At 37.3% G+C, this 72089-nt stretch overlaps 2 protein-coding genes and 1 pseudogene across 5 annotated transcripts; 2 read left to right on the top strand and 1 right to left on the bottom strand.

Annotated features, from left to right (window-relative positions):
- The first annotated feature begins 2938 nt into the window (after positions 1-2938).
- LOC147292495 (26S rRNA (cytosine-C(5))-methyltransferase NOP2B-like) lies at positions 2939-9530 on the top strand. Its single transcript, XM_086231593.1, has 18 exons — positions 2939-3145; positions 3802-4074; positions 4166-4332; positions 4445-4508; positions 4611-4744; positions 4855-4938; positions 5045-5119; positions 5218-5289; positions 5386-5459; positions 6023-6075; positions 6796-6905; positions 7247-7315; positions 7411-7485; positions 7870-7962; positions 8035-8114; positions 8203-8302; positions 8467-8897; positions 9150-9530. The coding sequence occupies exons 2-18, from the start codon at positions 3807-3809 to the stop codon at positions 9214-9216; spliced, it is 2016 nt and encodes a 671-aa protein (XP_086087719.1). The 5' UTR covers positions 2939-3145; positions 3802-3806; the 3' UTR covers positions 9217-9530.
- A 26157-nt stretch (positions 9531-35687) lies between these two features.
- BGAL9 (beta galactosidase 9) lies at positions 35688-59035 on the top strand. Of its 4 annotated transcripts, none has more exons than XR_015120334.1 (20): positions 35688-35952; positions 36672-36767; positions 36884-36996; positions 38473-38539; positions 40494-40586; positions 41113-41256; positions 41506-41594; positions 43226-43331; positions 43833-43920; positions 44107-44228; positions 45073-45276; positions 47756-47988; positions 48874-48989; positions 50158-50255; positions 53566-53676; positions 54523-54633; positions 55885-56096; positions 56371-56710; positions 58548-58784; positions 58883-59035. XR_015120334.1 is itself a non-coding variant. In XM_086231688.1 (19 exons), the coding sequence occupies exons 1-19, from the start codon at positions 35761-35763 to the stop codon at positions 58692-58694; spliced, it is 2679 nt and encodes an 892-aa protein (XP_086087814.1). In that variant the 5' UTR covers positions 35688-35760; the 3' UTR covers positions 58695-59035. The 4 variants fall into 4 exon arrangements, 2 of the variants coding, with proteins under 2 accessions (XP_086087814.1, XP_086087813.1); XR_015120335.1 differs by having other exon boundaries at positions 58548-58790; XM_086231688.1 differs by having other exon boundaries at positions 55888-56096; positions 58548-59035.
- A 10562-nt stretch (positions 59036-69597) lies between these two features.
- LOC147292493 (uncharacterized) lies at positions 69598-71054 on the bottom strand (annotated as a pseudogene).
- Between the last annotated feature and the right edge of the window lie 1035 nt (positions 71055-72089).

Genomic DNA, 72089 nt, shown 5'->3' with positions numbered 1-72089 from the left:
TTTTTGGTATTTGACCATTACACAGAGCTCTTGTTATCATTCTACAGAGTTAGCTTGGGATTCGACAACTATTATGTGGTGATCTTCATCTATTCATTCCCAATATCCCTCGAATTTGGTGTGAAAATGTCTCATCCTCAAATCCACTATTTCATGCATGCAAAAGAAAAAAAAAATTGAAATTTTCACTTTTCCTGAGACTGAAACTAGATTGCATTGATTTTCATTCATAAAAAGGTACATATATTGCCCACACTACAACAAAACTGAACACCCATCCACCTAATCGCCCAGGGCATCCCCTCAAAGGCTTCCAAAACAAAAACCCAGTAATGAACATCATCCCCAAATCCCAGCCATTAACACAAAGCCCACCAAATCAAATCAAAGAAATTTATTCACAAAAATAAACCTAACACAGAATAATCAAATCAAATCAAATCAAAATAACCCAACCCAGAATAATCAAATCGACTACCCTTATTGCTTTCGAACAATTGAAGAATCGCCTCCTAGGTTCCTTCCAGTCTAAGATGTATGCATCGGAGTTGCCAGCCCGCAATGACAATTTGGATGTGGTGTCGAGGGGCTAGCTGGATGAGCCATTTGGTATGGGGAGAATGAGTAGAGAGTGAGAATGCACATTGGTGAGCAGCGATGGGAAGGGAAGAGACAATAACGGAGGGAAAAAATTAGGTTTTTTGCAGGTGTTTAATGGCCTTGTGGACCCCCTCATCACTTGTGGCATCCAACAAGCATCCATGTGGCTGGGCAGTGGTATGGGCGTGCGAAAGTACCATTATGCCCATGCCACATCAGCCATATAGATCGAAAATGGGATGGAGGTGACAGAAATGGGCAATCTAAGACAAGAAAATGAGTTATAGGTGGTTAAGTGATACAAGTTATTTTACAGGTAGTGAAGTGAGACTGAAAAAATAGTTTGGGGGGTAAAACAAATAATAAGCCCTTTCAGAAAATTGGAGGTGTGTGTTGAGAAATTTAAAAAAAAAAAAAAAGGTGTGAAAGGAGAAATGGGTGTGTAGTTAGAGGAAGTGAGGGTGTGTAGTGAAAGAAAGTGGGGTATGCATATTCATTTATAAAAGAGAAACTTATCATTAAAATTTTTTATTAGAAAGTTGGTGAAAAAATAAGACAATTGTATAGTAATAATTGCATAAAAAATTAATTCACGAGCCATAAAATAAAGGGAAAATTTTTCAAACAGGACACCTACTTTGGGGTCAATCTTAGTTTAGGACACCAGTTTGGGTTTGTGTAGAATACATATTTAGGATTTGTGTTAATTTGGAATAATCCGTCAACTCCATTAATTTTTCCGTCCAAAAAGAGATAATTTGGTTGTTTCATATTTTTAAAACAAATAAAAATTAAAGAAAAAAAAACTAAAAAACTAAAAAACAAAGGTTACTACCTAAAAAAATCAAAACTTTTTTTTTGGAGGAAAAAAAATAATTAAAAAGTTTAAAACTAAAAATTAATTCAAAAAAGATTAAAACTAATAACAAAAAAAGCAAAAAAAAAAAAAAAAAACAAAAAAACAGAGATGCAGCAGATCTGGGATTGCACCAACCTAACCCACACTGCCCCAACCTACGGCCTATTGTCGATGGCAGCTTTCCCGTCGACGAAGGCCTTACCTGCCAACTTGATCCTAAGCTCCCCTTTCTCTCTCTCTCTCTCTCTCTCCCTCCCCTTTCCGCCCCCAACCTGCCCGACCCACCTCCCCAACTCAGCAACGTCGCACCCCATTCAACCCAGCCCTAACCCGGTTTGCACCCCTTTCCCCCAGCCCCAGCCCCGTTACACCCCCCACCCAACACCAGCCCCGTTGCACCCCCCGCCCGCTTTCTTCTTCCCCACCTAGAACCACCCCTGCTTCTCTTCCCCCCAACCCAACCTAGCCCCTCCCCGACCACCCCCCTTCACCCTAACCCAGCCTGCCTCGCCCCACCCCTTCCCATCGCAAGCCCCCCCACCCAGCCCCGACGACTTCCAGTGAGCTGGCGTCACCGCTGTTTGAGTCACCATCAGAGAGAGAAAGTTTAATTCTTTTTGTTTTTTTTTTTTCAATTTTAATCTTTTTTGATTTTTTTTATTTCAATTTTAATATTTTCAGTTTTAATGTTGTTTAGTTTTAATCTTTTGTAATTCTAAAAAAATTAGTTTTAAATATTTTTAGTATTAATCTTTTTAGTTTTTTAGTAGTAACTTTTTTTTTTTTTAGTTTTTATTTGTTTTAAAAATATAAAATAACCAAATTATTCCTTATTTGGACGGAAAAGTTAACGGAGTTGACGGATTGTCCCAAACTAACACAAATCCTAACAGTAGTGCTAGATATACCACATTTTTATACCATAATTTCATACCACCTTATGTGGCAACTTACATGGCATTCATACATTGGATACTAAAAAATAAAAAGAAAAACCCAAAAAGAAAAAGAAAAACTCTGTCCAATAAAGTAATGACACGTGAGATGGTATAAGAATGTGGTATAAGAAATGTGGTAAGTATAGCATTATTCATCCTAAATATGTGTCCTATAATAAGATAAACTCAAACTGGTGTTTTAAACTAAGATTGACCCCAAAATAAGTGTCTTGTTTAAAAATTTTTCCCTAAAATAAAACTAGAAATTTGCGGATAGAAAAGTGGTAGCCTGGAAGAGACTCTGCCAAAAACAAAGTTTCAATGAAAACCTGTAAATTTATGGGTCACTTGTCGATTATGGAAATTCACCAATATCAATTATTGGGTTATTGGGTGGGTCGGTTGTTTGGCCGATATGCCCGACCCGACATTCCCAGCCCTACTTGAAAGTAGATACTAGATAGTGGTCCGATTTTCTTTTGCTCGCAAGTATAGGGGTCGAGATAGTAGATACTAGATAGCCCTACTTGTTTGGCCGATAATCAGATTTTTTATAAACAAAAAAATCCCACCATGCCCTTCTTCTCCTCTCCCCACCCGATAATACCCCCTAAACCCTAAACCCTAAATTCTATTCCTAGCAGACGCCACCCCAGTTTCACGCCATCTCCATTCCTCTCTCTCTCTCTTCTCTTCTCTGTTCTCTGCTCCATCTCGAAGAAGACAGTAGCTCCACACCTCCAAGCTTGTAAGTGCCTCCCACCTCGTATTTTTCTGTGTCCTCTGTTTCTCTGTTTAACTGAGGACCTTCTTACCTCCCTCTCCATCCCTCTCTCTCTCTCTCTTCGTTTTTTTCTCAAATTTTGAACTTTTTTTGAGTTTTAATTTCGAGCTGTATAGTCAATAAGTCCATCTGATTTTGAAAGCCCCAAAATGTCGAATGACTGCTAATGCTAAATGACTGTAATTCCAGTACGATGTTAGAATGGCGCTGTATGTCTATAGTATGTATGTCCTTGTGAATGAGGCTGCTGTATATTTATTTTATATATTTTTGAATTATAATAATAATTCAAGTCCCAAAAGGCTTGCCCTTTAAGCTCGCCTTACGAGACATAAAATGGGTTTAGCCGTATGCCTTTGCCTTTGAAGACATTGATGACAAGGAAATGAGAGACATGTGATGATATGAAGCCAGTCAGTTTTGATTTGTAATTCAAGGTCATGGGGCTCGAACACCATTAGTAGCTGGAATTAATTGAGTGTCCATGACTGGCCCTTTGCATATTTGTTCATTGAACGTTGCAATATGTGCTTAAATTCTAAGTTGGGTGCTTTCCGTTGCGTATCGGTTAATATCATGGTGAAAGCCTTACATTTGGAATTTATGTCTTTTTGCCACAGCTTTAATGGCCTTCACTGCCCTTAATAAGAGAAAGGGTGCGAAAGCACAGAAGGTTACGCCCAAGAAGAAGCAAAAGAAGGAGTCTTTGACTGCTAAAAACCAAAAGAAAGCTGACCTTTTCGACCATTCTGACAGCCCCGATGAACAAGAAGTAGAGAAACATGAAGAGTTTGATGGAGATGAGGAAGGATCTGGTTCAGGTTCTGACATTTTTTCTGGGGATGATCCCCTTGGTGATGATGATGATTTTCTCCAAGGAAGTGATGATGAAGGTACTATGATTTTGATGTTTTGCGCTACTGTTATTCTTTGGGTTGCCAGTTCTTTGACAGTTGAATGTCAAATATCATTATGTTTTTGTAGAGAAAGGTTCAAGGTCTGATTCGGGTTCAGATTCAGATGAAGATGATATTGAAGTAAAATCAAAAGCTATTGATGAAGAAAGGGCAAGGGAAAAAGAAGAATCTGGAGTTGAAATGCAGCTAAACATTAAGGAAGAATCCGATGAGTTCAGATTACCAACCAAAGAGGTTTGTTGTTGGCACCACATTATGTTTTTGCAAACAAGTTATTAGAATATCAATTAAATATGTTGTATTTTATCATTTGAGGTATTTATTTCTTCTTATTTTAATGATATAGGAACTTGAAGCAGAGGCACATCAACCTCCTGATCTTCCAAATCTACAGAGGAGGATAAAAGAGAGTAAGTCACATCTCCATTGGATTTATGTATTCTATATTCATTTAATTTCAAAATTTAAGTTCTTGATTTTTGTTCAAATCTAAGTTTAATATTTGTATCTAGTTGTTCGAGTTCTCTCAAATTTCAAGGCTATGAGGCAAAAGGGGGCACCAAGGATGGATTATGTTGAGCAGCTTAAGAGGGATTTAAGCTCATATTATGGCTACAACGACTTTTTGATTGGGGCGTTAGTAGAGGTGGTTAATATTCTTCTTTAGTGTATCACTTCTGTAATGATCTTTGTTTTTCTCGTTTTCCTTCTTCGTTTTGTTTTGGCAACTTATTAGTATTGCATTTTGTTTTCTAGATGTTTCCAGTTGTTGAACTTCTGGAACTTATAGAAGCTTTTGAAAAGCCTCGACCTATATGTCTCCGAACTAACACTCTAAAGGTGACAGAACATTTTAACCTATATGCATTGTGATCTGTGACTTGTTTTTATGTTTTTCTTGTCAGAAGTTTACATCTTTATAAAATGTTATTTCCATTGTGGTTAGACAAGGAGGAGGGATTTGGCAGATATTTTAATAAACAGAGGAGTAAACCTAGATCCCTTAAGCAAGTGGTCAAAAGTAAGAATTGCCTCATCTACATATTTTTCTATCTAATTTCTTTTTCATCTTCTGTTTTAGTATCAAGATTACTAAGACTCCTCATATTGTGATTTCAGGTTGGACTGGTTGTGTATGAATCACAAGTGCCAGTTGGTGCCACTCCTGAATACATGGGTGGTTATTACATGGTAGGTGGTTTTCAAGTCAGCATTATACTGGGGTACGTCATGTAATTTTTTTATGCTTTGAGTGATTCACTTAGGTTTCCCATTTTGTTTGCTCAGCTCCAAAGTGCAAGCTCCTTTTTGCCTGTCATGGCCCTTGCTCCTCAAGAAAAGGAACGGATTGTTGATATGGCGTAAGTAATTGTTCCTTCTTTTTTTTTTTTCTCTAATATTGTCCTACCAGCAATATTTCATTATATTACCAACCATAGATTCAATATTTCAGTTTTCTTTAAAAAGATTTCATCATTGGATCCGATTTTGTATGCCAAACAAAATATACTCAATTGCGTAACAACTGCTTTGTTCCAGTTTGAAGTTTTTCATGCTATGATTTGAGTTACGTTGAGCCAAAATAGAACCAAACAGATGCAGGCTGTGCATGACAGAGAAAAAGAAGACATAATCTGTTCATTGACCTTCTAAATTGCCTGAATATCCAGATTTCAGAATACTTCATTTTCTCTCTCACAACATTATGTGCTTGACTTTTTTTTTTGGTCCAAATATGTGCTTGACTTTAATTAAAAAAAGAAGCAATATGTGCTTGACATCTTCATGCTTCCATGCCTTGTCATGTAACAAGGACATTTTGTGTTATATATTCTAAACATGTCCAAAACACCCATACAACTATTTTTCAATTACTATCACTGTTGTATTCCCCATTCTGATATCAATTCCATTTTTTTTTCAGGGCTGCACCTGGTGGGAAAACAACCTATATTGCTGCTCTTATGAAAAATAGTGGTATGTGCAGTGATCTGATTGATTCAATGGATTTAAGTTAACTCTTTGCTGTGTGTGTCTCTGCATCCATTTATATTTCTCAAACCATTGCAATTATTTGTGTATCCTATTTTAATGTAGACTTTCAGCCAATCAGCACACACAATATTGTGACATTATTCTCTTCTTTCATTATTTTTAGTTTTCTTTTACTGTTACCTATTTCTATTGAATATGAAGGCATGATTGCTTAAATTATTGTGGGCCTTGTTCCAAATATCCATGCCAATGCTCATGAGTTAGTTTGTGAGTTGTGTGTGTGTTTGTGTAGTGACAAGGCTTTGCATAAAACTAGACACGTTTTTTGAGTTATTTCAAACCATTTCATGCTAAGGTATAACCCTTTGGTTTGTTTCATTACATCATCTCTGATAATGTATTTTTATGTGAGCATATTTTTCTCTTCAAATTTCCACTTTGTGCTCAACTCTTTTTTCCCCCATAAATTCTTTCAAGTTTACAAATGCATGATCCAGCATCTTCTCTTTGTTGAAAAAATGCATAATATAATTTCTTAAAAGAAAAGAAAAGAAGAGAAAGATAAGTGATCCTTCAGTTTAGAATGTCTTTCATATTTGCATCTTGTTGTGATATAAAGGTTTTGTATTTTTCTTGAGAATATGTTGAAGCTCCATATTTTTGTTCCTGTTCTTTTAATTGTTCCGATGGAATTTTTATCAGGAATAATTTTTGCAAATGAAATGAAGGAGCCAAGGCTTAAGTCACTCACTGCTAATTTGCATCGTATGGGGGTGACAAATACAGTAGTTTGTAACTATGATGGAAAGGAGGTTAGGTTTATTTCTTGTAATTTTCTTTTGATACTTTAGAAAGTCTAATTACTGAAGGAGGTTAGGTTTCTTAGTGTCATACTTGCTAAATGTGAATGTGGAAATTGTTTCGTATGACATTATCATTGCCCAAAAGAAGTTATATTAGATTTTTATTACACACTCAAAATGTTTCAATATATATGCATTGTTGTATTCATTTTAAAATCTTTATTTTATAATGTTGTCTAGGACTCTCTCTCAAGATTATATGCTAGTAGTGTCCTCTTTGATTTTATTGAATACTCTCTCAGTTTTAACATCTTTTCTTTTCCTTCTGTTTATTAAATCTTCTATTTCAGCTTCCTAAGGTTCTGGGAGTCAACACAGTTGATAGAGTTTTGTTAGATGCTCCTTGCAGCGGGACTGGGGTAAGCAACTAGTGTGAATGTGCAACTGTTTACTCTGCTTTATTGGCTTATTTTGTTGTCAATTGTTCAATAAAACTAAATGAGTGTTATTGCAGGTTATATCTAAAGATGAGTCTGTTAAAACTTCTAAAAGTTCTGATGAAATACAGAAAGGTGCCCATCTGCAGAAGGTAGATTGTTCTTTACACTTGTATATTTAATATTTTTAGATTTATGTGGGACCTTTGGTTCTGAACTTATGATTCTAGACTAAAAAGTTGGTGGTAAATTGAAGCTTCTACATGTTTAATTTATTTAAGGAAATTAACTATCTATTATTGTTCTAAAATGGAAAGACAATTTGTGCTCCCTTTCCCTGAAAGTGTAGGGAACTGCATCAGAAAAGTTGCTTATGATACCTTGTATCTTGGTCAGAGAACAGTGGCAGAACTTCTATAATTGTTTTCCCCTTTTCAATGAACAACGATTTCTTCTTAATTACCGTATTCATTTCATTTTATATGGCTTTTATCTTGTAGATGGACAACCTTTAAACTTTGTATTGTTTTCTGTAGCAACTGATACTTGCTGCAATTGACATGGTGGATGCCAATTCGAAATCTGGAGGATACGTTGTGTACTCCACGTGCTCCATTATGGTTGCTGAGGTTTGTTTATTGCACCCTTGGTTATATTTCTGCTTTTAGTTTTTTCCTTACTATTTAGCTTACATCTTGCAGAATGAAGCAGTTATTGACTATGCACTCAAGAAGAGAAACGTTAAACTTGTGCCATGTGGACTTGACTTTGGGTGTCCAGGGTAAAGATATTCTCCCTTTTGTGTGGCTCAGTTTTCAAGGCATGGGTTTTCAGTTTCCTCATTTAATGATGCTTTTCTTATCTACCAGGTTTGTCCGGTTTAGGGAACAACGCTTTCACCCGTCGTTGGAAAAGACGAGGCGATTTTACCCTCATGTTCACAATATGGATGGCTTTTTTGTGGCAAAGGTAAAATTGTGTTGCTTTGTTGGTTTTTGCCTTGTCTGTATATCTGTAGAAAAGGCCAGCTTGGAGTTTGATATGATGGATGGAATTATAGGGTAGTGAATAGTAAGGGTAAGGAAGCCTTGTGAATCAGGCTAGTTAATTATTTGATTATTCAATGTTTGTAGCTAAAAAAGATGAGCAATGCAAAGCCAACTGCAGCACATTATCAACCGTCTGAAACAGTAGAATCCGAAACAGTCGAGGAAAATCCCAGCATGACTGAAGAAGACAACAGTGGAAAGAATGCCGAGGAAGGCGTTCAACAGCATTTGAGAGACGAAGGCACTAAAAGTGTAAACGAGGTTTTCAAAGAAGGTGTTACTGAAAATGGGAAATTAGAATTGCCAGGCAAAGTGAAAAAGAGGAAGGAAAAGAATTTCCCCTCCTTTTTCTCTCATCTGAAAGAGAAATTAACCTCAGACCAAAAAGAAGAAAAGAACGTGAAATCCACCAGAGACCTGAACAAAGAGAAGAAAGTGAAATCCCCCGTGGACCAAAAAAAGGAAAAGAGAGTGAAATTGAAATTCCCCCCTAGGGAGGAGATCTCAAAAGCCAGGTAAAAAGCATTCTCATTTATCACCATGCTTGACCATTTTCTTTCCAACATTAGTAATAAATTAAATGCATTTTGGCATCTCGTAAAAAACAAAGTAGCTTGTAAGTTAATATTGATGGGGCCACACCAACAAGTTGAATGTAATTCGCATTGATATAACTATGGTTCTTTCCTGTCCTTGTCTTGTTTGGAATGAGTCGAATGACATGGGTCTATTTTGGGCAACAACTTGATCTCTTTCAACTTCTGCAGGGAAGAGAAGAGGAGAGGTCTAAGGAAAAACAAAGCTGCCAGCAATAGCAATGGTAGTGGAGAGTGAGCAATGGACAACCTTCCAAGTAGGGGTGGTAAGTTGCTGTGGCCAAGTTCCTGGTACAAATAGCAATCACACTGTTTTGTGGGGGAATGAGATGCTTCACTGGGAAGTAGATTGGCTCTTGCAAACTCAGCGGGGACTTATTGTAGCATGGTATTTTCTTTGTAGGAATGAATCAGTTTGATATAGGTGGCCCTCTGTGCTTTGTAGAAGTCCATAAAGTTTTGTTTAGTTCCTTTTGTTATTGTTTTTTGGCCAACACTCCTTTTGCTCGTTGAAAGCAGGAAAATCAATTATATTATTGTTTTGTTTGTGCTTCGTTGAGAGCAAGAAAATGAATTATATATATTACAATGACATTTGTCTTTGTAATCATCAGTTTTGGGACTTTTATGCATAGTGCCCTGTGGTGTTAAGAATGCTTAGTTATTATCAAGGAGGAAAATTTCGTTTTTTAGGGAGGGAGAGATTTTATCAAAATACCAAACAATTTTCGTTTAGATTTCGGAAATTTTTTTTGAAATTTTGGAAATGTCGCGAAAACCTCGAAATTTCCGAGACCAGAGAGCAGAGGCGAGCCGGCCTCGTTGCCAGCCGTCGCCGGAGTGAGAAAAGAGATCGGGGAGGGAGAGAAGGAAGAAATCCAGGGAGAAAAGAGATCGGGGAGGAGAGGGAGGGTTTCTGTTTGTTTTCCCAGAAAGCTTGGGAAACTAAAAGAAAGTTCAGGTTTTGATTATATTTTTGACTTTTTTTTTTTGGGCATGTGTGGTTGAAGAAGAGGGTGATGGCGGAAGAGGTGGCGCAGCCGTTGACTATGTATTAGAGGCAATATTGAAGAAGAGGAAAAGTAATGATGAATTGGGTTTAAGGAGTAAAGAGAACTGGTGCAAAGGAAGGAAGACAGAGAAATGAGTCTAATGAGGCTGGAGAAGTGGAGAGTCACGGGAAAAAGGAAGGAAAAAAAAAAAAAAAAAAGTTTAGGATTGATTGAGATTTGAAGTTTTTGGGTAATTGGAAAAAAAAAAAAAAAAAAAGTTTGGTCGTTTTGAGATTTCGTTTAGTTGTTTTTAAACCTTCATACATTTCTATATAAAAAATAATCAAAAATATCTTAAATGGCCTAAATCTTTAAAGACAATTGGATTCAAAATGATTAAATATCCCTTAAAAATAAGTCGTTTTTATGTAATTTTTAATTAGTAAGTCATTTTTATTTAACAGTATTTGTCTCCAAGGCTCCAACATGCATTATATTCTTCTTATTAAATACTTATTTAATACATGATTTAATATTGTAATATAAATAAATTTGAGGTGTTATTTATATAATTATTAATTAGTGACCTATTTTTTTAACAGTATTTGCCTCTAGCGCGTATTATATTCACATTATATCACATGAAACCTACTATATAATTTGGTTTCTTCAATGTTTTTTATCAATATAGTAAATAACATGTTAAATAAATATATGACCAAATTTCATTCAAAATTTTCGTATTTTTTATAGCAATTTTCGTTGCTTTTGTCTAATTTTGTCGAAATCAAAATTTTAATCGAAATTTCGGCGAAAATTTCCGTCGAAATTTCCATCGAAAATTTCTTCGAAACCAAAATTTTACTCCTTGGTTATTACTAATTAAACCATAAAAGTTTTTTTTTTCTTTTTTTAATAGAAAATTTAACAATACGTACACTACCATCTAGGAGGTTTATCACAACTAGGGATAGGTTCAGTCCGGTTACCGAACCGAGAACCCTAAACTGGCAATCGACCGGACCCCCATCGGATGGCCTTTTTGATTACCTAGACCGGAACCGAAATGCCGGTAAACCGGCACTCGGTCGGACCAGCATTTCTGGTCGGCTCGGCTCGGTATGGGCCTTGACCGGCTTGAGTTAAGAGAGAGAGAGAGAGAGAGAGAGAGAGAGAGAAAGAGAAGAGCTGCTCTTCGATTGGGTGGCTTCGATTCGCAGAGAACCCATCGGATTGGGTGGCTTTGATTTGCCGCCGTGGGGCGTCGTCGGCTTAAGGGAAGGGTACCAAAGGGACCAGCTCGACGAGAGGAATGAGTTTTGGGTGGTGGGAAGTCGCGAAGCCGCCGAAGCACAGAAATCACCGGCAAAGGGCTCGGCTCTGCCCCAGCTCGGGTCGCCACAATCCTTGCTTTTCTGGAAAATCAAAACATATGGACAAAGAAAGGAAGGAGGGACGAGCATTTCAGAGGTGGTCTCGCCTCCATCAGTCGTCGGACGACAGAGATATCGTCGGTTAAAGTCACGGCAAGAGAGAGAGAGAGAGAGAGAGAGAGAGAGCGTGAGGTTGGGGAGAGAGAAAGGGAAAGTGAGAGAAATGAGAGAGTGTTGGCAGGAGAGAGAAGAGAAGATTAAAAAATAAAAACTGATTTTTAAGTTTTAAAAATCCATTTGACCAAACAAAGTTAAAAATCCATTAAAAATTTATACATTAGGGTATTTTGGGATTTGGTTTGGGATTTGGGTGAGGTTTAGGGTTTGGACTTTGGGGTTTAGGGTTTGGATTTTTTACTTTATATTACATATGTTTTATAATTTATATAAAACATATTTTATATAATACATTTCTATACCCTAAACATTTATATAGACTATAGTTATTAGTTATAGACTATTATCATATTACACCTTACTAAACATTTCTATAGACTATAAATTATTGAATTATTATCATATCGGTATAGGATAATAAGCCTTATAAGGTATATGATTTAAAAATTTTAAAATACACAATAGGGTTTAGGGTATGGGATATAGGAATAGGATATAGAGTTTAGTATTTAGTTTATAGTTATATGGTATAAATTGTTTAGGATATAGTATAATATTAGTTTAAGGTATTTTTAATTAGTTTTTATATAGAAATTTATTATATAAATTATTAATTATAGGGTTTAGGGTATAGAAAGGGTGAGGGTTTATAAAGAGTGCTGCTATTTGCACACCTTTTTTTTTTTTTTTTTTTTTCTTTTTGCACACCCTTTCCTCACTTTTTCTCACTTCACACCCTCATACTCCTCCCACAATTAACATTTCTCATATACACACCCCTCCCAATTACCAAAATATCTCAACTTATACACACCCCTCCCAAAACCCAGACAACACACACCCCACTTCGACACCTCCCTCAGCCACCCCCACCGCCGGCAAGGTCGCCGGCGGCTCAACCCTTCCCTTCTCTCTCTCCCCCTCTCCTTTCCTTTTTCTCCTTCCATTTCTCTTCTTCCCTCTGTCTCTTCTCTCTTTCCCTCTCTCTCTCCTCTCTCTCTCTCTCTTTCCATACACAGCCCACCCCCTCCCTCGCTCTTCCCCCCACCCGACTTGCACACATGCATGCAGAGCCGCCAAGACCACGCCAACCACCCAACCTATCCAGCTCGCCGGAGAAGAAAACCACAAAAAAAAAAAAATTGCAAGTGGTTTGGCGGACCAGTGCTGAAATCGATGGTTTCGTTCGGTAGGTACCCGCCGAACAATCCTATTCTATTCGGCGGTTACCTACCGAATGAAACCATCGGTTTCGGCGCTGGTCCGCCGAACCACCTGCATTTTTTTTTTTGGATGTTCAGGGGTGGCTGGGTTACTGTCGCCGAGGTGGTCGCCGGAGTATGTGGTCGCAGAGAAATGGAGTATGTGGTCGCCGGAGTGTGCGACAGGGGGGAGGTGGTGCGGTAGGGGGAGGAGAGGGGTGCAGAGGGAGGTGGTGCGGCAAGGTGAGGGGTGCAGAGGTAGAAATGGGAGTGTTGTAGAGGGAGGTGGTGCGGCAAGGGGAGTGTTGCAGGGGGAGGTGGTGCGGCAGGGGGATGGGAGGGGGATGGCAGAAGGGGAGGGGTGCAGAGGCAGAAGGGGAGTGTTGCAGAGGGAGGTGGTGCAGCAGGGGGAGGTGGTGCGGCAGGGGAAGGTGGATGGGAAAGGGGAGGGGTGTGTAGTGTATTTTCACATTAGGGTAAATTTATAATTTCACAAATTAAGTAATAGGGGTGTGCAAAAAGAAAAAAATGGTGTGAAAATAGCAGCACTCTTTATAAATTTATATATTTTTTATATAAATTATATAAATGTATTATAGAAAGGTATTTTAGGGTATAAAAATGTATATAATTTAATATTTAAATTAAATGTTATATATACTCGGTTCGGTTCGGTAAACCGACAGTTCTAGGATCTAAAAACCGGAACCAGAACCGAACATACCGGTTCGGTTGGCAAACCGATATCTCGGTACGGTTTCTCTCCGGTACGGTTATTCTCATCATCGGTTGGAACGGTTTCGGTTACGGTCTTGGTTTTTCGGTCAAACCAACCCAGCCCTAATCACAACCATAACACCATATTTATAAGTTGAGGACTAGAGATCTCATGTCTTATAAGCTACAATTAACCCTCCGGTTGGTGTTTGGCATAAAAATATTTCAAATAGTACCATTCGATTTGGAGGAGTTGAATTTTGCACACAAAAATTGCCCATCACATTCCACCTCCATAAAATCTGTTTAGAATCAGCTTCTTCTAATTATCAAGACTTCAAGAAGTTGATGAAGAATCCAAAATCTAAATGAGTGTTTGAAGATGATGATGTACTTAAAAACAATTCAGATTTTAGAAAACACAAAAATCAGTTTGAAAGATTAGTTTTCATTAAAAATCAATTTTCTCACTGGAACTCTCTCTCTAAAACAAAACAGAGACCTATTTAATGAATGGAAGAGTTGCTCACAAAAGAGATGACACCCTCTGTTTTGTACAAACTCATTCTCACCAAATCAGTACACCTGGAGGATTCTTACTTATTTGAGCTAAGGACAAAATGATAGCAATGAAAGGAATGTCCAAAGAAGGAATCCAAAGCTGGTTAGAGATGAGAATGATGATATGGATTGAGATAAGAGAGGAATGAAATATTTGCAGCAAAGAGAATATCCACATGCAAGTGAGTATGAGCAAAGAGAGACAATACAGTGCACATATGTGTGTGTGTAAGAGATGATGAATAGTACACGTGAAGGGGGATTAAAGCTGATGAAGGAGATCACATGTGCACGACACATGTTTATTAAATTAAGAAATGTGCTTTCAGAAACAACACTATGTGACGGGCCCACTTGCAACACCATTAAAACATGTAATGGGCTGAGTTCATTAAACATATAACGGGCCCAACTTTCAGCACACACTCATGGGCTCAAATGAATTATGATGCATGAAATGTATTTTACTTCAGTGCATGAGCTTTTGATCTTCAATCTTAATGTCTTCAACCTAAAACCAAACCTTAAGAAAAAAAAAATCCCAAGAGCTAGTTGAATGTGATAATGGTTGAATAATTACAATGTTTTTTTGCAAGGAGAAGCCAATTTCTAAATTCCTAGAACTAACAATCTCCCCTTTTGGCTTTCCTTGACAAAAATAATCCAATTTTCTCACAATTATCTTAACACAAATCCCAACTTAAACTATGTTCCAAGGAGAGATCAAATAACTTGCAAGAGATACCACTAACACAAAACAACATATCAAAGCATAGTTAGCATATATCAGTGGCATACAAGCATTTCTAGGTTGGATAAAATGATCCAAATTGATCTTCCCCTTGTTGTCATGGAAAGACAAAGGAAATGGAGCTGCAAAAGAGAAATTAAGTAAACAATAATAAAAGAGAATGCGCTATAAGCACATAAATACAAACCAAGTCATAAAGAAAGGAGCAGAAGAGTTCTAAACCACAGTTAATACAAATCAAGAATAACAAGTTAAACTTGCCAAACTGTTCCAAACTAAAAAGAACTGAGTTTTAAAGAAAAGACTCTCTAATATGAAACTCCCCCTAAATGGTTGCTCCCCCTAAAAAAAAAATTATCATTGGACTCCCCCTCAAGAAAAATTCTCATTGACAAATGCCCATTGAGTTAGTCAACCAAAATGATTCTATATGACTAGATATTGATAGTCAAACAATGCAAAATTTGACACGTGGCTTAGATAGACACACGAACTCTTAATGACTCATACTCAACCAAATAAGGCACAGAGAATTTGATCTTCTGGAGAGAATTGAAAAAAATTCACCACAATTTATAAAAAGGAACTTTTTGAGAAACAATGAACACATATGTAGAACATAGGACTTAGAAGATTCACCTCCAATCACTTGTGCTTCAAGCACTTATTGAAATTGAGAACTTTAACTTGACAATTGAACTTAACCAAATGAGACTAAATACATGAAATTTTTACTAGAGAGAATTTAAAACACATTTATCACACTCCAACTGATATGAAAAAGAGTGAATTGTAAGATTTTGCAGTTAGATGAGCATATTTGGGATATAAGGAGGTCATAGAAAGCAATCAAGTCTCTTCCTAAGTGAAAACATTGACAATGAAAGTCAAAAATGTTAAACAAGCTTTGTCAACAAAATGAGATTAGAAACTGCGCTCTCAAGTTAATTTCCAATTTGTGATCAAATCTTAAAACAAAGTTTTCAACACAAGACAAAAGCTCTCTGAAAGCATATTTTTGAGTACACTCCTTGTTCAGTGCTATGATTTGGTCCAATTTTTCGATTCTTTACCCTAGAACATCCATAAAAACACCTTATCACTCCCTAGGGTTGTGACTTCTTTGAAAAAAAAAATTTTTGTTATTATCTCAGAACATTTTGATCGTAACTTCATTGGCCACATTTTTTAAAGTGAAAATCTGAATTTAAGAAAAGTCACAAATGAGGAATTATCCTAAGAGACTAAATCTCATACTTAATCAGATCATCTTTGAAAGTTGCTCAACAATTTTAACTCACCTTGTCAAAATTTCTAAAAGAAAAGGACTTCAAGACTTACATTTGACAAGAAATACGGGTTATGCTCACTAACATATTAAAATTTATATGCAAAGACCATTTTTGATACTAGGTAGAGTGAAAGTGTAGTGTTAAAACCTTCCATTTTATTATGCAAAATGCAACCTGGACCTACAATGCTAGAAAGCAAAGAAAATGACATTGAAGAACATTTAATTAGAATGATGAATCAGTCATTGACACAAATACTAATTGACTTCCTAAGACCAACATGCTTGAAATTTTCCAAAGCTTTGGTAAAAATATCTGCTAATTGCTTTTCAGAAGGAACAAACTTCAAAGTAAGAACACCACTCTCCACAAGATCTCTAATGAAATGATACCTTATGTCTATGTTTTTGGTTCTGGTATGTTGGACAGGGTTCTTTGAGATGTCAATGATACTCATGTTATCACAATATATGAGAAAGATTTCCTCAAAAATCCCATAATCAGCAAGTATTTGCTTAATCCAAATAAGCTGAATGCAACAACTCCCTGCAGCTACATATTCAGCTTCAGCAGTAGACAAAAAAACAGAATTCTGTTTCTTGCTATGCCAAGAAACCAAATTGTTTCTAACATAGAAAGCACCTCCTGAAGTCCTTTTTAGATTATCACTACATCCTGCCCAGTCAGAATCACTGAATCCTACTAAGCTTGTGTTATTGTCATGTGTGTACCACAATCCAGAATCAATGTTCTTACTAACATACTTGATTATTCTCTTAGTTGCAAGTAGATGTTATTCATTTGGATCACTTTGAAACTTTGCACACACTCCCACAACAAAAGAAATATCAGGCCGATTAGCAGTGAGGTAAAAGAGGCTTCCTATCATGCTTCTAAACAATGCTTGGTCCATTCTTTTGCCATTTGATTGAGAGATAAATATACCACTATCCTCTTGTCTAACTTGCAAATCTAGGAAGAAATTCATCTCACCAACTAGACTCATCTCAAATTCACTTGTCATTACCTCAATGAACTTTTTCACCTGAAAATCTGAGGTGGAACCAAACACAATGTCATCCACATAAACTTGAGCAATCAACACATCCTTTTTGAACATTTTCACAAACAATGTCTTATCAACCGACCCTCTCTTGTACCCATTGGACAGTAGATGAGAGGAAAGTCTCTTCACTACAACAAAATTGTCAATAGATATCGTCCCTTTTATACCAGATTTGAAATCGACTGATATTATAAAAATTATAATATCAGATAATTTTTTAGCTGATTTCTAAACTCTATTAGAAATCACACGGTTTTTTTCAACTGATATATAATATTTTTCTTTTTTCTGAGAATTTATAAAGACATCAGTATAAACTGTCAACTGATATTTTAACACATTACTTATAATTTTTTTATCCTAGCACCCAAACACAGTTGATATGTAATGCTTTTTTTCCCACTTGATTCTTTGTCCTACCTCTCCAAACACTTAGACACAAATTCTCTGTATACTAAAAAAAACCTAGGTCTATCTCAGTTGCTCTCAGTTCTCACTTCTTCGTCTCTCTCTCGCAAAGTCGCAAGTCGCAAAAACTCTCTCAGCTCAGCCTCATGCACACACTCGCCGTCGTCGTCGCCACTCCTAGACTTCCTAGTGAGTTCGTCTGTCTCTCTCACTCTCACTTCTCTGTCACACTCACTTCTTGTCTCTCTCTCTCGATCACCCTCTGACTCTCAGCCTTTCCCTTCGCAGACGCACTTCTCACCTGACCTGTCGCACCCCAGCATCTCTCTTGCCATCGTCGCCGCCGCTTCAAGATCCTCTCAACAAGTTATGGTAAGTGTTAATTTTTTTTTCTAGGTTTCTCTTCATGTGTTTTCTTCGATTTGTTCATGAATTGTGACCATTTACAGCTGCTAATTCTGAAGACTAGTTTTTCATTGATTTTATGAATGGGTCCAGGGTTTAGTTGTTTTATTTCTCTCCTTCAACAAGAAATCTGAAGATTTTAGACTAAATTTATAGTAGATCAAATCAATTCTGTTATGATATTAGCCCATTAGATAAATTGGTATGACTTGTAGAGTTTAAATTTATGGAGAATAGGGTAATTTGATCATGAAATAATTTGTATTGGATGAATCCCTATGTTTTAGTTGTTCTCCATCTTGCTTCTTTGGGTTTTTAAATATTTTTTTCCCCAAATTTGTAAGTAAATAATTACATTTAGTTATTTCTTTGACTTCCTTTTGTAATGGTTCTGAAAATTGCCATAATTTGTATGATTTTGCATTTTTACATGTACAAACAACTCAAGGCAAAAAGAAAGTTTGGTATCTGTACCCACCTCAAAATGAAAAAAAGAGCAAAGGCTACCTTGTTCTGCATCTAAACATTGAACTTTAATGTGGAAAACTAGATACTTTATACTGCCATTTAGTTTAGGGGCTTTATAGCATCTGTTGGTTTCGTCTGAACTTTTCTGCTAAACAAGTTGGACTCATCCTGATTTCTTTTCTAAATGAGCCAACAAATTCGGTTTGAGGGTGGAACCCCAACGGTTTCATGACAAGAAAAGGCTATCGATAGTTATTAAATTAATTTATGTAAAGTTTCTACTGATAACTATACAACTTGCTTTTCATGTTGCTAATGCGTTGTTGGCTATCTTGTGTGCAGTCTGTCCACATATTCAGGTTTCCCATGATGACAAAATAAATATGAATCTTTTAGGTGTTGGGTGTCTCATGATGATAGGTTTCCCATGTAATAATCCCCATTTTTAGTATTGGTTGCAGTTTTACTACTGTCTATCATTATGCAGGTTTGAAGCAACTCAGCTAATCCGCTGCATGGAGGATAAGGAAAATGAGGAAATTGCATCTGGGGAATGTTGTGTTTGGCTCATAAAAAAATTTGGAAAGTAGCAGTTTGGGTTATTCCTAGTGGGGTACAGTTTTTAGGAATGCTGAGAGGACTTGCGCAAGGTCTTCCTAGTTAAGGAAAGAGTTCTGAGTATTTCTAATTGTACAAGGAATTAGAATTAGCTAATTAGGCCAATTACCTAGTTCTATTAGGATTAGGAATCCCAGCTGAAACATAAGTGTTAGCTGCAACCTATGAGTTATAAATAGGTTGCAGCAGCCTTAGGTTTATGTGAATGTTTTCGACTCAAGCACCAGAAAAGAGAGAGCTGAGTGATTGAGAGGTTTTTTAGGGTATTATGTAGAGGGGATTTAGATTCTAGGGTTTCAAAAAGTCCTTGTAATCTCTGAATTTATTCCATAGTGCAGTGAATCTCTCAGGAGATATCACAACTGGACGTAGGCACAAGTTTATTGCCGAATCAGTATAAATCTCTTGTGTTTGTGTGTGCTGCATGTGAATGTTTATTTTCTGTTTTTCAATTGTCGAAAGTCATCTCTAGTTCTAGGTCTAATTTACATCAAAGAATAAAGATCTCAAGGGCTTAAATTCAACAAGTGGTATCAGAGCCAGGTTGGGAGTTCTGAGATGACAGGAGACAAGATGGAGCTAGCAGATGGGACGCCGGCAATCAAACCCTTCAACGGGAAGGATGATTTCACGTTATGGCAAAGGAGGATGAAGAATGTTCTCATTCAACAGGATCTCTAAGAAGCTCTTCTAGGGGTCAAGCCAGCTGAGATGCAGTCAGATGCTAAGTGGAACAAGATTCTCAAGAAAGCAAAAAGTTCCATTGAGCTGCATGTTACAGGGAATGTGATGTCTCATATTTCAGAAGAGATGACAGCACAAGAAGCATGGGATAAGTTAGAGAAGGTTTATAGGGGAAAGACAATCTCCAATAAACTATCTTTGAAGGATGAGCTCTATGGTCTGAGACTAGATGAAGGGGAAGATCTTCATGAGCATATCAATAAGTTCTAGAGCTGCGTTAACAATTTATCCAAGTTAGATGTGAAGTATGATGAAGATGACAAGGCACTTTTGCTCTTAAGATCCTTGCTGTCATCTTTTAAACACTTTAGGACAACTTTAATCTTGGTAAGGACTCCCTGGTATTTGATGATGTCGTTGAATCTTTAGAATCATATGAGAAGATGAATAATGTCACAGAGGGCTCACAAGCACAAGGGCTCTACGTTAAAGGCAAGGAGAGAGGGCGATCCAAAGCAAGAGGGAATAATTCTGTTAACAAGGGTAGATCAAAATCCAAAGTGAAGAAGAGTGGTTGCTTCGTGTGTGGTGCATCAGACCATTGGAAGAAAAATTGCGCCATATGGAAGGAAAGAAAGGCAAAGGCTATTGCTCAGAGTTCCAATTCAGCCAGTGTTGTCACTACAGACAATAGTGATCGGGAACTACTTGCAATGTACCTTTAACTGACCTGAGATGGAGGGGATTGATATTTACCTTGAGTCCGTGGACCCCAACTTTCTTAACAAGCATTTTCGGGGACTAGCCCGTTTCATCTTATCAGCTCAGCATTAACAGAAACCAAGACAATATAAGAATAAGAAAGTACAGAGAACTTAAACCGCACTGAATCCGAGATGACAAACGGACTCGGAGAGAGACGAACTAAGAATTACAGCGCCCACGAAAACAGCAACCCCGAAAGCCCTACTCTTGACACCGAAGGACAGTGGATCGAACGGAAGTTCTTGAGAGTCCAATAGGATCGGCAATGCCTTATTCAAGGGCTCACCACAAACACAAGGACTAGGAACACGGTGGATACTACATATATGGTCGAAGTAGGTATCCCTCCCTATACGAACCAGATCTCCCAAGTCGGCGACAAGCTCCCAGGGAATAATCTCTTTCTTATTTCTGCCTTTCTTTCCCATGACGATTAGGAACGGGCAAATAAAAAATTTCACTTCGAATTCCGGACCTCAACATCCTGCTGCTCATGGTGTTTCACGATCAGTATTGGAAATGAACGGAGAAGTGGTGGAACGTGCGGAACCACATATTGGATCACTCCAGTGCGGCACGAAGCTGCTGACGCCGAGTCAGCTCCTATGCCGCTAGCTATGCCCTGCTTGGTCCCCCGGCACGGTGGAGATTCCGTAGCGCGTCATGAGCACCGGGCTAAGGGTCTTTAGGCTCAAATGCTATATCTGATTGGATTTTGGATACCGGGTGTACATTCCACATGTGCTCAATAAGGGAATGGTTCGACACTTTTGAAGATAGCTGTAGTGCAGAAGTTTTGATGGGAGATAACTCACCATGCCAGATCCTAGGTATTGGATCAATTAAAATTCGAATGCATGATGGGGTTGTTAGAACTTTGGGAAAAGTAAGATATATTCCAAAGCTCATGAGAAATTTGATATCTTTACGCACACTAGACAAGGCCGGCCATAAGTATGTTGTGGACGGTGGAAGACTCAAAGTTATAAAAGGGTCACTTGTTGTGATGAAAGCTGAGATTCAAAATAACAACCTCTACAGGCTTCTAGGAAGCACAGTAACAGGGGATGTAGTAGTTTCTTCTGAGGCAGGTTCAGCAGACAAATCAGAGCTTTGGCATCACAGGCTAGGGCACATGAGTCTAAGGGGAATGCAAGAACTACACAAAAGAAATCTGCTGGAAGGTGTTAGTAATTGCATACTGAATTTCTGCAAGTACTGTACTTTGGGAAAGCAAACAAAAATTGCATTCAAGGTTGGAAATAAGGAGAACACAAGCAAGGGTCTGCTAGACTATATTCATACAGATGTTTGGGGTCCTGCGCCAGTTAGGTCCAAGGGTGGCTCCAGGTATTTTGTCACTTTTCTAGATGATTTTTCAAGAAAAGTTTGGGTATATTTTATGAGGGAAAAATCTCAAGTTTTCACTATCTTCAAAGAATGGAAAGCAGAAGTGGAAAACCTGACAGGTAGAAAAATCAAGGTTTTGAAGAGTGACAATGGGGGTGAATATAAAGATCATCAGTTCTTAAATTTTTGCAAGCAAGAAGGAATTTTAAGGCATTTTACTGTGAAGAAGACTCCTCAGCAAAATGGAGCTGCAAAAAGAATGAACAGGACTCTCATGGAGAGAGAAAGAAGTATGAGATTTCATGCCGGGCTGCCTGACACATTTTGGGCAGAGGCAGTTAACCATGCATGCTATTTGGTTAACAGATCACCATCAAAGGCAATTGATTTCAAGTGTGCAGAGGAGGTATGGACAGGAAAGCGTGTGGACTACTCAAAAATGAGAATTTTTGGCTGCAGGGCCTTTGTCCACATTCCCAATGATGAAAGAACCAAACTCAAGCCAAAGTCACAAGAGTGTATTTTCATTGGATTCGAAAAAGGGATGAAGGGTTACAAGTTATGGGATTTCAAAAATAAGAAGAAATTACTCAGCCGAGATGTAGTCTTTGATGAAGCAACCATGCCAATGAATAAGGAGATTGCCGAAAATAAGGATGGGAACAAGAGGACTGTTGTTGAAGAAGAAGCAACCTGGTTCCCTCAGACAAAAGAAATCATGCAAGAAGATCCAGCTCAGGTGGAGCCAATTGAGCAAGATGAGCATGAAACAGAGGTTTTTGAGGAACAAGAAGAGCATCAACTTCAGTCACCAGCTCGGGTTCAGGTGGAGCAAGATTCAAGAGGCCGAGACACTTCAGTGCAGCAAAGTGTTCAAAGCCAAAACTCCCAAATTCAAAGAACACTTGAATACAGGAGGTGCATAGCCCTTGGCAAACCGAAAAGAAACACTAAAAAAATTGTTAGGCTCGGTTTTGATGATGACCAAGTCAACTATGCTCTTAACATCAGTCAGGGTGATCCAAGCAATTATGAAGAAGCTATAACTAGTAATGAAAGGCAAGAATGGATTGGTGCTATGTCAGAGGAGATGGAATCTTTGTACAAGAATTATGTCTGGGAGTTAGTTCCTAAGCCGAATAATAGGAAATTAATAGGCTGTAAGTGGGTATTTAGGAAAAAGGAAGGTACACATGAACAAGAAGCCATAAGATTCAAAGCAAGGCTTGTGGCTAAAGGTTTTTCGCAAAAATAGGGTGTAGATTATGATGAAATTTTCTCACCAGTGGTCAAGCACACGTCTATTAGATTGCTCTTATCAATAGCAGCTCAGCAAGACATGGAGATTGAGCAGATGGATGTAAAGACAGCTTTTCTTCATGGGGATCTGGAAGAAGTCATCTATATGGCTCAGCCATAAGGTTTTGCCGAAACTGGAAAAGAACATCTAGTTTGTAGACTTAAAAAGTCTTTATATGGCTTGAAGCAGTCTCCTAGGCAATGGTACAAGAGGTTTGACTCTTATATGCTGAAAATTAATTTTAGAAGGTGTTTATATGACTGTTTCGTTTACTACCATGTGTTTGAGGATGGTTTATTCATCCTATTGTTGCTGTACGTAGATGATATGCTGATAGCATGTCAAGATATGTAAAGAATCCAAGAATTGAAGACAAAATTGAGCAGGGAATTTGACATGAAGAATCTAGGGGCTGCACAAAAGATCCTAGGAATGCAAATTAAGATGGACAGGGACTCAAGTAAGATTTGGCTATCACAAGGCAAGTATATTCAGAAAATACTTGAGAGGTTCAACATGGAAAATGCGAAACCTGTATCTACACCATTAGCAGTACATTTCCGGTTAAGTGCGTTGCAGCGTCCAACTACACAAAAAGAATTGGATAAGATGAAAAATGTGCCTTATGTCAGCGCAATAGGTTGTCTGATGTATGCAATGGTCTGTACAAGACCTGACTTAGCTCAAGCAATCAGTGTGGTTTCAAAATACATGGCAAATCCAGGTAAGTCTCATCGGGCAGCAGTTAAGTGATTTTGCATTATCTCAAGGGAACCAGGAATGTGGGAATATTGTTTGAAAAACAAAAGGATGAAGCCTGCGTGTTGGGCTTTGTAGATGCAGACTATGCTGGAGATTTAGACAAAAAGAGGTCCACTACAGGCTATGTCTTCACCTGCGGGGGTGGTCCAATTAGCTGGAGAGCTTTACTTCAGCCTATAGCAGCTTTGTCAACTACTGAAGCTGAATATATAGCATTGGCAGAAGCAGGAAAAGAAGCAGTGTGGTTAAATGGCTTAGTTAGTCAAGTGGGAGTTGTACAAGACTCTATGGTCATAAGATGCAACAGTCAAAGTGCCATTCATTTGGCAAAGAATCAAGTGTTCCATGGAAGGTCCAAGCACATTGATGTGAGATATCACCGAATAAGAGACTGGGTTGAAACCAAGGAGATAACAGTTGAAAAGGTGCATACAGCAGAGAATGCAGCTGATTCTCTCACTAAGCCAGTCACTACTGAGAAATTCAAGCATTGCTTGAATTTACTCAATCTTGTTACTTGTTAAAGATTGAGGTGGAGCACCTTCTCACTTGAGGTGTATTAAGGCATAAGGAAGCTTGCCAAAGTGAAGTGATTTCGAGTTTTATCAGAGTTATCTCGAAATGAAGTTCAAGACATCTTGAGGTGCAGCAATCTTTAAGGGTTTTTTTTATTCGCCATGGTGGAGATTGTTGTGTTTGGCTCATAAAAAAATCTGGAAAGTAGCAGTTTGGGTTATTCCTAGTGGGGTACAGTTTTTAGAAATGCTGAGAGGACTTGCGCAAGGTCTTCCTAGTTAAGGAAGGAGTTCTGAGTATTTCTAATTGTACAAGGAATTAGAATTAGCTAATTAGGCCAATTACCTAGTTCTATTAGGATTAGGAATCCCAGCTGAAACATAAGTGTTAGCTGCAACCTATGATTTAAAAATAGGTTGCAGCAGTCCTAGGTTTATGTGAATGTCTTCGACTCAAGCACCAGAAAAGAGAGAGTCGAGTGATTGAGAGGTTTTTCAGGGTATTCTGCAGAGGGGATTTAGATTCTAGGGTTTCAAAAAGTCCTTGTAATCTCTGAATTTATTCCATAGTGCAGTGAATCTCTCAGGAGATATCACAACTGGACGTAGGCACAAGTTTATTGCCGAACCAGTATAAATCTCTTGTGTTTGTGTGTGCTGCATGTGATTGTTTATTTTCTGTTTTTCAATTGTCGAAAGTCATCTCTAGTTCTAGGTCTAATTTACATCAAAGAACAAAGATCTCAAGGGCTTAAATTCAACAGGGAAGCATCAGTTGATATGTTTGGCAATGTGAAAAATTGGCACACACCAATATTGGCTATGACAACTGATGTAATTCAGGCTTCAAATGAAGAGTGCATAAAGTGTGGGATGGATGACTATGTGTCAAAACCATTTGAAGAAGAACAGCTGTATTCAGCAGTGGCACGTTTCTTTGAATCTGGTTAATAGAGAGGGACATAATATGGAAGTGGTTTTTCATGGCAGTCCAACCAAGTGATTTATCTGTTCTAATTTTGGAATGATGCCAGAGTATCAGGCTCTCCAACTAATCCTGACCACACCGCGATGACCTGGTTGAAAGACTAATTCTATTCATATTCTTCATGTCTTCCAAATACGGTAATTGTTCAGCATTTCTCTTCTCTTGATAATTTTTGTATGTGGATAAGCATTTAAGCATCAAAACTGCATCATGCATTTTGACAATGCCTCTTTTCCTTGTATTAAATATTAAAAGTCTCACTGAAAAGGTAAGTAGGGAACTTTAATATAAATTCTACATTTCCCACATGTCAGAATATGACATAGTATTGGCATTTGCGTGCTGTTTTTCAACTATGTAAAAACTTATTTAATCACAACGCTGTTGTAAAAGTATGTAGAAATTAGGGTTTGTGGAAAAGAGGAGGCAGAGAGAATATATCTGTCACTTTCATTCATGTTATAAATATCCTTATATAGAGGTAGGGTTTACTAGGTTTTGAATATTTACTAGTATGCCCCTACAACTAATTACAGGAATAGCCACTTAATTATAACAATATATTTACAACACTCCCCCTTGGATATTCCATGTCATTAGTGTTGTTTCTGCTATGCGCTTCTAAGTTGCCTCGTTAAAACCTTGCCAAGTAATAAAAACCCAGTGGGAACAAAAACAACCTTGGTCGAAGGAAAAAGAGTGCACGCGCATGAGTGTGGAGTAGTTGCATCAGAACCTTAAAAGTAGGTGAAGTCATATCTTCTGGATCATAAATAGATAGTATGTCTATGGGAGCGGGGTGCATTAGAGTTGCCACACCAAAACCTTGCCCAGTAAAACCCAATGGGAAAAACCCGTGGTCGAAGGAAAAAGATGAGCAAATGCATATATATCAGATTAACACATCTTCAGGATGTAGTATGAGTAGGGTGACCATGCCAAGATGTGCCTCATTAAAACCTTGCCAGGTAACAAAACCCAGTGGGACAAAATAACCCTGGACGAAGGACAAAAGAGTACACGATGGTCAAGCGAGTATGCTTCGGGATACTCCCCCCTGATGTCGACTCCCCCTGAAGACTACATACTAGGTAAATCAGCCAATCTACGCAAACCATACCTCGAACATGCATTAAGAACGTGGACTTTGGCAGTGACTTGGTGAAGAGGTCTGCATGGTTGTCTTGAGATCGGATCTGCTTGACTTTAATCATCTGATGTTCTTGTTGCTGTTGATTGAAGAAGAACTTCGGTGTAATATGCTTGGTGTTGTCTCCTTTGATGAAACCCGTCTTCATCTGCTCGATGCAAGCGGCATTATTCTCATAGATAATCGTTGGTTCATCAGTGGTGGAATTCAGCCCACACGTACTTCGAACATGTTTAGAAACTACTCTCAACCATATACATTCACGAACTGCTTCGTGAAGGGCTATAATCTCAGCATGATTCGAAGTACGTGTTGGCGGGCATCGTTCCGAGGATCGAGAGGGTTCGATCCATTCCTTGATGCATAGGAATAGAATAAGCCCATATCCGTCGTACCTCTAAGATAGCAGAAAATGTCTTTTATGCCATTCCAATGGCGACGTGTTGGCGCAGAGCTATATCTAGCTAACAAGTTCACAGCGAATGAGATGTCCGATCTAGTACATTGAGCCAAGTACAATAATGCCCCTATTGCACTTAGATATGGGACTTCTGGTGCCAATATCTCTTCGTTATCATCTGCGGGACGAAACGGATCCTTCTTAGGATCTAGACTACAGACGATCATGGGCGTGCTAGAAGGCTTCGCTTTATCCTCATTAAAGCGCCTTAACATCTTCTGGATGTAATTCGATTGATGGACCAAAATTTCATCTGCACAGTGCTCGAGCTCCAGGCCGAGACAGAAGTTCGTTCTCCCAAGATCTTTCATCTCGAATTCCAACTTCAGGTGTTTAGCGGTTTCCTTGATCTCTTCAGGAGTGCCAATTAGATTCATGTCATCGATATAAACAGCTACAATAGCAAAACCAGAACTTGTTTTCTTAATAAACACGCAAGGGCATAGATCATTATTCACATATTTCATCCCGATCAAATACTCACTTAGACGGTTATACCACATCCGTCCGGATTGTTTCAATCCATACAGTGAATGCCTCAAACGAATGGAGAGCGTGTTCCGTGGTCTGGAACTATTTGCATCGGGTATCTTAAGTCCTTCAGGAACTTTCATATATATCTCTGTATCAAGATCCTCATAAAGATAAGCAGTGACCATATTCATAAACTGCATACTCAGTTTTTCGGAAACTACCAAACTGATAAGGTAGCAAAACGTTATCACGTCCATTACGGGAGAATACGTTTCCTCGTAATCAATCCCAAGGCGTTGAGAAAATCCTTGCGCCACTAGATGAGCCTTGTATCTTACAATCTCGTTTTTCTCATTACCCTTCCTTACAAATACCCATTTAAATCCGACAGGTTTAATATGGGAAGGTGTAGGAACGACAGGCCCAAACACCTTTCTCTTTGTCAAGGAATCTAATTCGACCTGGATTGCTTCTTTCCATTTTGGCCAGTTGTCTCGACGTTGACATTCATCAACGGAGCGAGGTTCGATGTCATCGCTAGTTATGATTTCGGTAGCTACCGCGAATACAAATATATCATCGATGATAATCTCGTTTGGATTCCAGAGCTCACTTAAGCATGCATAATTTATAGAGATCTCTCTGTTCTCGGGAGTGGGTTCAGATGTTGGAGCGTCCCCCAACACCGTCTCTTCCAGGATGGACCCATAATCCGGAACTATTTCGTGAGATAGATCGATTGGGACTGCAATGTCAAGAGAACTCGTTTGTGCCAAATTTATCCTCTTCCGGGGATAAGAGTCCTTCGAATCTAGGGGTCTACCTAGGGCTGGGTCGGGTTGACCGAAAAACCGAGGCCGAGCCCGAAACCGGCCCAACCGATACCGAAAAAAACCGTACCGGAAGTTCGGTTTGACTACCGAACCGGGAGGTTCGGACTCGGTTCCGGTTCCCATATCCTTAAACCGTCGGTAAACCGAACCGAACCGAATATACTTAACAAATCATTTACATAATTCATTTTTATACATTTCTAATACATTTCTTATACATTTCTAATAAATAATTTATAATTTTATATAATACATTTCTATAATTTATATAAAACATATATAAATTTATAAACCCTTATAATTTTAATTTATATGTTTTTTAATATATATACATATATATAAACTAATTAAAAATACCCTAAACCATAATATTAATATATTATACTAAATTAGTGAATGGAGTCAAGGCCCAAAAATGGCCCAAAATGTGGCCCAAAACATGGCCCAACATGTGTTCGGTCTAGGCCCATGACCGAGCCGAGCCGACCGAATTCTTCGGTTGACCGGACATCGGTTTACCGGCTTGCCGGTCTCGGTCTCGGTTGCCATGGAGACTTACCGGAGGGGTTCGGTTCGGTCTTCGGTTTAGGGGTTTCGGTTCGGTTACCGATCCGAACCCACCCCTAGGTCTACCTCGCTTCTGGGCAGGGACATATGACTGGTTAGCCGCTATGGCCGTACCTCGTCCATTTGGGACGACACGTCCTTCGGGGACGGATATCCTTGCAGGCACGTTTGCAGCAGGTATATGTGATCTCGTCACTTTAGCTAGATCAGAGAAAGCGTCTGGCATATTATGAGCTACACTCTGTAGATCTAGAATTCTCCGCACTTCACTATCACATTGTGCAGTTCGGGGATCGAGATGAGACATAGTGGGGCATTCCACGTCAATTCACGTCGTTCTTCAGGAACTGTGACGTTCATATCTCCCCCTAACGGCGGGAAGACTGTCTCATCAAAGTGACAATCCGCAAATCTGGCGGTAAAGAAATCGCCTGTCAAGGGCTCTAAAAAGCGTATAATAGATGGGGATTCATAATCGACATATATGCCCATCCTTCGTTGAGGACTCATTTTGGTACGTTGTGGCGGCGCAACTGGCACGTAAACTGCACACCCAAATATGCGTAAGTACGAAACGTCAGGTTTGTACCCAGTCACCAGCTGTAACGCGGAATAAGGTTGGGTAGCAGTGGGCCTCAACCGGACCAACATGGCTGCATGCAAGATTGCATAGCCCCACGCAGAAATTGGAAGCTTGGTGCGCATAACCAAGGTTCGTGCGATCATTTGTAATCTTTTAATGAACGCTTCTGCGAGACCATTCTGGGTGTGAACATGGGGAACTAGATGTTCAACATCAATCCCAAGGGACATGCAATAATCATCGAAAGTTTTCGATGTAAACTCTCTGGCATTATCAAGTTTTATGGACTTTATGGGATAATCCGAGTGGTGAGCCCTCAATTTAATGATCTGGGCGAGGAGTTTAGCAAAGGCAGCATTTCTTGTGGACAATAGTGTAACATGTGACCACCTTGTCGATGCATCAACCAAAACCATGAAATATTTAAATGGTCCGCATGGTGGTTGGATAGGTCCACAAATATCCCCTTGTATCCTTTGCAGGAAAAAGGCGGAGTCTTTACTAGTCTTTGCATATGATGGTCTAGTATTCAACTTTCCGAGCGAGCAGGCTTGGCATAGTGTGTCACTAAACACAAGATCCTTATTAGTAAGGGGATGCCCGTGTGATGAAGTGAGGATACGACGCATCATACTTTGACCTGGGTGTCCCAATCGGTCATGCCATAGCAAGAAACTGCTCAAATTGGTTAACTTCTGGTTAACTATGTGATTTGCCTCAATCGATCTAATGGTGGTCATATAGAGACCGCTCGATAGGCATTTCAATTTCTCCAATGTACGCTTCTGGCCATACAAATCGGAGGTTATGCAAAGATATTCCATTCAATTTTCCTCAGTGGTTCTAGAGTTAACTAGTTAGTAAGATAATACGGTGCTAACCACTCTTTGGGGCCCACTACACAATGTAATCCCATAATTCAAACCGTTTATTTTTTAGGTCCCCATTCAAAGATCATCCTTGAAAAAAAAAATTCAAGTCGAAAATTATTTAGTCATTTGATTATTATTACAATCATTTCAATATTTATTGAAAAAATGTATTGGTCTATTTATTTTAGCACAATTAGATTATTAAAAGTTGATTAAATGATTTTCGATTTAGTTGATTTTTTGTAAGGATGATCTTTAAATGGGGAACTAAAAAAATGAATGGTGCAGATTATGAAATCGCTTTATGTAGTGAGCCCAAAATAGTAGTTAACGCCGTATTATCTTACTAACGCATTAACTCTAAAACCCTACTGTTAAAATCATATAATTAAATTTTTTTTTTTTTTTACATAAGTTCAAATCTCTAATTTCTTAAAGAGTGGTTATATTCCCACCCTCTTGTCATATTTTCTCACTCACCTTATTTTTACACCCCTCATTAAATTTGAAAAAAATATTTAAACACTCTTCACACCCCCTCATTATTCCTATAATACTCTTTGATATACCAACTCAAACATCCACTTAATAAACACTCTTTCCACCCCCTTTAACCATTATCTCACCCACCCATTTTTTTTCTTAATTTCTTTCTTTAAAAATTGCTCCAATTATATATGACATAATACACCATTATAGTGCCGTAATACACCAGTAATTTGGAAACCAATAATAATTTTATTGATTATCCTATATTTTTGCTTAATGATCAATAAAAACAAAGGCCCCAGTAAGAACCTTTCTTGTTGACCAGGAAGATCGTCGAGTCACTATCACAAATTCAAAGGATAACTAAAAGCCTAAAAATAGACTTAAATTTCAAATTTTTGTTGATTTTTGAAAAGGTTTAGATAATATCATATTTACATCTGTTCATAATTTGGGTTTCTACTATTTAACTGTTTTACAACAACAATATGTGAACGGTAAGGCAGAGTATGGCTTGCACTCAGGTTAATATTCTCAAATCAATTTTCAATTATCTAGTGTTTAATCTTTCTAATGTTTATTGATTTTATTCATAATATTGGAATTTTACATACAGTTCAACCTTCCTCAGCTCTTATATCCATGGAATTATCTATTGCACCTCACTCAAATCTTATATGGAGGTAAGTAGTTTTTATGGCCTTTTGTTGCTCAGAAATGTTTCCATAAAAAATAATATTCAATTAGTTGTAAGGCCCTAAGAATTAATCATTCATGAGCAATTGAACTCACCTGGTTGTCTTACTTAAAAAAAAAAAAAAAATTGAAAGCATCTCACAAAAAAATTGTTTTGCTTACCTTTTCACTAGTAAATTCTTTCCAACGTCAATTTGATTGTCTATCATCCAAAAACAATAAAATAAAAAAGAGAAAAATATTTTAAAATTTATGGAGTTTAAATCGTTATAAGTAGGTGGGTGAGTAGGGAGGGGTGAGTAGAGTAGATTTATTTTTTTAGTCAAGTTCTTAGAAGTAATTTTACAAAAAGATAAATTTGTCATGATCCTTTTCATTAAAGTATGAGTGAAAAAATAAGACAGGGAAATGTGAATATAACCACTCTTTCTTAAATTAAAAAAGAGGGCTGTTATTTGCACTATCTTTTATTTTTTTTTTTCTTTTTTGTACACCCTCATCACTTAATTAGTGAAAAGACCCTAAAACCCTTCCTAACCCAGCCACACCACCCTCCCCTCCTCTCCTCTCTTCTTTCTCCCCGACACTATCTGTTCTCTCTCACCACCACCGGTCACCTCCTCTTTCTCTCTCCTCCCTAACGTTCTCTTCTCTCTCCCTGTCACTCTTTGTTCTCTTCTATCTCACGTTCTCTTCTATCTACCTAGCTATCTCTTTAAAGAGTGTGGAAATGAATGGTATTTGATCAATTGTCTATGAACTTTGAATGAATATGTTAGAAAAGAGAAACCCAGATAGATAGACTATGTGAGTGAGTGTGTGAAGAAATCGATAAAAAACAATAGGAATCCAATGAGTGATTAAATCAATCAAAAGGTTGTTTGTATAAGTTTGAGTGTTCCTATGTGTGTGTTTTTATGCAAGAAAGAACATAGAGACAGAATATGCAAAAACAACCCAACCCCAAAAAAACAGAATGAAAGAATTTTGGAGATTAATCAAAAAATATGTATATAAATACCTACAAGAACAAGTTCATCGGATTCCAAAATTTTTAAAGAAAGCTCATTGGAAAAAGTTGTGACCTTTGTTCACAATGGAGCTAGCAACAGAATGATAGGAAGTGTAGAAATATACATCATCAAACTGGTGGACGAAACACTCAGACATTTTCTCACCCATATAAGCATTTGAGACCTCTATGAAGCTCACCACCATGCTTGAAACAGAACCAGAAGAAAAACCCAGAATCCCTTTAAATGTGCATGGAAAAGCTAATGATCAACTAACAACAAGGAGACCCAAAAAACCAAAATCAAAGAAGCTTGGTGTTTTATATACTATAAGGGTTCGAGTCTTCCTGGTCTCTCTCTCTCTCTCTGTCTTCCTATTCTATGACATCGCCGAGTACAACATGCCGAGCCTCACCCATATTCTCCGAGCAGCTGGTTCGGCGTGTACTTGTTGAACCGGTCCTAGATGTTCGGTGGGTACCTGCCGAACGACACTCACATTTTCGGCAGATGACTGCCGAACGAGTGTGATATTTTTGGTGGACTAGTGCCGAACGGGTGCTGCGCGCGGTGGTGTGGGGTGGCTGGGTTGATAAGCCAGAGAGAAAGGGCGGGATGAGAGAGAAAGAGGGAGAGAGATAGGTGGGGAACTTGCCATATGTGGGGAAGAACAAGAAGACCCAGAAGTAGAACTCCATTAAAAAAGAGAACAAGGAAAGGAAGAGCCAAATCAGGGCCTGACAATGATGCTGAGAGGCTCTATGTGGGGAACTTGCCATATTCCATGACTTCTACACAATTAACTGAGCTTTTCGGTGAGGCTGGTATGTGAATTATGCTGAGGTTTGACAATGCAGACTTAGCTCTCGAGGTGGGTGTGGTTTAGACGAGAGATATTTTAGTAATAAAAGGGGTGTGCAAAAAGAAATTTCAAATTTTAGAAGAGGGTAGAAAGTGTATTGGCAGAAAAAAGAAAAAAATGGTGTGCAAAAAGAAAAAAAAAAGAATGTGCATAAAGGAAAAAAAAAATGTGTGCAAATAGCAACACTTCTTAAAAAAAAAAAAAAGCTGCTATTTGGACACCCTTTTCTCCTACACACCCCCTATCAATTTTTAAAATATAAAATTTCTTTTTGACACACCCCTCTCATTACCAAAATATCTCAATCTCACTAATATGACTAAATTTCTCCTTACACACCCTCTCAACTCAAACACTACACATCCCACAAACACATCTACACTACACACCCTCTTTACCCCACCCCACCTCCCAACGAACAAACATACATCTCACATTGCACATACCCAGCTTCACACCCCACCAGCCAATCCAACCCATCATTGCCGACACCTACCTCTGGCTTCATCACCGTCGTCATCGCCACCGTGAACGCCATCAGTGGTACTCTCATCACATTGCGGCCACCTATATCCCCACCATAGCCATTGGAAGTGGGTATGCCCTAACCTAAATTTTTTTATTTAAATGTAAATCTAATGCTTTTTTTATCTAATTTCAATTAGTTAATCCATCCCAATATCGTTTTCGTCTGTTTGAGATAATTTGGAGTGAGGATTTTTAGGTTTTTTTATTTTTTATTTTATTTCGAGGCTCGTTCGGCACTGGTCTGCCGAACAAATTCATTTCATTCGGCAGTCAGCTACCGAACGAAATGAATTGGTTCGGCAGTACTCTACTGAACGAATCCAAAAATTCAGTTTTAAATATTTTGGTTCGACAGATGATTGTCGAACAATACATAATGGTTCGACAACTATCTGCCGAACAGTTGATAATGGTTCGACAGGCAACTGCTGAACAATGGTTCGGTGGTTACCTGCCGAACCACCTGTGTTGAATTTTTTTTTTAAGCTTTTGATAAATCTTATATTTACTAAAACAATTTTCAATTTCTTGTTTGAAAATATAGGTATGAATAGAAGAAGAGGAAGACGTGGTGCATCTTCGAGTAGAAGCACCACCATATTGCTCATATTATTCATCGTCCTACACATAAAACATGAAATGATGTTAAAACAGTGTATTAGGCAGAAGGTTACCGAACAAAATGAATCTGTTCGGTAGTACTCTGCTGAACCAATAACCATAGTTCAACAGTTGAATACCGAACAAGATCGATTTTACATAAATAAAAAACTTCAATTCGACAGATGTCTTTCGAACAAATGTAAAACTTTCGGTAGATTACTGTCGAAATTTGTAAGTTTATTCGGCGAACAGTTACCGAATGAAGTTTTTAAAAATTCTTTTGTAATTTTCATTAAGCAGGTAACTACTGAATATATTAGTTTTGTTCTGTACCTATCTGTCGAACAATTGAGAAAAGTTCGGTACTAGTTCGCCGAACGAACTGAGAACAGAAAATGAAGAACACGAGAAAAAACACAAAAAATTACTATCATACCTCGTCTGAAGGCGAATAAGGGACGAGTGAAGGCTTCATTCATGAAAACTAATATGTATTTCTACAATATTATTCCCTATATGTATCCAAGAGAGAAAATTTAGGGTTTAATGGAGGAAAGATGAAAAGATGAGGCTATGAGAGGATGAGGTGTGCAATGAGAGTTTTAGGATTATTGTGGTTGAGGTTTAAGAGTGTTGGGTTGGATGTGTATGAGTGTTGAGTTGGGTGTGTAAGGAGAGTTTTTTTTTTTTTTTTTTTCAAATAATATAGATTATCCTTTTGGTGATTTCTCTTTGTGTCAATTAAGTAAATTCAAAAATTAAATTATAAAAGATGTGTAAAATATAAAAAAAAGGTGTGCAAATAGCAACTCTAAAAAAAAAAAACATTTTCTATCCAAAACAAGCATGAAAAACGGCCTAACGGACTCATTCAACAACCCGATAAGTACAACGTCCCATTCCAAATTCGAAAATATAATCATATTTTTCTATCAGTAATGCTACACTTACCACATTTTTATACCACAATTTCATACCATCTTACATGGCATTCATACATTGGACACTAAAAATTAAAAAATAAAATCTAAAAAAGAAAAAAGAAATACCCTTCCAGTAAAGTAATGACACATCATGTGGGATACAAATGTGGGGAAAAAAATGTGGAACAACTAGCATTATTGTTTTTCTATTCCTTGCCCAGCTTCCCACTCCCCAGACCCCACTCTCAAACAGTCTTCCCCAACTCTCTCTCTCTCTCTCTCTCTCTCTCTCTCTCTCTCTCTCTCAAACACACAGAGGCGGAGACACAGAGAAAATGGTGGTTGCGCACAGAGGCACGCTTCGGCTTCGATGTTTGTTTCTCTGTCTGACAATTCAATTCGCAACAATGGCCGCGGAGTTTTTCAAGCCATTCAACGTGAGCTACGACCACAGAGCTCTGATCATCGACGGCAAGCGCCGCATGCTCATCTCCGCCGGCATTCACTACCCACGCGCCACTCACGAGGTACTCTCTCCAGTCGCTCAACTCAATTGGTTGCTTACGCCATAGCCATTAGCCTCCTTTCTGCTTCTTCTGCCTGTCATGGTTATATGGGGAAACAGTTTGAAAATTGGGTTCTAAATAATTTTTGGGTCACTTGTGCAAAAAGATAACATCAAATAAATAAGTTGTATTACCTTATTGAATTTCTGTCATATGGGTATTATGCAAAAATCTATCAGGCACAAACAATCCAATATTCTTGAATTTTTCAATATCACATATGTATGGGGAAACATTTTGAAAATTGGGTTCTAAATAATTTTTGGGACACTAGTGCAAAAAGATAACATCAAATAAATAAGTTGTATTTAACTTATTGAATCTCTGTCATGTGGGTATTATGCAAAATTGAATAGGCACAAACAATCCAATATTCTTTAATTTTTCAATATCACATATATATGGGGAAACATTTTGAAAATTGGGTACTAAAGATTGCGTTATTGCTTCTCTGTCATTTGGGTATTATGTAAAAATGTAGCATCTTTTTAAGTTATTACTTATTAGAGAAAATTTTCATAGGCTGCTAGAGAGTTAGCTAGAGCAGAGGGCTCTGTATCATGATTATTTTTTGGATGCATTTTATACCTTTCAGGCTTTCAGATGATACATATATATATATATATATTTATATTACTTTTTTGTTTTGAACAAGTCTTGTGCCATTAACATGATGCCAGATGTGGCCTGATCTGATTGCCAAGAGCAAGGAAGGTGGGGCAGATGTGATCCAAACTTATGCATTTTGGAATGGCCATGAGCCCAAGAGAGGACAGGTGCCATAACTTTTTTTCCACAGCTAGTCTGGGGTGATACCCTTAATGGGTTTTCTTATATAGGATTTATATGTTTTTGTTGAAATATTAATACTTGTTCTGAACACCTTGTTCAGTACAACTTTGAAGGGAGATATGATATCGTCAAGTTTATGAAGTTAGTGGGAGCCAGTGGACTCTATCTCCATCTTCGCATAGGGCCTTATGTCTGCGCTGAGTGGAATTTTGGGTCTCAACTTCTTTCCCTTCCTACTTGCAACACCTTTTAAGAAAAAATGATGCCCTTCGTCTCTATTTATGTGTTGCATGATATTCAATAGTTCTTATTGTACTCTTATTTTCTGCTAGGTTCTTTGCACATAAGATAGAGGTTGGTTTACTGAATGCTGCTTATCATGTTTATGGTAAATTAAAAATTCACGAGTAGAAGGTAATCAATTATATTTTTGGAAACTGAACTCTCATAAAGAAGTGAAGGGAATAGGTATGAAAGAATTTAATATAAAGTAACTGCCAAGAGTGGAATTTTGGGTCTCTTCTTTTTTCCCATTCTGTTTTTTTCCAAGTTCTCTTCCTATTTTTGGGAATAGGAAAATGATGCCATTTTATTATGTCTCTATTTTTTTGTTGCATGATATACAATAGTTCTCATGTACTTTAGTGTCTGGCTCTGCTGGGTTCTGTGCACATAAAATAGTGGTTGGTTTCTGTTATGCAGTCTATCATGTTTATGGTAAAGTAGACATTCAAGAGTAAAAGGTAATCAGTTATATTGGTGTTTTCTTTTGTTTGTTTTTCTTTCTTTTCTTTTTTCTCCTTCCAGATTATGTACAAAAATTTGTTTGTGGGTATTTTGTTCTATTTGATTCCAGAACAACGTCCTCAAAGAATACCTCTTTCTGTTGCAATCGTGACCTCAAGTTCGTTAAAAGTAAAATAAAAGGCCATCAAATCATTAAAAAGTATCTTTAAAGAGTCCTTGACTGAAGAACAAAAAACTTGTAGTCGGCTTTGGAATTTACTTTGAACGATAAACTTCACACCCGCAACTCTGAATAATTAACATTCTCGATCTCTATTGACATTTCTCTGTCTAGCCTTTTATTTAGTTGACTATATATGTCTTATTTAAAGTACATGTATAATGCCTGATTTTGCATATTCTATACTTGAGATCCAACATCCAATACTTATAGACTTGCAGTATTAGAAATAGAAATTGTTGAATTTCCTGAAATGATCTTTATCATTTTACTTTGTACATCATTTTCTCTAGAAAGACATTGGTTATATGAAATTTTTCCTACGTTAGTTCTTTACCTCGTGGATATGGTGACACGTAGTCTTCTTGGTATGTGTTGAAAGGTACTTGTTGGAGAATTACAAAATTTCTTTTCTTCACATTGCATCTACACCTAAATAGAGTATCATATTATGGAGGGTACTAGGTAACTATTTAAATTTTCCACTGGAAACATCCTAAATAGGAAACTTAGATCATTATTGCACTAAAATTTCAGTGGACAGAAGAAGCCTATACCTTTGTGGGATTAATAATTGCTTTAGAGAATAAAATTTCTTAACAATCGGTAGTCTTAACTAAAAGAAAATGTCTTCGTTACAATACTGATAAAACTATTAATTTGATTACCTTTATAATAGTTATTTGAAAAATTTAATCTTAGTTGGAGTGACTATATTGCAGCGGCTTCCCAGTGTGGTTGCGTGACATCCCTGGAATAGAATTTCGAACAGACAATGCACCTTTTAAGGTACAATGCACCTAAGTGCTTCTACACTTGAACATATATATATATATATATATTGCTTGTCCTTTTGCAATATAATTTTTATTTTATTTTAGTTGAATATTCTGAGTATCCTGTATATCCAAAACTATACCCAGCCACATAATACAAAAAGAACTAAATGCTAGGGCTATCTCTAAATTCTATTTACATCCCCTAATTGATAATTCATGAAATATATAGCAGGGGCCTTCCAATGAGGGATCTCTCATTTAACACTAAATGAGGGATCCCCCTTCAGGCCCTTTCCATTGAGGGATCCCTTAAATAAGCTTATTTAAGGGATCTTTTGCGGGGTTCACTCCACATTGTATTTTGATGATCGCAACCTTCTATTTTTTTGGTCTCCATTGAAGGACCGTCCTTGCAAAAAATTAGATTAATTGGAAACTATTTGACCGTTGATTAAATGGTCACCATTTCAAGTGTTTATCAAAAATTTTTTGTTTGTCTATTTATTTGATCAATGTTTGATGGCTTAATAGTCTCCGATTCGTCTAATCTTTTGCAAGGATGATCTTTGAATATATACCTGAAAAATAGACGGTTTGGATCGTTGAAATACTATATGGAGTGGGCCCCATGAGGGATCCCTTAAATAAAATTATTTGAGGGATCCCTCAATGGAAGGGTCCTGTGTATGTATGTATATATATATATATATATATATATAGAGAGAGAGAGAGAGAGAGAGAGAGAGAGAGAGAGAGAGAGAGAGAGAGAGAGATTTGAGTTCCAATCCAAAATCTACCTGTGAGTCATACAGATGTTGTCCATAGGAACTGTTACGCCTTGTTGAGTGAGTTTTTTTTATAGGGAGGGGAGTGAAGAAGAGAGCTGCCACACTTTGGAACTGTGATGCTTTGGAAGCTATATGGGTGGTTGTGGGAAAGGAACAAAATGATCTTTGAAGATAGAGAAGAAGAGAGAGTGTCACTATGGGACAGGATCAGATTTCTAGCCTCCCTGTGAGCATCTTTGTCCAAGCATTTCAAGGATGTTCCTTTGAGTATAATCCTTCAGTATTGGTCAAATCAAGCCTTCCAATTTCTCATTTCTGGAGTTCTTTTTCTACTGCTTCTTATGTCTTGTATAATACATTTGCTCATAATTCCAATAGCATGAGTGACAATGATGTTGTTCAGTCCCTTTTGCAAGACCATGCCATTTACTGCCTTCCCCTATCACAACTTTGAGTTAAGGTTATGAAAAGTGTTATCAGGGCAAGATAATATCATTCATCTTGTTCTTTTGGTTTGGAGAGCCCATAGATGGAAAATTTCCTTTAGTAAATACTAAAAACTAACATATTTTTGTGATGCAACAACTCTCTCTCTCTCTCTCTCTCTCTCTCTCTCTTTCTCTCTTTCTCTCGTTCTCTCTTTCCCTCTCTCTTTCCCTCTCTCTTGTGCTAATGGAGCAACCCCTTAATACTTAAATGTTCTCTTCTTGTTCTTTTTATTTTCCCTTTCAATGAAGTAAGGGATATTTGTTGAAATTTACTAAACATCTTTGCTGGTGGAAGGTGTCATATTCTTAAAGTAGTGCTTTGAATCTGCCATCAGGCCTCTTTGAGCTTGCCAGAAAGCAAAGATGTTCATACATTTTTTTTGAACATCATATAGGCATGCTTCTATAGTTCTCCATTTCATAATGGTGGTTTTTGCGCTTCTCTCTGATATTTCTGTTGTTGAATTTATTTCTCTTTTTCTAATGTTTTTCTATTTTAGTCCTGTAGGATGGGATTTCTATAACTGAAGTTTCTGTGAGGACTTGCTCTGGTGTTGTTGGGGTTTATGTAGCATTATAATTAACTTTTCTTGACTAGTTAACTTCTCAAAATGAGTTGACCAGTCTGTGGACTGTTGCAGTTTATAGTGGTGGTTGTGACATCATGATGTTTCTTTGTTTTCTCCAGGAGGAGATGCAGCGGTTTGTTAAAAAGATGGTGGATCTGGTGCGAGAGGAAAAGCTATTTTCTTGGCAAGGTGGTCCAGTTATTATGCTGCAGGTTGTAAGCAAATTTTTAAGATACAATTGGAACATTACATAAAACTTATTTATCTAGATGAGATCTTTAGGCGGTTTGGATTTGTGAGAATTGCAAATTGAAATCCGAATTGTTGGAGGCATGGGATTGCAATAAATTGTGGGTTTCTTATTCTGTCCATCATGTATTATTCTCATTTCCATATCTGTTGGAGTCATACATGTGTAGGAACAGAGGTGGGAAGGCATTCTATAACCATGATTTGGATGCATGTGGTTTTGAAAATTTTCAGGCAATATTTCCTATTGTGACTCTCACTGAGTCCTCCACATTTCAGATATTTAAATGTGGTGTTTCTCTATTTCTGCTTACTTGCTTAGTACAAATACAGCTTTAGTATTTCTCAAATCAGCTCTTTGAGAATTAGGTGTTAAATTGTTTTGGTATTGCTATGGGTTTACTCATATATGCTTTTAATGAGGCTGTATTTCCTTGAGATATGCACTCTTTAACCATGTATGCCACTGCTGCAATGAAATTTTATCAGATTGAAAATGAATATGGAAATATTGAAAGCTCATTTGGTCAGAGAGGGAAGGAATATGTTAAGTGGGCTGCTAAGATGGCTCTAGGTCTCGGTGCTGGCGTTCCATGGGTCATGTGCAAGCAAGTTGATGCTCCAGAAAGTATTGTGAGGCCTTTTGCTTGTGTCTCTTTGTGTGTTTGTCATGCATGCATGCATGCATATTTAAGCTTTTGGAATCAATCTTTATGAATATTATATTGCACTGAAAATTGCAAAAAGACAATTACTAAAAATTAACCAGATGCAATGGCTAGGACAACTTATTAAATGCACTTACATCTGTGGAAGGCTAACATTTAGACATTTCAGCATTGCCGTCATTTATATATAATGTATATTTTTTGTGCTTCACAGATAGATGCATGCAACGGATACTATTGTGATGGTTACAGGCCAAATTCCTATAACAAACCAACACTGTGGACAGAAGATTGGGATGGATGGTATGCTGATGCCTTATGAATTTGTTGGCCTAACTTCTGTTCTTCTATGTATTTGTAATTATCATTTTTCTGATGTGAGAAACCCAACTTATGCTATAACTAAAGGGTTTCTTTTCAAAAAAAAAAAAAAGTGCTGTAATGAAAGGTACAAACATAGTGGACAAGCTGTCCTCTGGAATACAAGTAAGACCCCTAACCATCCAGCTACTATAAACATCATACCATGTCCAATAGTAACTCTAGTAAAATTGAGAACAGCTGAGCCAAACAAGAGAAAGCTTAAGAGGTTGCCACCTTTATGAAATTCCGAGGAAATTGAAGGCCACAAGGATGTCTAAAACACACTCTATCCAGTCCCTCCACCTTCTCCTAATATTTTCTAAAATCCTTTCGTTACGTTCCGTCCACACAACCCACACCTTAGCTATCACAGAACTCCATAAAAGTTTTCTCTTCCTCCCTCCAAAAGGTAAACGCTTCTAAGCAAACATAGAAATGCACAATTCGGGAATCACCCACATCAAATTAGCTTCCAAAAGCAATGTTTGCCAAAGTTTGAACATAGTAGGACTGTTGGACAATGAAGAGATAGAGATCTATACTTTCAGCTTCCTTATTCCACATAATGCACCAATCTGGAGGTACACTTACTTTAGGGCTCCTTTTATTATTATTATTTTAATAAGAAATACAAATTTTATTCATAAAAAGAAGAGACTACAAGTAAGATGGATGATAAGTCCTTTATAATTAGATCAAACAAAAACACATATTATACACAATATGACACTCTCCTCAGTTGAGAAGAACCACACTACAAGGAATGTCTTTAAAAAGCTTTGACAAAGATGCCCAAAGAGAAGGTTAAACTTAGTTCTTTCCCAAAGAAACTCTGTAACCTCCTCCTCTCCTTTGAAGAATCTCTTATTCTTCCAACCAAACAATAATCCACAAAATAGCCAAAACAACACAAAATAGCCAAAACAACACATATCCAAAGATTCATCACCTTCCAAAGATTCATAATCTCTTATTCTATGGTTGGGACACATAGAGAGACTGAGAAATCCTATAAAGACGGGGAAAAATGATACTCAACGGAGAATTCCTGATCCACACGACCCCGCAATAAAGCAAAGATTGAAAGTGAACACCGAAATACCCTGAGAGATGTTCCCAAGGGTATCGACTCGAACCTCTAGCCACCTAAATGGAGTCCCAAAATTTTTCTTGTAAACCATATTATGATAAACACATGTCAAGTAGATTTAATCCCAAGATTAAATTCCCAAAAAACTGAATTTGTGGGGTTCCAGGATTTTGGAAGCCCTCTTCCACCATCGTCCACCCTACTTGTGGGCCAAAGATTTTGGAAGGGTGGTGGCTTTTGATGTTTTAAGGGTTGAGGAGAGGATATGGAGTTAAGGGAAGAAGTAGTGCTAAAAAGAAATGCTGATGGCTCTTATGCTTACTTTCAGGTTGCATGATTTTCTGACTCATATTTTAGTGCCTTAGGATGCTAGAGTTAGTATTAGTTACATGGGGACAGGAATGCAGATTTAAATTCGATGGTTTGCATACTTTTGCTTCTTGAAGTGGTAGTCTAACCTTTTTACATTGAATTTTTAAAGGTATGCATCATGGGGTGGAAGATTGCCTCATAGGCCTGTTGAAGATCTTGCATTTGCAGTAGCACGCTTTTTCCAACGTGGAGGGAGCTTTCAGAATTATTATATGGTCCAAAGACAACCCATATACACTGCTGATTCAGTTGGATAAATATTGCATGGAAAAATATATTTTTGTGTTATACAAGATTAAATATATGAAACTTAAAAAATCTGTTTCACATGCATTTCTTTGGGGATGTCATAATGTGGCTAAAACTTGATTTTGTGTTTTATGACCAAAATGTTCTGTTTCCTATGTGGCCAAATTTGATTCCATATTTGCTCTCAATGCTTTTAATGTTGGTGAAAGAAGTTCAAAGTTTAGGTTTGTATACCTTGATAAAATAGTTAGTACCATCATGGGACAATAGTCAAACATGTATATGGGTTGAGTAGGGTTCAGAATTTATTACTTTTGGCGACAAAATTAATAGTTACAGATAAATACGGAATGATTTCCATGCTGGTGTTCAATTTCAAATAACATGTCATTTGAGTTATGCCTTTTTTATGCCCCTTTAATTATATGCACATGCTGTATCTTGACAAGCCTGCTACTTGGGTGCAGTATTTTGGTGGAACAAACTTTGGGCGGACTTCTGGGGGCCCATTTTATATTACTAGTTATGATTATGATGCTCCAATTGATGAATATGGTAGGTTAAACTGGGTCTAAATGATAACATTTATTCCTCTGGGTGCTTCCTTTTGCTTCTCAGTTCATGTGCGGGCCCTCTGGTTGAGTCATAATGAGTTTTCTATGGATATTATTATAATAGTAAATTACCATACTTGTTACATTACTGAAATCCAATCTATGGATGCATTGATATATTAACTAGGTCTGCTGAGTAACCCTAAATGGGGACATTTGAAGGATCTACATGCTGCTATAAAGCTTTGCGAACCTGCTCTAGTTGCTGTTGATTCGCCACATTATTTAAAATTGGGACCAAAACAGGAGGTTTGAGCCAAACCTTGAGTTATGTATTGTTCTTGCTTAACTATTATAAAGTCTGCTTATCAGCATAGTTCCCTGGTCTTGATAATTATATACAATAAATGTATATATTCTCCACAGTTGACAGTAATTAAATTAAATTAAATTATTTGATATATTGTCCTGGTAGATCCTGGATGATGTTAGCATTATGTGATAAGACATTATTCCATATTTTGTAATATGTTGCTATATGTTGCTTAATAGAAATTAATCTATTGAATACACTTAAATGCAACATTTCCTGAGTTTAAAACTGCAAAGCTGTCGATGGATGCCCAGTTGAGAAGCTGCCTAGGTCCCCTTTGACTCTTTAAATGCTCTCAAAACAAATGAATTGATTTCAGATGCTATGCAAAGTACAGGGATAGTTTCATTCATTATCGGGCATCTTGGTCTTCATTATAAGCTTAAGTGCCCAATAAAGACAATTAAATCTTAAGTAAACTTAGTAATACATGAAGCACTTAAACAAAATAATAAGGTGATGCGTAAAAGCACTTAAAATATTTGCAAATGGCTTCTCCCCATAAAAATGGGGAGGAGGGTAAGGACGCAGTTTCAATACCCTTAGGATCCATGTGTAAATTTTCCATGAAAAGAAAAATAAAGATCTGGTAGATATGTAGAACTGCACTACAGAAGTTACCAAATCATTTACTGTTCCATACTCAGTCGAACATCTTTTACATGTGACTAATGTCAAAAACACTTGTGAACTATTACTGGAATCATTTTTCTACTGACCCTTTTAAAGTTCTGTTAGTTCTACCTGTAAATCATTTCTGTGTTGTATAACTATTTTCAGGCACATGTATACTGTAAGAAAGTTCACACTGAAGGCCTAAACTTTACTTGGTATTTAAGTCAAAGCAGGTGCTCTGCATTCCTCGCGAACATCGATGAACATAAAGCAGCTTCTGTAACATTCCTAGGTCAAAAGTATAATCTACCACCATGGTCAGTCAGTATATTGCCAGACTGCAGGAACGTGGTGTTCAACACTGCCAAGGTATGGTTGTATTTTTGGACATTGCACTTGTTGATGACCGGAACATTAAGCACTTCTTGGCATCACATATCACAGCATATGACTTGGACCAGTTGTGGATACATCTGATCTGTCTTTATTCAGTTCAAATATGTCAAGGCTGAATTTCATTTTGATTTTACTTTTCAGAAGCACTATAAAGTTACTCTCTTATAGTTATCTGATAGTTTATGATCCATCTTTAATTAGTCTATTCTTTTAAGGTTACTCTCTTTGGTTGTTGCATATAAACACTTGAAACAAAAACTTAAATTATGTATGGTAACTCTGTGGTTCTTACATGTTTACTCATACCAAAAGCTTAAATTATGAATTGTAATTCATGCTATATATAGCATAACTAACTACTCTACATAGCCATTGCCACTGTGTGAAATTCTTCCAGAGCTGTCCTGACCGTCCAGATTGACTTTGCATTTCTTTTTCTCAAAATGGAATATTCATATTATTCCATAACCTTTATATAGTTTGATTCTTCTCATGATGTTCATGAATCTGTTTTGTTTCACACCAACCATTTAGGTGCTGAATGTGTGGTCAAGTAGACCCTTATAAAATGAGTGATGTTTAGTGATGATGGGGAATTCCTGTTTTCTCTTTAATAGGGAAACAAAACAGAACTTAGAAAAAAATGATGGGATGACATTGTTTAATTGAAAAGTGCTATTATCAAAAAAAGATAGGGCGTAAAGCTATTTTACTTTCCTACAACTTCTGTAAGAAGCCTTTTTGGTGTTATTGTAATGAACACATAACCAGTGTTTATAATTTAAACCAACATACTGAAACATGTGTTGAGATTGTTATTGTTTTTTTTATTTTCTTTTTCTCTCTTCTTTATTTTCTTTTTGAAGCCGTTTTGTTTGACATCAACCATTGAGGTGTTGAATCTGTAGTCAAGTTGATACTTATGGAAATGAGTGATGTTAGTGACTATGAGGAATTCTTGTTTCCTCTTTAATGGGGAAACAAAATAGAACTTAGTAAAAATGATGGGATGGCATTGTTTAATTGAAAAGTGCTATTTCCAAGAAAAGATAGGGCATAGGCTATTTTACTTTCCTAGAACTTCTGTAAGAAGCTTTTTTGCTGTTAATGTTATGAACACGTAATCAGTGTTTAAAATTTAAACCGACATATTGATACTTGTGTTGAGATTTCGGGTTTTCAAACTGTTAGATATCCCACATCGCCAGAATATGGTTGGGTTGTGCACTATATAAGCCTTGGGCAATACTCTCCTTAAAAGTCAGTTTTTGAGGATGAGTTAGGCCCATGGGTATAACACATGCATTTTATAGTTGGTCCCATGTGGGCTTTGACATGGTATCAGAGCCGATGGTTTGTATTCCTCGGCATTAATTAGGCCCAACTGATTTTTGTGACCCGATATATCCTGGAATTGGTTGGGTTTGCTATGTGGCATTTGGACTCTTGTTTAGTGGAGTTCGGTCATGTAGCAGTGGGCCCAACCCTGGCGTTGAGAGGGGTGTTAAATATTCCACATCGCCAGAATATGGTTGGGCTGTGCACTATATAAGCCTTGGGCAATCCTCTCCTTAAAAGCCGGTTTTTGAGGATGAGTTAGGCCCATCGGATTAACACATGCACTTTATTAGTTGGTCCCGTGTGGGCTTTGACACAAACCTCATCAGCCATAAGGCATACTTCCACCCTGTCACCGACATGTTGGTAAACTTAAATATCAATGGAAAGTTTTCATTGACATAGACGAGTTTAATGGCTGATTATTAGGCATTTAGCCTAACTTAAGGTCTTATTGTTTAATTAGCTTATTTGAGGCTTGATTCTTTTATGGTTAGCTCAATTCAAGGCTAATCCTTCAGAGCAGATTTATGTCTTGGTGTCCTACATAAACACCCAAGTATTGTATTGATAAGTAATGTTATTGGTCTTTCTCTTATTTTCCTAAATTTTATTTTTAACATGGTACCAGAGCAATATGCTCATGGGATCTAAGCCTATTGCTACCCTTACCCTACTTTGACAAAAAAAAAAAAAAAAAGAAAGAGAAAAGAAAAGAAAAGAAACGATGATGATGTAGAAAAAGAAAAAGAAGATATTTTGGATTCTATATGAAACCATAAACAATCTTGCTTAATGGTTCCGGATCAATGCTGGAAATATGGTTTTTTTAGCATACAATAACATTAATGGGGCGGCTGCATGTCTCCCTTTAGCAGTCAAATGCTTCAAGGAAGTTTAGTTCTGCTTCTCTCTAAAATTTTTGTGGATAAATTCATCTAAAGTGGTCCTCAACTCCTTGTTAATTATTACATACTTAAATGAAGATGGTAACATATTTGTCCTCATTTCTAAGCCTAAGCTTTTAAGCTCTGGAGTTGTGCAGATATGAACACTTTTACCATCCTAGTGTTTGTCTGAGTCTTTTGTTCTTTGTTTTCCCATGTTTCGGCAGGTTCAGGCGCAAACTTCCATCAAAGGAGTAGAGTTTGATTTGCCTCTTTCTTCAAGCATTTCTGTACAGCGACAGTTCATTACTGAGAAGGAAGATTTGTTTACGATGGAACCCTGGATGACTGTAAAAGAGCCAATCGGTATTTGGAGTGAGAAAAATTTTACAGTCCGAGGAATATTGGAGCATTTGAATGTGACAAAGGACCATTCTGATTATCTATGGCATATAACCAGGTACATCTTTATTATTGAAGGCAGCTACAAGTGGATGAGATTGTAGGAATAGGATGAGTTTTATTAATTGTCTTATCTGTAGTCAGTTGACTAGTGTTCAGAAATTGAGTCTTTATTCAGTCAAGATCTGTTGGAAAATCCTTTTCTCTGTTGTTATTCTTCATCCTGGAGGAATTTATAGTAGTAGAAACAACTCAACTAGGAAGAAAGGTCTAATTCCATAATCTATGCCTAATTACTTAATCAACTCCTAATTACATAATCAAAGGCTAATTAGTTCAAAATTCCATAATAAAAAAATAATCAAATCATAATTGCATAATCAATTCATAATCCCATAAAATCAGAGATCAATTATGGGTTTATAATTGGTCAAACTTTCCAAAAAGATCGATTGATGCGGAGCAATAAATTTTTGATATAACATGAGACGTCTTATCCCTTGCTTTCTACCTATGTGGCCTTTCACTCACTTTTTGTTTCACTTCAATAGTTTGGGCACTCACTCTTTTGGAGTGATAACTGGGATGAACAGAAAATCTATAGCCACCTAGTCATTTGGGCTTTTACCTTTTGATCTCCCATTTTGTTCATTAATTAAAAGAAAAAAATTCAGTTAACTGCGATTTGGTATCTTTTAGTTGTCAATTGTAATTCTTAAATAATATTTGACTTCTATCTGAGTTGAATTTTGTATGTGACATAGTGCAGTATCCAAAATTCAATATCTTGAATTTCATGCATCTGATGGCAGTGGTTAGGTTTTAATGTACTTAGTGTTCTTAAATCAACTCATGCCAAATTTTTTATTGAGCAATCTAACTATTCTTGTTCAAAACTGTTTGATGTTTGTCAATATGTATTTAATTCACTTTTCGAATGTAGAATATTTGCTTCAGATGATGACGTCTCTTTTTGGGAGGAAAGCAAGATTACTCCAGCAGTTACAATTGATAGCATGCGTGATGTGTTGCGTGTATTTGTTAATGGCCAACTTACAGGTGATGGAAGTTTTGAATATGAATACGATGCAACTCATATAAATATAGTTTTATGCATTGGTGAATGAGATACATATGTTTCTATTTATGCAAGAAGTGGAATGAGCTTGGGCAGATATGTAAAAAATTATTGAAAGGTCCATACTTGATACCTTTTTGGAATCATTTTTAAGTTCTGGTCGATACTTATTTATGGTGGTGACCTTAAGCACCAATGTTCATGATCATCCAGTAAATAGGAGATAATAGTCAATTTAAGGTACTAGAATCATGTAACGGAATATATGTGTTAATCCAGTTCTGTTTGAGTATGAGTTATGCGAGCATATGCTGAGTCCAGCATTAGTTGTGAGTCCAGCAATTATGTGAAGCCCTATTAGTGACTAATCTGTTGGGGTTACTGCATCGATGTGGTGAGTGTGTCCTTGTGTGATATCAATATAATTTTAAGTTCACGCCTAATAGTAGGTAATTATAGTTGTTAGGACCCAAAGAAGGTACCCTTGCTTTTCTGGTTATAACACTCGGTCCTTTTTTCAATTTTTTTATTTTTAATTTTATTTTGATAAGAAACACAAATACAAAGATGACCAAAGAGAAGATAGCTGATAGCATCCATCCTAACTCAATCCCAAATTGCTCACACTTCCTCTTCCTTATCTTCAAAGATTCTCTTGTTCCGCTCCAACCAAACACACCACAAAAGAGCTCGAACAGCACATCTCCAAAGGGTAAACATCTTCATGTTAGCTCCTTTCAACAAACATCCATCTGACAACAACATCAAGTTGCAGTTTCTCTTGACCAAACACCTCCAACAACCAAAACCAAATCTGTCTAGTAAAACTGCAATGCAAAAATATATGGGTATTCCCATTTAGGGATGTGAGAAAACTACTCCTTTTGTATACATCAGTATTATTTATTCCTATGAATATAATCTATTTGTTTTCTTGGGACCATGATGTAGTTGACTCGTGTTAATGTACTTTCTGCTGGAAGTTTCATAATTACAAACAGCAGGATATATGACTTTTGCAATGTTTTGTAGCCGGAGGGACTGTGATTCATTCTGTATATATATATGAATTTTTCTTTCATATGCTCTATAGCCATTAGTCTATTATTTTCTCTAATAAACATGTATTGCACCCTTTCTTAATTGAAGGCAGTGTTATCGGTCATTGGGTCAAGGTGGTGCAGCCTGTTAGGTTTCTCAAGGGATACAATGATTTGGTGTTGTTATCACAGACAGTGGGCCTGCAGGTAAAATGTTTAGTATTCTCACCGCCAATTTTATTTGCTCATCCAAAGCCTTTGGATTTAAACTAATCAATTGGTGGAATGAAAGTGAGGCAAGTGGTGATAGATTTGACCCTAGGGGCTCGTTTGGTTCACGGAATTGATTTCTTAGAATTCCTATGCATTTTCCAGGGAGAAGGGTATGTAAGATTCTTATTCCTGTGTTTGGTAATGATGGGAAAGTAAACCAGGAATTACCTTTTTATTTACATTCCCATGTTTGGTTTGTGCAGGAATAAGAAATAAAAATTGTTCAATTTTTCAATTATACCCTCATTTATTATATATAATGTGAAGAGTTTGTTTTGGATAAAATTGGTATTATCAGATATTAAAATGGGTATAATTGTCTAGAAAAAGTGTAATAAATGTTTTCCCAAGGGGAGGGAGAACAAAACCTAAGCTGAGAGGAGGGATTCATTTTCCCCCTTTTGCGTGCATCAAATTCCCATGGGCCAGGAAACCATTTCCCATGCATGAACTTACCAAACATGGGAATGAAATTATTTTCCCATTCCCATCCTTCCAAAACTTGAACCAAACGGACCCTAAAAGAAATTGATTTCTGGATCTCTCTCTCTCTCTCTCTCTCTGTGTATATATATTTATATATCCAAGGAACTTCTTATAACGGGAAAACAAATTTGAAACAAGTCGTTTTGGTGGTGGATTATGGAATTAGGTTGTATTAGGAGGTAGGAAACTTGGTAGTGGGGCTCAAGATTGGAACTGGAATATGGTTTGCTTAAAATTACAAATTATAGAAAAAAGGCACTATTTCACACCTTACTTAGGGCAGGAAGAGTTTTACTGATGGTTGTTAGATCATACTGAAAGTCTGTGTAATATGGAACCTTACACAGTGTAAGAGGATTAAGTAATTCCTTTCTCAGAGGATAAGCAATTCCTCTCTCTCTCTCTCTCTGATTCTGCAATTCACCATTCTCTTATCCTTCATTACATACAACTTTTGTTGATCACCTTAAACATGATACAGTAACTCTGGACAACAGCAAAGCACGCCAGACAAAAGGAGATACTCTTTATATTTTCTGTACTTATGACCAAAATGCTGTCTTTTCAAGCCTCTATTTTTTCTTTCCCTCTTTTATAAAGCCCAAACCTTAAGTTCTAATCCCTAAACCATGAAACATAGTCATTTTAGTCATAAGCATCATGTCACCATAAAAGAAAATGTAAGTAGAAGATCCTAGTTCTCCTCTAAGCCCATTTTCATTTTAATTTATTTTTTCATGGTTTAATAACTAGGATAAGTAAGAATGGATTGTTTACTTATTTGATGACAGTGATAATAATCTTCTTTTTTGGTATACAATGTTTGTGCAGAGATAATTTGGATTTGTCATTTTTTTATTCCCCAATCTTATGTTAATTGCACTACTAAAATTTTTCTGTTAGAGTTTGAAAACATCAGTATTTCTGTATACAACATTTCGAATGGACTTTTTTTTTTTACAAAATTGTAACTTAACTTCTCTTAGTCTCAGATAACTGTATATTTGCAATGAATATGTCTAGGTTTTTCTTTTTTAAAATTTCTCACTTGGATTATTGCTCATGGAAGAATGAATACCTGTGAGGTCCTTCGGTGTTAGAGGCCATATTTTTCTTTGGAAATTTTTTTCATTCAAGACATATACGTTGGTGTCAATCAGGACACATATTTAGAAGTGTATTGATGTAGGACACTTATTAATGGTTTGTATCAACGTGGGACATTCCGTCAACTCTGTTACTAACTCTGTCTAAATGAGGGATGAATTGGTCTTTTCATATTAAATAAAATTTTAATTATATTTCTAAATTAAAAACAGTAAAATTAAAAACTGAAAAACATTTACTACTAAACAAATTTAAACTAAAAAAAAAATAAAACTAAAAAAGATTTAAAGTAAAAAATATTAAAAAAAAAACTATTCAAACTAACAATTAATTAAAAATAAGTAAAACTAAAAAGTATTAAAATTAATAACAAATAACAAAAAAAAAAAGCCACCTTCATCCACCCCAGTCCAATCCAGGTCTGCATCCTAGATCGCACAACCCATTCTTGCATCTAAAACAGCCCACGTTCCTTACAGGTCTCTCTCTCTCTCTTTCTCTCTTTCTCCCTCTGTCTCTTTCTCCCTCTCTGTCGCACCCCCCTCCCCACCCCGCCCAACCCACCTCAGGGGCCTACTCGCCGGCGACGTCGACTGTGGCTGCAGTTTTAAGAGTCAGCCACAGCCACAGCCACCGCCACCCCCTCCCCCCCAACCAAGGCCCTCCTCGCCCCTACCCTTCTCTTCCCAACCCAGGCCCCAACCCGTCGCTCCCTTTGCCACACCCCATTCTAGCCAAGCCCACGCCGACCATCTGCCCCAGCCAAGCCCGACCCATCCATCCTCACCTTACTTTCATCGAGTAAGCTGCCGCCGGAGGTTGGGGATCGATGAGGAAGGGGTGCGATATGCACCTCCTCTTTCTTTTTTCTTTTTTCTTGTTTTTTTTTGTTTTGTTTTTAGTTTTGATTTTTTTTTTAGTTTTAAATTTAATTTTTTTAATGGAAATGACCATTTTAACCCTTAAATTAACGTTTGTCATGACGGAATCCACCAAATGTCCTACATTAACACAACGTATAAATATATGTCCTACATCAATACATTTCTAAATATGTGTCCTAAGTTACGATTGACACCAAAGTATGTGTCCTAAATAGAAAAAATTCCCTTTTTCTTTAGAGTGGTTCTATATTTTTCAATTCTACCCTTAAATAAATTTAAGAATTAACAAATACAAAAAAAAAAAACCTTAAAAAAACCCAGCCCCCAGCCACTGCCCATGCCTGCCACGGCCCCCCGCCACCACCTTCAAAATATCCGGTGGTCCCACGCCGCACCTCCCTAGGGTAGGCTTTCTCTTTCCCTCTCTTTCCTTCCCCCTTTCTCTCTCTTCAGACATTTCCTTGCCGGCCTCCAAATCGGAGGTTTCCCACATCCGTCGGAGGGCTCTCTTATTAATGTATTCTTTCTATTTTCTATCCTAAAAATAATGTCTAGTTTCTGATGTGCAAATATAAGCTGTTTCTCTTTATTCCATTAGATATGACAGATATTTGTTTTTTTCCTTTCTGTCTGTGAGAAATTGGGTATGAAATAATGCACAGTTTATCTTTTTATTTTTTTTATTTTTTATGCTTATTCATCTATTTTTTATCATATTTTCATGCCTTGAGAGTGATTCATTGTTCTTGGTAAATAACCATACACAGAACTATGGTGCTTTCCTTGAGAAAGATGGGGCTGGATTTAGAGGACAGGTTAAACTTACTGGCTTTAAGAATGGGGATATTGACCTCTCAAAGTTGTTATGGACTTACCAGGTATGCATTTAACAATTTCAAAGTTTCTTCTCTGCTCTGTTTGGATGTAATAATAAATCCAATTGGGAGTCTCTCTCTCTCTCTCTCTCTCTCTCTCTCTCTCTCTCTCTCCAACTGTTCTTCTATATTGAATGACTAAGATGGTGTCACCTGGTAGGAAAAATTAGGAAATGTTGAAAAGTCTTGATCGTGACCTGGTTCCCTCAAGTACTTTAGAACGGAATAAGATTTTGAAGTCATAAAACTTTCTTTAATTGGATGGAACATCTCCATTGGGGATGACCAGGAGGAATTATGGGACAGAGTTAAATTTTGGGCTTCACTTTGGGCATCAGGTGACACCATCTACTTAGGGACCTTTCATTTTCCACTATTTTGCTGGATTGGAAGGCTGCAGCGTTGTTTATATGTTTAGGATTTAAGGCTTTTGTGTAATGGTTTGGCCTGTTTGTCACCCTCTACTATGGTTGTATGATTGTTTCAAGCTTTTCTGGATGTATTTTTGAAAGTGGACTTCTTGCCCACTTCTAACCTCTTTTTTACATAGCAATAAAATATGTTTCTTCTCAAGAAATTTTTTTGGTATTGTGCCGAACAGATTGGAAATAGTTCGAAACTAATAACAAGGCATCCACATTCCACATTCATATTCTCGAGTTTGTCACTGCTTCCAAAGTCAAGTTGTATGACAATTTAGCTAATGTAGTTGCACCATTATATAAATAACATTGCTATGACACATTTGACACCTAATACCTTGATCTCAACATTTGTGAATTAACATTTTTTCGTAAGATCTTATCTATTAAAGCTATAAAAGTTGTTGTTTTTTTTTGCTTATCGTAGGTTGGGCTTAAGGGTGAGTTCTTGAAAATATATACCAGAGAAGAAAATGAAAAGGCAGGTTGGGCTGAGTTGTCACTAGATGCCTATCCATCCACGTTTACATGGTACAAGGTAAAACTGTTCTTGAGAAAAGTTAACATTATGAAAATTTTTATGCAAAGCATCTATGAGGGCTTCCTTTGTCAATCTCTTTTTTTTTTTTTTTTTTTTTGGGGGGGGTAACATTATGAAAATTTTTATGCAAAGCATCTATGAGGGCTTCCTTTGTCAATCTCTTTTTTTTTTTTTTTTTTTGGGGGGGGGGGGGGGGGGGGGCGGGGTAAATTTCCTTTTTTTTTCTGTAATGATTAGTTAGTAGCAATGCTTCCCACTGATCTCGTCTTATCTGTGAGTGCATCACTTTTTTTAATAATTATTTTGGCTGTGTAATGTAACTGAACGCATATTCATTTATGTGTGGCTAGTGCCTTGGTTCTTGTTAAATACTGATCAAGCACGTGGTCTGCTAGATAAGTATGACAAATGGATGTATGAAGAACTTGTTTCTAGGTCTGAGGAAGGGAAACAAATGAACACTCAGACTAGCTGAGAAGCCGAGGATGCTTTATAACTTAGGAGTAAAGGAGGAATTTGGGTGGGAAGGTATTTGCCAATTGTAAATCTTTATGTTGGGTTGATAGGGAAGAGGACTTCAGCCTCAAATTAATTTACCACTATGATACTTTCCTCTGCTATATTTTAATGAACAATTTGGATAGCAGCATTCAAGTAGTGGTGCACTTAGTTCTAGTTACCATAACCTGGCAGAGAAGTAAGATTGAATTTCTAATTTCCAGTCCGTCTTCAAATGGACCCTAGGTGATAGGGTAGGGCAAATGTATGGCTTCGTTTAACATGACCAATATGCTTAGGTGCTGCTGCTTTTGGGATGAAAGTAAGGTTCAAATTGGTCACTACGTTCACAGAAAGATAACACATCTACCATCAATATCCTGAATTAAGCCTTTTTATTTATTATTCTACTCTTTCCTGCTTTTACCGTCAGCATTTCAAATTATTGTGTGCTTTTTCAAAAGTTGAGATGATCTCTTCCTGTTTTTGATGGATATGGTAGAGAAGTAATTTAGGTTGCCAATTGGGTTTCTTCATAAAATAACCCCATTACCTGGCCCCTTTAGAAACCCTTGCCTATTAGGGTGATGTTGGAAACTGCAATTTCTGGCATATCTTTCCAGTCTCTTCAAGTTGTAGTGCATAATATTTTCTTTTGTTTAGTGGTGCCAATGGCTGTTCTCATAAATCACTCATTTTTTTTTCTAAAAATGTAATTTATTTACAAATTTTCCTCTTTTTCAATTAAAGCAGACATTCTTTGATACCCCTGCGGGCACAGATCCAGTTGCTCTTGATTTAGGAAGCATGGGAAAGGGCCAGGCTTGGGTCAACGGCCACCATATAGGAAGATATTGGACACTTGTTGCTCCAAAAAATGGGTGTCAAGAAACCTGTGATTATCGTGGTGCATACAACTCTGATAAGTGCTCAACAAACTGTGGGAAGCCTACTCAAACCTGGTATATTTCTATTTCAAGTTGTATGAGCTAGTTAAAACTAGCTGTCTTCCCCTCCCCTCCCCCTCCAACCCCCGCCAAAAAAAAAAAAAAAAAAAGTAAATAAAAAAGCTGAAACCATGTTTGTCAGGCTGAAGAAATCTCTTCCCTATTAAAACTTATGGCAAGTCATGCAATGAAAGGTTTCCCTTTACTTTAGGAATCTACCTTTGTACCTTATACGTGAAATCAAATAAGATATGTGTTTAGTTGCCTAATGTAGCCAATATTGGTCCAGGTACCATATACCGCGGTCATGGTTACAGGCTTCAAGTAATTTACTAGTTATCTTTGAGGAAACAGGAGGGAATCCATTTGAGATTTCAATCAAGTTGCGTGCAGCCCGAACCATCTGTGCTCAAGTATCAGAGTCTCACTATCCACCTGTCCAGAAGTGGTTGAATCCAGACTTTATTGATGGAAAAATTAATCTGACACCAGAATTGCACTTACAGTGTCAAGACGGGTTTATGATCTCCTCCATTGAATTTGCTAGCTATGGAACTCCTCAAGGTGGCTGCCGAACGTTTTCTATAGGCAATTGCTATGCATCAATGTCATTGTCCATAGTTTCCAAGGTAATGTCGTTCTATATCATTTTTAGCATTCTGCTAGACAATTATGTGTGACAATAATAAGTAACAATGTGGTATCTGCTTCACAATGGGCATTGGCCCTGAGTTTCGCTTGAAAGTTTCACCTCATGTGTGGAGAGTGTTGAAACTAATGTGATTACTAACCATCAGATAATTATCACTCAAAAGGACACAAGCTTGCTTATAGAGCTTTATTAAACTTATCTATAGAATTAATTTGGTTATCACTAGAAAAACTATTTGTTGGTGTGCGGTAAGAAAGCCCTGTTTTGTTGGTGCTGTAAGAAAGCCTTGTTTTTTTCTACGTCTTAATCAGCTCCCCATAACACTGTAAAAACCCCTGTTTCATTTTGGTGTGCATAGCTGGAGAGGAGCAATCATGTCATTTGATGCAATGTGCTATTAAGAAGGCATTCACCCTTTGGTGTCATGCAGTCTAAATGGTTATTTGGCTTCTTCGGATGGAAATAAACAACATAATTTTTAAGGGTAAGAGGGAGGATGTGGATTTTCTTTGGGAGAGGAACATATTTTGGTGTCTTTGTGGGCTCTATTGTCTAAACATTTTTGGGACATTCCCCATCGTATGATTTTTTTTTTTGGTTTCGGTACAAAGGAGGCCAAAGAGGGAGAGGGAAGTTCAAACTCTGTCATTGGATGCGTGGGTAAATTAAATTGGAATGTTTGATTTTGATTTTGCTTGGATTGGGTGGGAGTTATGATTTAATTAGAATGTTTATTAAAAATTGTTAAGAATACTTTATCTCTGGACAAAGATGGCTCGATGCTCCTCATTATACATGTTTGGATTGTTTACAAGTTAGTTTTTTCTTTCTAGTATTACTAAACCATCAGTTACACCCTCTTGACAAGCTTTTATAACATAGAAAATTAAGGGAGACTTCCATCAGGTCCCTTAATTTTACAATTTACTGACTAAAGCCTTATGGCTTTTGAAATTCTAACTAAAGTCCAATAATATTGTAATAATTCTATGTTACATAATATAGGTCCATTTGTTTCTATTTTTTTTTCACACATACTAGGCGCCGAGCGCTTGGTGGTCATTTTCAAGTGTTTGGCAGTGTATTTTTACTTCTTTCTCAAGCGTTTGTTTGTCGGCTTTATATTAGGTTTTAACTAAACCCTAAAACCTAACGTGCAGCCTCCACAAATCTCATTCTATACTTCCGTATGAGGTGAACTCGTACCCTATACCCTCAAAAAAATAAAAAAATAATGACATATTTCTTTGACAAGGCAATGGTCAAAGGGCTTTATTTAGAAAAAAAAAAAAAAAAAAAAAAAAAAAAAAAAGCCATAAGGTTTTTTTCTAAATAAGAAATGTTAGAAGGGCTAAATTCTAATTTTTCCATTTCGTTATTTGGAAAAATGGCTACTTTGTTAGTGTCTTATAATCTATAATTTTTACAGAACAAAATGAAGTCGATTGAATTGTAAGTGTTGTAGATTAAGGCTTCCATCTCAAGATTGACAGTATTTGCTGATAAAAATCACTTTCTGCAACATTAGAACACTGTTAAGAAATAAAGCATGGAACTCACTAGCAACTTAAGTTGTTTCTGAATAAAGGGATTGCAGTTCCATTGAATGATGTCACTTTTCATTCGTAATGGATTGTTCTATGGCAACAATTTCAAATGATCGCTTAATGTACCAATGAGCTGGGAATAGATGTACAAAAGAGCAAGTTGTGTGGCATTGTTTTGAGCCCACTATGTTGAGATGTTATTTTTCTTGTGGTTTCTGAACATTTTGAGTTTGGTAATCCTATATTGATGCTATTCCCCTTCTGCAGGCTTGCCTGGGAAAGAAAAGCTGTTCAATTGGAATATCAAATCTTGTATTTGGAGGCGACCCATGCCAGGGCATTGTTAAGACGTTGGCTGTTGAGGCAAGATGTAGATCATCACCATCACCAAACGTTGGTTTGTCTCAGTTCTGAATCATTAACAAGAAGCTGCTGTGAGAAATGGAGTGGTCGAACTTTGTAACTATGGCTAACAACTGCCCTGGTTTCATCTGATTCCTCTGTGTAAGTGTATGTATAGATGTGGTCATTATGCTAGTTATTTAAGTTTTGAAATTGTGTAAAGAATAGAACCGACTTGGCTGAACACAAACTCTTACCAGGTGGATTGAGTAACTCCATGGAACATAGCTGGAAGCCTGTAACTGGCAATATGTATATGTTTATGCTTTAATGTACATTTAATATTTGTATATTGAGAAGGAAAAGAGAAGGCAAGTTTATTCCCACAACAATACAGTTTCTCTTCAGATTTATTTTCTTGTAACTAATGGTTCCTCAATTATTTAATAATGTGTTTAGTGGGTTCAAATCCTAATTTCTGTTAAGTTATTAAAAAAAAAAAAAAAACACGGAAGTGGTTATGTGATGGTTATGTGAGTTTCATAAGATCACTTAATTCATCATTCATTAGGGTTGCCTACAAAAAAACCCCTTGAACTATGGGAGTATTTCAAGTTAGCCCACGACTTTTAAAATCTTTCAGTTTGGCAACTAATTGTTTGAAAAATCTATAAATTAAGTATTTCCTTAACATGAATGTTACGTGGCAATTGTTTTATATTAAAATAATGCATTTAAAATTTATTTTTCAATTCCATATTGTATAAATTTCTTTTATTTTAACATATGACTCCTAATCAATTGGTAGACTCATAAGCTGCATAATGCCAATTTGTCTCACAAGTTGATCGCTTCCTCCTTTCTAAGGATGAGTACAATGTCAATGAAAACTAAACAAGTTTGGGTGACATTTAGGCCCGTTTGGATTCTTGAATTTGGATTTAGATTTGAAATTTAATCTATATAATTGAAATACCTATATTTGAAATTTATTGTTTGGATACAAAATTTAAAGGTGAGGATTTAATTGAGGATTTCAATTTAAGAATTTTTAATTCTTATATATATTGGCTGGAAGAGGTCGCTGGAAGAGTGGCCGGAGGGGTTGCCGGAAAATTTGGTCAAAGGTCGCTGGAAAAGTTGGCCGGAGGTTCGAGAGAAAGGTTGACGGGAGGGTCACCAGAAAATTTGACTAGAGGGTCACTGAAAAAATTGGCTGTAGGGTTGCCAGAAAATTGACCGGAGGGTTGCCGAAAAGTTGTCGACAGTGGTCCTCGGCAATGGTAGTCGGAGGTGATCTACGGCAATGATGGCCGTAGATGATGATGAGAGAGAGAGAGAGAGAGAGAGAGAGAGAAAGAGAGAGAGAGAGAGAGATTTCAAATACCTAGTTTGAGAAGGTATTTGAAATTCATGGATTTGGAGTAAATCCAAATTCATTATTTAAATTGAATCCAAACATGAGGATTTAGATTTATGTTAATAATTATAAACCCCCAAGTTAGAGAAAAATCCTCTCATAACCCCCACCCAAAATCTACCTCTCCCATAACCCCCAATCTTACACTTAATATTTTCCTAAATCTCTTAGTCAACTAATACCCAACCAAGTTTGACTCCCCATCTTTTAATTTTTCCAGTTTTACCTCTTTTATTTATTTTTCATTTCCATCTATGTGCTCACTCTCCCATCTGCGTACTCTCTCTCTCTCTCTCTTCTCTCTCTCTCTCTCTCTCTCTCTCTCTCTCTCTCTCTCTCTCTCCGTTGCTGTTGCCGGTGCATGCGCCGCCGTCCAGCGACAGTTGACGACAATACCGATCCCATCACGCTCGCCTCTCCTCTCCCTGCCCTCTACTCTCCATGAAACCTAACATCAATGCCAGATCGGGTCTAGGCAAACCCGAGCTCCCTCGCCGGCGATCTGGAAATTCCGGCGACGACGAGGTGCCAGACCGGTTGGGTTCTTCTCGCCTCTTCCACCTCTATTTATCCATGGCCTTCTCTTTCCCAAAAAACCCACAGAAACTCAAATGCAGCCCGAAGTCCGATCGTCATCTCTGGCGGTGACTTCGAGATTCCGGCGACATCACAGCCGCTCTCCACTTCAAGAAGCTTCCTCTCAACGTGGTGAGTGTGATGGTGGTCTCCGATTCTCCAACTGACCACCGTGGACGGCGAATCGACGCCGAGAAGGTCCAAGACTTACCGTCGCCGTTGCCGGCAATTCCGATGGCGAATTGAAGTGGTTATGGTCTCATTCTTCTCCCCTCGACAGTCTTTCTCTACTGGTATACAAATTTGGGTTCAATTGCTTGGAATTTCAAAAGCTCTAATTTCAAATTGATTTGTGAATCTGTTTGTGAAATGTATAGTTTGTGAATCTGTTTTAATTGAATTTGTTATTAATCGGATAGAAATGTGGGTTTTTTAATTGATTTATAAGTATATACAAATTTACTTCATTTATTGATTAAATAGTTTCAGTTCGTGAAACATGAGTTTTAAATGAATTTTGAATGAAATTGTGGTCCTAAAATATGATGAATCAAATTTGCAGGTAGAAACAGATCAAGGCAGTGGCGGCTGTCGTGTACTCGTCGCGCGTAAGGTGATCAGACGAGGTTGTCTAGGGTTTCAGTTTCACTAATTCAATTTCAGTGAATTCAGTTTCAGTGCATTCAGTGAACTGAATTTGAATTTAATGAATGCACTGAAACTGAATTCACTGAAATTGAATTCAGACTGAAACTGAATTTAGTCTCTAGTGAAACACTTAATTGATATAATTGTTATTTTTTGTCAAGTAAATGTGTAATTATTTTTTTTTTCCGTAGAAAATAATGGTGTAATTATTTTTTTATTCTAGTTAATAATAATGTAAAATTATATATATTTTTTTTTAGTGTAACTTAATTTTAGTGTAACAGAATTTCTGAAATTCAGTTTCATTGATCCATGTCAGCGCGCGTCAGAGCGCGACAGAGAGCGTCAGCGCAGGCGTCAGAAGGGTAAAAAAAGTATTATAAGTTTTAGGAGGTTTTGAGAGAGTTTCTAGATGGGTGGGGGTTTAAGAAAACTTTTAGGTTGGTTAGGGGGTTTCAAATTACCCACTATTTAGATTTGAGAATTTCAAATCCAAATTCACCCCATGAAATACAGGTTTCCAAACGGGCCTTTAGCATTCAAAGAGAATTTAGGTAGTCAACGGGATAGCCATTATTCCCCTGAAAATTTTAGTTTTTCTAGTAAATTTTGTTCCGTATGTCACAACCTAGTGAAGGTGTCTGTCTAGTCATTTTTCATCTCCACATTGGTGCATTTTGTGCACAAAAGTGAGGCAGAAAGTATATTGATAATGAGTTTCTGCATTATCCTTTCACATCTAAACTTAGTTTAGGATGCTGCAAATGTATTTTGGCAAGCAGTTGCAATTCTTTGATGGTTATGGGTTACTGGGCTTTTGGGGTTTATAATAAAAAAATCAGTTGATTTTTCTGCTGTGCTTTTTTATGGATATCTCGTAAAAGAAATCAATTATACTTCAATTGGTGCCACTATTTGGACCCAACTTTTTTATTTCTATCACCAACACTTTAAATAAAAATATAATTTTCAATTCTATGTAAATTCACCTACAAGGACTTAAAAATTTATTTCAAATTAAATTAAATTAACTTAGACCTATATCCAACATTTCTCAATACCCAACATCAATTATTTACTTACATCGCATTTCAACTCTCTATCAAAACCCTAAACACACTATAACTTTCTCCATATTAATGCAAACATGTTTAATATTGACAAATGAATGGTTAAATTATGGTTTGAGAGTTTTTAAATGAAGAATTTTCATCATTCATTTGAGTATTGTCATCATTCCTTTGAGTTTTAATAGACTAAATGCTTAGTTTTAAAAATTGAAATCGCAACATGTATGATACACTAGAGCCGAACATGTTATGAGTCGTTCGGCAATAAAGTACCGAATATAGTGTTGTCCGTTCGGCTATAGACTACTGAACACCTCTAAAAAATTTAGAAAAAAAGGTGTTTGGTGGTTGCCAACCGAACATCCTTCTAGTAATTCGGTTGTGTGCCGCTGAACATCCTTATACTTGTTTAGTTAACCAATGCCGAACAAAATCTGAAAAAAATTTCAAAACTCTCCCCTTTACGTTCAAGTTCAACATTAAACAACTATTGTAGTCCAAAAATAAAATTTTTGATGTAGAGGGCAATAGAGGTGGTGGTGTTGGGTGGTGGGTAGTGAGTATTGGCGTTGGGTGTTGGGTGTTGGGTGGTGGTGATGGGTAGTAGGAATATGTTATGTTTGTTTGTTGGGTTTTAGTAAAGGTATTTTTGGAAAAAATGGTAGCTGTACTAATAAATTTTTAAACTTATTAAATTGAAAGTGAGTGTAAAGAGTGTGTTGAGGCTACCAAAAAAAAAAGTTGGAACCAAATAGCAGTACTCAAAGAAAATCCTTACAATTATTGTGTTCCATTTAAAAGATATTATCATAACAAAAGATATTCTCAATTTATGTGTGTGGGACCCAATTTCGTGCAATGCTAGGTCAATTTATCTTCCATGTGGATTCGTCCTAGAGGGATATATGCTAACTATCATATTAGGCTTCGCAAGCTAGAAATTTGTGTAAATGCGATCATAATTCCAAAGGCCCTTCGGATTAATAAGATCACTCACCTTGAGGTCCGCTGCCAATGTTTTAGGGGATTGCACCAGATAGTGGTTGGGTTTGGTAACCACTTGTCATTGTAAACAGAGATATATGCTCCCCATCTCCTACTCTCCATCTTAGTAAAGTGGGAATGGCTTGGATAATAGCTTTCAATAGCACCTTTTTTCCTGCCTTTGAGAGAAGCTTTTATTTCCAGGCACTAACCCTCTTCCAGACTCACTCTTTAATTGTGTTGAATAGCTTCTTTCCTAACCTGCAATAGTAGGCAGGCCTAGATATTTCTCGTGACAGCTCATTACCGGGACCCCAAGCACTTGAGATACGATCGTACGGATAAGATGCTCAGCGTTTTTACTGAAACAGATTGCAGACTTGGTAAAATTGATCATCTAACCCGTGATTTCTCCATATACACCCAGTATTTCTTTCATTTCCCTTGCTGCTGCAAGCGTAGCCTCCAAAAATAGTAGACTATCGTCCGCATAGGACAAATGAGTAATTTGTGGAGCATTGAAACAAACTCTAATCCCTTTAATGAGAGTTCTCCTTTCCGCATCATGGAGTAATGCACTGAAGCCCTTTGCACAAAATAAGAATAAATAAGGTGAGAGTGGGAATCTTTGTCGAAGCCCCCTTTGAGAAACTATCCTCCCCAATAGTATGCTCTTCCATAAGACTGCAAACTTCACCGTTGTGAGGCAATTCATTATTTTGCTAACCCACAGGGCATGGAAGCCTAATTTCAACATCATTGCCTCCAAGAAACACAAGTCCACTCGGCCATAAGCCTTGGCCTTGTCTAGCTTGATCTCCATTTTGGGAGTGTCAGTCTCAGGGAGATTTTTAATGGTATGTGTTGTCTCAAAAAAAATTACCACATTGTTCACAATTAGATGCCCCGGCACAAACGCACTTTGAGTCAGTTTGCCATTGACTTGGTCACCAATTTATTTAGTATAGTACAAAGGCTAATCGGGCGAAACTCAGCAACCTGTTTTGGCTCCTCAGTCTTTGGAATGAGAGCAATAAGGGTTTCGTTAACACATTCCACACTTTCTCTACCGTTCAACACCCTTAGACAAAACTCAACCACACCATCACCCACAATATGCCAGGACTTCTGATAGAATAAAGCTGGCAACCTATTAACGTATGGTGATTTGGTGGGATACATTTGATTCAAAGTATAGAAGCTAATAACACAAGTAGACAAGAACACAAAATTTAGAGTGGTTCGGTAAAGAGGCCTACGTTCACTATAGTAGCTGAGATATTATTCATAAGGACTCATGAGGAGAGCCTGGGTATATATAGAATACACTTTAGAAGCTCAAGAGCCAAACCAACACAGGAATACAGAATACGATTCCCAAAGGGACCTTTGTACTCTCAAATATACTGCTAGCACTTAATTTAGAATTAAATAGCTGCCAGACAAGGCAATTACTGCCTAGCTATATTGGGAATGATACTTCCAATACTCCCCCTTAAGCAGTAGCGAAGATATCAATCAAGCCAAGCTTGGATAGGATTGCGTGAAAGGGTGCAGATGACAATCTTTTAGTAAAAACATCTGCCAGTTGATCATGACTGCGAACAAACACAGTTCTAATAGCATTGGATTGGATTTTTTCGGTCATAAAATGACAGTCCACTTCTATGTGTTTGGTTCTTTCATGAAACACCGGATTAGAAGCAATATGCATGGCAGCTTGATTGTTGCAGAACAAATCAACTGGTTGAGATTGTTTGTACCCCATATCAGTCAGCAAAGCTCGAAGCCAGATTAATTCACTAGTGGTGGATGCCATGGCTCTGTATTCAGCTTCAGCTCTAGAGCGAGCAACAACACCTTGCTTTTTGCTTTTCCAGGTGACTAAATTCCCTCCAACAAAAGTGCAGAACCTAGTAGTGGACTTTCGTTCAATTGGACATCCAGCCCAATCGGCATTGCTATATCCAATAATACGAGTGTACTAATTTTTCCTCATCAAAATGCCTCTTCCTGGGCTCCCCTTTAAGTATTGAAGTATGTGATCAACAGCCAACATGTGATTTGTTCTTGGAGCATGCATAAATTGGCTTACTTTGCTCATTGCATAAGTAATATCAGGTTAAGTGACGGTGAGGTAGATAAGGCAACCACTGAGTCTCTGATATTGACCAATGTTGGGTAGCAAAGGATTATCACAAGGATTATCCATTGGCTTTGCACCTAACTTCCCAGTTTCCTGTAATCTCAATCCCAAGAAAGTATCTTAAGATCCCCAGATCCCAAGGAAATCTCAATCGTAGGCAATCTCAATCCCAAGGAAGTATCTTAAGATCCCCAGATCCTTGATTGCAAATTTGGTATTAAGAAGAGATTTAAGACGAGTAATTTCAGCCTAGTCACTCCTTGTAACAATGAGATCATCAACGTACACTAAAACAATAGTTATTCCTCATGGTTGTTTTTTAACAAACAAGCTAGGAGGAATCGACACCACTCTTTTGGAATCCTGTACTTGTGAGAGTGGTGCTAAGTTTGGAGTACCAGGCACGAGGTGATTTGTTTAAGCCCATAGAGAGCTTTATTAAGTCTGCAAACAAGACCTTCTTGAGCCGCTTGTGGGTGCCCAGGTGGAAATCGCATAAACACCTCCTCTTCCAGCTCTCCATGTAAGAACGCGCTTTTTACGTCCATTTGAAACAAAGGCCAGTTTTGATTTACAGCAACTGAAATAAGAACACGTACACTATTCATCTTGGCAACCGGTGCAAAGGTTTCCTTATAATTTACCCCATAAGTTTGGGTAAATCCCTTGGCAACAAGTCTGGCCTTATGCCTTTCAATTGAACCATCACTTTTGTATTTGATCTTAAACACCCATTTGCAACCTACGGGTCTCTTTCCTTTTGGCAACCTACCAAGTGTCCAGGTGTTATTGTCACGAAGGGCTTGGATCTCCTCCTTCATGGCATTTCGCCAAACTGCATGCTGGTTTGCTTCATGGAAGCTGGTACGTTCGGACACCTTTGAGATATTGCTTAAGAAGGCATAATATGATGAAGATACCTGATAGTAGCTTAAGTGACCCTGAATGGGATGTGCTGAAGTATGATAGGTAACATAATCTTTTAACTTGACTGGCTGTGTGTGTGGCCTGGATGATCTTCGTGGGCGAGCACCCTGTGTTGGTGTGTTAGGAATGTCAGTAATGATGGGGAATACCTTATTTTCAAATGATGAGTCACCCTCTGAAGTTGAAGTATCACCGAAGGCACCACTGGGTAATGGAGCTTCAGTTGTATCAATGGTTGGAAGAGTGACCGAATCAAGGGAGAACTCCCCCTGAACCATATTCTCATTTTTCTGAAAGTAAGTTTCCTCCTCAACAAAAGGGACATCACGTGAGACTACCATTTTTTTTCTCCTTTGGATTGTAGTACTTGTAAATATTTTGTGTAGGGGAATAGCCAAGAAAAACACACCTAGCTGCTCTAGGATCGAACTTATCGCGATGAGATCTTGAATATGAACAAAACACAAGCATCCAAACACACGAAGGTGAGTTAAATCAACTTTTTGATTTTTAAGAACTTCGATGGGCGATTTGGAGCCGAGGACACGACTTGGTAACCTGTTTATGAGATATGCAGCGCGCTGTGAGAACCCCATAAGACCAGTATTTGGGATGTGCATTTGAATCATAAGAGATCTAGTTTTATCTAGAAGATCTCGATTTTTTCTCTCTGCGACTCCGTCCTGTTGCGGAGTTCCTACGCAACTTATTTCATGGATGATTCCATGAGTAGACAAATAATGAAGCAAGATACTATGTCCATTGATTTTAACTACTAAACTTTAATAACTTTTTGGTTTAGGTACCAAAATTAAATACCATTTTAAATTAGATACTAGTTGAATAGTCAAACCTCAATGAAATTAAAAAGCCTTCAACAGTTTTATATTTACTTGCTATGCCATTGTGAAAAGTACAAATCTACCCTTCCCTCATCAGCAACATGAATGACCTCCGGCCACCGTCTTCCGGCCAAGCTCTACTCATTACACAAAAAATTAAATTAACATTTAACATGGAGGGGATTCAAACCCCTCTCATTCAAGAGGAATGAAATATCTTTCACCATTATAGTAAGTTTTTTTTTTTTTTTTTTTTTTTGAGAATAAAGCAAATCATTGTATTAAAACAGCCAAAAAGGCAGAGAGAATACAAAATATGAGCCTAAAGGCTTACAAGAAAACAAAAACCCACAAAAGTGGAGCAGAAAAGCCCACAGAAATTCGAAGATCTCATAACATCGGCATCGAGCAGATACTGTAGCCATCAAACGGAGCCAGAGAGGCACCGTAGGAATTAGCGAACTAGTCGCGTTTGGGTTCACGATCCTACCAACATCTCTAAGTCGAGGCTGACAATAGCGCAAAGTGGCAGATGTGGCAATAGTAACCGGTGGAAATATGACCGGTACCGGCGAAAATAGTGACTCCCTAACACCTTGTGATGAGCGCCAGAGAAAACCTGAAAGCATCAAAACACAAAACAAACCAAAACAAACAAAATCTGAAAAACTCTCACGAAGAGAGGTGGAAAAACTCTCACAAGGAGAGATGAAAACACTCTCACTTATTGGGATGAGAGTATCCAAAAGGACAAAAATAAAAACACAGAAAAAGGAAAAGAAAAACAAAAGAGAGAGGGGCGAGGGGAGGAGCAGTCTGTGAGAACACAAAGGCCGCCCCTCCCCCCTAAACCATTATAGTAAGTTAACTACTATGCAAAAGTATTGATTTAACCTAATTTATACTATACTATTGTATATTTTTTTTTAACAATAATTAATCCAATTAGTCACAACTAATCTAAAGTTGTGACTATCACAATTAAGTTGTGACTGTTTTTTATATTTAATTGTGACTGATTTAAGATGTGACTATCTCACAACTAAATCTAAAGTGTGACTGATTTAGTTGTGATCGAATGATATTCATAACTAAAAAATCCCTAAATTTTAACATGAAAACTAAATACAATGCACCTAAAGCACCCCCAAAATTCATATAACAACCAATTAACAAAAGTTGAAGTTGTGAATGATATTAATAAAATATAAGTTTAACATAAAACACCTACATGTTTAATTAACATAAAAGCTAACATAAAAATTCAAACAAATTAATACATAACACCTAAAAATAATAAAAAATTAACTGTGACTGTCACAATTTAGTTGTGATTGTTTGGTAGTCACAACTGCATCTGAAATTGTGACTGTGGACAAAGCTGCTCAAGGCATTATTATAAGGCTTAAAGCATCTAATTCCCATTTTTATAAGGCATTATTATGGGGGCCCAATAATTTGGAAACCCATTAGACAAGGCCCACAGATCTGCAAAAATACCAAAAGCACATTCACTGAGTGAGTTTCGTGTCAAATCTCATCACCCACATTCCATAAATTTCCATTCATGCATTGCAGACTTTGCAGTCACATCTCTCAGTAGACATAACAAATTACAAGGCTTTCTTTCTTCTGCTCAAGGCTGTGGACAGAGCTGGGTACAAGAAACCCTCTCCCATTCAGATGGCAGCCATTCCGCTCGAGTTGCAACAGCGGGACGTCACTGGCATTGCCGAGACGGGTTCTGGTAAGACTGCTGCCTTTGTTCTTCCTATGTTGACTTACATTTCGAGACTGCCTCCCATTAGTGAGGAGAATGAGGCTGAGGGGCAAGATCAGAAAAATAAAAAGGCCTAAATGATTTGTGACCTAATCTAAAATATAACCATATAAATTAGTAGCTCAAATGAAAAATTATAGAGCCTTACTGGTTTTCTAAAAAATTATTGAAATTAGGTATTTAACCCAAATTTTCTTTTCATGTATTATGTCCCATTGTCAAATAGGAATATCTTAATGCAAGAATGAAACTGATTAATGATCATGTTGTTAAAACTCTTAAAAATGTCGACAACTTCTTACTTAGACTTCATCAAGTACAACCAGGTAGCTCGGGACCAATCATCCACAAAGATTACAAAATATCTAAAGCCATCAATGGAATTAATTGGAGGAGGTCCCCATACGTCTGAGTGGACTAATTCAAAAGGTTTGCTGGTTGCTGACTGAGAAGAACTAAAAGGGAGTCGGGCTTGCTTGGAGAGATAACACACTTCGCAGTTACTAACTTCAGAGTTTATGGATGGAAACAAATGAGATAGTCCTCTACTTGAGGGATGACCCAGTCTCTTATGCCACAGATTGGTGTATAAAGATTTCACTTGAAAGCCTTTGAACTTTTTGAGAGGCGTTTGCAGCAAATAGAGACCATTAGTGTATACCCTTTCACCAATCTTCTTCCCTGCTTTCCGATCCTGAAAAATCACACATTGAGAAGAGAAAAACACATCACAGTTGAGCTCATTAGTGAGCTTAATTTCCAACTTATAGAAGTTGTAATGGAAATGAAGGAATATGAAGAACTGTAGAGCTGATTGGTGAGTCAAAGAAGTTCAGTTTTCCATGACCCATAATAGGAACAAAAGTGCCATTAGCTATGGAAACCGACTGACCATAACGGACCATTACTTGTAGGATTGAAGCTATGAAGACAACTTTTGTTATTTGTCATGTGATCTGTAGCTCCACTATCAATAATCCATGTGTTAGCCCTTGTAACAAGAGATGCTAAAGCAGTAAAAGAAGCATGGACAGTACCTGGGATAGGTGCACTTGAACAGGAACTTAAAGATGGGTTTTCATTTTTACTCATCTGTTCAACTGCGTAAGCTGCCCAATTAAAGCGAAAGTGTTGGAAGATACCTGATGGGCAGAAGTGTTTGAAGTCACTTGATGAGTATTACTGTCTGAATCTAGATTCAAAGCTCCTGCAGTAGGCTTATTATCCTTCCCAAACTTTGGTTTCAAGTGGGGATAGAGGATCCAGCACCTGTCCTTGGAATGCTTTGGCTGATGAAAATAATCACAAACTACATGGTTTCTTCGTCCTTCAGAAAAATTGTTGTCCACTCGTTTTTTATCAACAGCAAATGCCCTTGTATCTGAGGCTCCAGAGAGTGTTTTGGTGCTAGATTTCATCACCTTTTTTCTAACTTCCTCTCGTTGGATTGTTGAGCAAACATTGGAGAATGACGGCAACTCTGTACTCATAAGAATGTGACTTCGGAGATCTTCAAATTCTGGGTCAAGGCTAGCAAGTAGTTGAAATAGCTTGTCCTCCTCTACTCTTTTCATGAGAATGGTTGAATCGGTAGTGTGAGGCCGATATAAATCAATTTCATTTCACAAGCTTTTTAATTTTCCAAGATGTTCAATATAAGACTTTCCATCTTGAGTGATTCCGGCTATATCCTTCTTTAGTTGAAAGATCCTTGAGGCATTGTTTTGGTCGCCATACATCTCACCAACAGCTTCCCAGAGAAGATAAGTAGAGTCAGAGTAACTGAAGATTTCTGCAACTCGAGGCTCCATGGAGTTTAATATCCATGACATCACTAGTTCTTTAGCCAACCAGTCTTCGTACTTTGGATCTTCAGTGGCAGGCGCCTTAATCCTTCCATTAATGTGCCCAAGCTTCAATTTCCCTCCAAGAGCCAAGGTGACAGCTCTTGACCAGGGGAGAAAGTTGAGCCCATTAAGCAAGATACTACAGAGACATAGATTTGAGTTAGTCTCCATTTTTTCTAGTTCGTCCCCCATCGAATCAAGAAATCAAGCAAGGCTTTACTAACTGAACAGAAGTTTCAGAATTGGGATTTCTGCTCTAATACTATTTAGAAACTAATAACACAAGTAGACAAGAACACAAAATTTAGAGTGGTTCGGTAAAGAGGCCTACGTCCACTATAGTAGCTGAGATATTATTCATAAAGACTCATGAGGAGAGCCTGGGTATATATAGAATACACTCCAGAAGCTCAATAGCCAAACCAACACAAGAATACAGAATACGATTCCCAAAGGGACCTTTGCACTCTCAAATATACTACTAGCACTTTAGAATTAAATAGCTGCCAGACAAGGCAATTACTACCTTTATTGGGAATGATACTTCCAATACAAAGCCATTTCGATTTCTACCATGGTAAAAGGTTGGAGGAGTTTGGCGTTCATTTCAACCGTAATTTTTGCCTCTACAATCTCCAGCAATATGTGCATGTCCAACCCTCCATTAGTAGTAAAAAGGTTGGAAAAATATTCACAAAACATACCTCCAATTGTCTCATCATCATCATTGAAAAGGCCTGCAATATGATTCCTTTTTCCCCGATCCTTAGCTTGGGCATGAAAAGTTTTTGTATTTTTGTCCCCTTCCTTTTGCCAAGTGACCCGGGACCGTTGGCTCCAGTAAACTTCATTCTTCTCGATTAGATTCTCTAGGGAAATTTCCAGCGTTTTCTGTTTGCTAAAGTTTTCTTTGCTTCTAGGTCCAGCTTTTATAAACTCAATTTCTGTCTGAATCTTCTTAACTTCATTTTGTCTCCCTCCAAACAAATTGGAACTCCAATTGTACCTAATCATATGAACTACAGCATTATAAACGTATTAAATAATTACAAAATTATGCGTATTTAAAGCTCTCGAGCTCCCGTGGAAATGCACTTCTTGCTATTAATTCTTGATAACCAAATTACATCTATTATAAATTGTAAATATACTACTTTTGTCCTTAAATAAATTGTAAATTTAACTTAATCACTAGTACCATGTGACTCAGCAGTCTCAGCTAATGTT

This window comes from Dryas octopetala, chromosome 2 (genome assembly GCF_963921425.1).
Source record: "Dryas octopetala chromosome 2, drDryOcto1.1, whole genome shotgun sequence".
NCBI lineage: Eukaryota > Viridiplantae > Streptophyta > Magnoliopsida > Rosales > Rosaceae > Dryas > Dryas octopetala.
This window is presented reverse-complemented; position numbering and strand designations above follow the sequence as displayed.

Excerpts from the sequence above, each read along its gene's own strand:
- LOC147292495 (XM_086231593.1), top strand. The coding sequence starts at position 3,807 with ATGGCCTTCACTGCCCTTAATAAGAGAAAGGGTGCGAAAGCACAGAAG. Across the intron at positions 5,460-6,022 it reads GAACGGATTGTTGATATGGC|GGCTGCACCTGGTGGGAAAA; the intron begins GTAAGTAATTGT and ends TTTTTTTTTCAG. Across the intron at positions 8,115-8,202 it reads CTTGACTTTGGGTGTCCAGG|GTTTGTCCGGTTTAGGGAAC; the intron begins GTAAAGATATTC and ends CTTATCTACCAG.
- BGAL9 (XM_086231687.1), top strand. The coding sequence starts at position 35,761 with ATGGTGGTTGCGCACAGAGGCACGCTTCGGCTTCGATGTTTGTTTCTC. Across the intron at positions 38,540-40,493 it reads CAGACAATGCACCTTTTAAG|GAGGAGATGCAGCGGTTTGT; the intron begins GTACAATGCACC and ends TGTTTTCTCCAG. Across the intron at positions 40,587-41,112 it reads GTCCAGTTATTATGCTGCAG|ATTGAAAATGAATATGGAAA; the intron begins GTTGTAAGCAAA and ends AAATTTTATCAG.